Raw genomic sequence first — 72089 nt, 5'->3', positions numbered from 1 at the left:
TGGAAGATGGCCCAAGTCCTTGGGCCCCTGCACCCACGTGGGAGACCTGGGAGAAGCTCCTGGTTCCTGGCTTCGGATCAGTGCAGCTCCAGCTATTGCAGCCATCTGGGCAGTGAACCAGTGGATGGAAGACCTCTCTCTCTGTCTTTACCTCTCTCTGTAACTCTCTTTCAAATAAATAAAATCTTTAAAAAAATAAAGTTCATGAAATATAACTTGTAAAGCCTACCACAACTGATTGTGTGTGTGTTTAAACAAAATGTAGCAAGCTTATAAGACAACTGCATAGTAGTATTTATTTCAGAATCACACATATAAACATGAGACTAATTTAATTATGGATTCCAGTTCTTTTGTAATTGCAGAATTACATTTCTCTGCTGTCGTACTAGAATAATTTTTAAATGTCATCTTGAAATAGAAACATGTATTTTACCTGACAATACAAAGATAGATTAACACTTTTAAATATGTGCACTATGATTTTACTTATTTTCCTTGTAAGACTCATAAATGTTAAATCACCTATAGTGGAAGTGATAGTTTATGAGCGAGTTGATTGCTCAGACATCATATGCAAACTTTGATACACTCAGAATACATTATTGTAGTTGTGAAATTGTCAAACCTGAACTTACCTTACATGGTGATAGCATGGTCTACCTGTTGTTCTTAAAGTAAGTGAACACAATGAGGACAAAGAAAAAAGAACCCTCAGTCCAATGCTAGTACAAATGTGTCAGACCCAGTTCCCTCCAGATGTGAGGAGGGTGGGGAAGGCATCCTGGTGGGAACAGTCAGGGTTATATAGACCATGTGGCCTCCTCGGGAAACACTCCAATGTACCCTCCCCCTGACCCAGCAGTATGCACATCTGTTGGACCCACTCCAAGGTCTTCGCAGTAGCCATCTTTTGGGGTCCCAGGCAACCCATGGCAGCTTCAGGGCCCATCTTTGTTGGGCTATAGATGATCCACCACTCCTCCTCAATCCTCTTCACACACAGCCCTCCCCTGACCTCAGGCCCAGCCACAAAAGAACACCCAGAAGGTCAACTCCCCCCTGTCCCAGCCCTTGAAACCTCCTTGGAATTTCAGGGACATCAGAGAGATAAAGTGAGCTTGAAGGACAGCGCCCCCTGGTGGGTCCGGGGGTCAGTGAAGAAATGCAGGGCAGAGGCACCCTCAGGGCCTCCCGTGAAGACAGAGGGGTCCCCAAGCAACTTCCTGGGTCTCATTCCAATCAGTGGGCCCCTTTTCCTCCCAGAAATGCCACCTCCCTCCGCTGATTCCTCCAAATGGTCCTTTTAGTTGTATAGGTCAGAGGATGCAAAGAGGCATAGGCAGAGACTGGGTCAGACCATTTCCAAGAAGGACGAGTCCTGATGCTGAGCAGTCCCGGTGTCAGTGTCGCAGCAGCAGTGGAAGGAGTGCGCGGCTCCAGGCACTCGGGTCTCCGTCTTGTCCTGGAGGGATGTGGAAGACTCTACATTTCATCAGATCCTTCAGGAGCACACAGATCTTCGTGTTGCAGCTCTCTTCTTCACCGTCAGGTCATGGCGTCCCCTCTCTGCTGGGTTCACTGAGCTTGCCATCTTCTGGGTTATAGCTTCTCTTCTCTGCTGGATTATTTTTGTCTCAACACCATGAAGAATAAGGCACATGGCAGCGGGGGCCAGAGCCCAAGATGGCACCTGGGACATAGATGGCACCACAGATAAGACTGCACCATCTTATTAACAGCTATGGCTATCTGGAGGTGGACTTTCATTGACCAACACTGATAGGGGTTGCTTAGCCTAGTCAAGTGATAGACTAGCCCTATAGACTAGAGGTGGCACCATGGGGTTAGGTCAGGAAAACGGGAGAGAAAGAGAGCAAGGCAAACAGTAGAGCAGAATATGAAGCTGCTCGGACAGCATGCTCTATTACTGTATGTCGGCCCTGACCTGCTCCTGTGATATCAGCAACAAGAAGCTTTGAGGGGCTGGCATTGTAGTGTAACTGGTAAAGCTGCCACCTGCAGTGCCAGCATCCCATATGGGCACCGGTTCGAGTCCTGGCTGCTCCACTTCTGATCCAGCTCTCTGCTATGGCCTGGGAAAGCAATATAAGATGGCCCAAGTTCTTGGGCCCCTGCGCCCATGTGGGAGATCCAGAAGAATCTCCTCGCTCCTGGCTTTGGATTGGCACAGCTCCAGCCATTGTGGCCAATTGGGGAGTGAAGCAGTGGGTGGAAGGCTTCTGGCTCTCTGCCTCTCCTTATCTCTTTGTGTAACTCTGACTTTCACATAAATAAACAAATCTTTAAAAAAAAGTTTTGCCACCAGGGGATGGCTCCTATTGCATTGTCTTTCTTAGTCCCCTGCATGCGCTGTTACCTGGCCCCAGTGCCTGCTACCCCTGCAGAGTGAGGTGCACATGCCACAAGGGAAGCAAAGTAGCCCGGTACTCAGCATCTCAACATCCCCTGCTTCTCTGTGCACAGCCACAGTATCTTACCTCACCCTTCTAATGGCATCCATCCTCATCCAGCACGGCATTCAACCTCCACAAACTTTCTATGACACACTTATTCCCCCACTTCCTCTTTCTATGCAAACATCTCCTTCCACTAAAATACTTTCTTAACTTTCCACTACCAAGAGTAAATTCTTGCTTATAGTATTTACAATGTTTAGGGTACTGTCCACAACCTTCTTTCTTACCTATTTGTTCCTTCAGACCTACTTTACTGAGGGCTTAGCAGCACTGGGCCTTGGACTTTGCGACTTTGTTAGCCTGTATCCTGTAGGAAGTTGAGAGAAGTCTATCTCCTCAGTGGGAGCTCAAAAGAGAATATCATCCATAGCAAAGGTTTTATGTCTCCTATAAAACACTGTCCTGTCCACTCCACTTATCTTAGAACTATCAGAGGAGCTACAGTGATGCTGGATAGCAGCCACCGTGGGCTTGGACAATTTGTGACAACCATACACACAGTCCACAAGCTGAATGTGAGCCCAGTGCTCTGGGGGACTCCCTTTCTTAAGATTTGCAGCAAAAATTGATAGGAATGGTATTATTTCTAAAGGAGTGGTGTCACCAAGAGCCACACCATTACTAGCAAAATGGCAGAACTCATATAGCATCAAAGTCATCCAAGAGCTATAATGCTCAATGTCTAAGAAAAATATGAAATGCCCCTAGCTGCATGAAGGGCAGAGTTACGGCCAGCAACCAAAAAGGAAAGCCATGGGCTTGTTCCCTCCCGCAACTGATTTTGACTTTGAACACTGGGCTGAAGACATTTTAAATAGGGCTGTCACTTGATCACCCCTGAAATCAGCCAGGAATCTGATGGCTGGAACAAAAAGAAGCCTTGATTCACACATCTTTGCATTCACAGGGAGTGTGAAAGAACTCAGTGCACATGGATGATCCCCAGGGACTCCTATCATGCTGCCATGCCCCCTCCCCTCCACTCAGGAAAACCAGTGCTAACCTGTGGCTGCACACTGAAATCAGAGGGAGTCATTGTATCCCAAAAGACTTTTTCCTTTTAAATTTAGCATTTGCGCAAAAATCTACCCCTTGAAACAGCACTATCAAATCTGAGAAGCAATCAATGCCTCCATCCATCCCCGTAAGGGGCAAACCCCAGCTCCAAGTAGGCAGCATCTGCTCAGCCAAGTCCAACACAGCACTTAATAAGCGGATCCCTCACTGTCAGATCAGTGCCCAACTTTAACACAACAATGTGTGTGCTAATATTCAAAAAACTCTCAGAAAACTAGTACCCAAAAGCTATTGTTAGAGTTCGTAAATCTGATTGTGTCTTTAGGGAGGATTACAAAATGATGGAACGCAAAAGATGTCAAATAGACATGGTTGCAACAGGATCATTAATCTATTATAATTTTCCTTTCAGATATTGATTAAATTTTAGCCTCATTTTGTGTCTTGACAGTACTTTTTTTTTAACTTTTATTTAATGAATATAAATTTCCAGTGTACAGCTTATGGATTACAATGGCTTCCCCCTCCCATAACTTCCCTCCCACCCGCAACCCTCCCCTCTCCCGCTCCCTCTCCCCTTCCATTTGCATCAAGATTCATTTTCAATTCTCTTTATATACAGAAGATCAATTTAGTATGAAGATTTCAACAGTTTGCACCCACATAGAAACACAAAGTGAAACATACTGTTTGAGTACTAGTTATAGCATTAAATCACAATGTACAGCACATTAAGGACAGAGATCCCACATGAGGAGCAAGTGCACAGTGGCTCCTGTTGTTGACCCAACAAATTGACACTCTAGTTTATGGCGCCAGTAACCACCCTAGGCTGTCGTCATGAGTTGCCAAGGCTATGGGAGCCTTCCAAGTTTACCGACTCTGATCATATTTAGACAAGGTCATAAAAGACAGAGTGAGGATAGTAACCAGTGATCCTAAGAGTGGCATTTACCAGGATTGAACAATTATACAGCATTAAGTGGGGAAGAGGACCATCAGTACACACAGGTTGGGAGTAGAGCCATTGGTGGTAGAGTAGAGGTTATGATTACAAAGGAATGAGGCCCAAGTGCACTAGACAGGGCCTAGAACAAAGGACAGAGTCATTATTAGAGGCACTAAGAAAGGTGCTGCCTAAGCTACAAGTAATTTTTCTGATTGAGAGGCAAATAGAATCTGATAGAAGGGGCTTGATAATAATCTGGTGGGCTTTAGGCCTTGTAAACTCAGAGGCCCAGACCTATCTATCTCTTCACATGGGGTATATCCTAAGGGAGGTGTGAACCTCCTAGGGGAAGGCACTCTGTTGACTTTCATTACTTGGCTGGCCTGGGAGGAGAGCTGGCCAGGTAAAGGCAGGGGGCATCTCTAACAAGAAATGTACAGTTCTGCCTGCAATGTTGCTGACCCTACTTGACCATCCCCTCAGCTGCAGTGGTCACTTTGGAAGTTGGGCTGAGTGAAGGGCTTTTCAGCTTAGAGCCAATAAGATCTGTGGCTCTGACCTGGGCATCCTTCGACTCCAGGGCAGGTCCATTTCCAGGGATCCAACTCTTGGCAGAGCTGCCAGGGCTCTTCACAAGCTGACTTCTGCTGAAGCCCAGGCTTACCACATTGAAGGCCACTGCAGTGGACTGGCCTGTTGGGTCTCCTTGAGGGCAGATCACTGTACAGATCAGCCATTAATAGGCCTGCCACCCATTGCTTCTGATGCCTAGCTTTCTTTTCCTCCTGGTTTGTGTTAAAGCAGACCAGAGGATGCAAGTCAAGGGAGTGCCCGTGTCCCATCTCTAATCTTCGGTGGCCTGAACTACAAGTCTATAGTCACAGGCATGTTCTGTAGTAGTTTTTCTAAGGTAGACAATGCCCATGAGGAAAATTATATTCTCACTTAAAAACTTTCTTTCCCTTTGGTCTGAAAGGGAGGTTTTTTCTACTTACTGTATACTTTGCTGATGGCAAAGTGTATCTAGCTATGAGATTATTATTTAAGTTCTTATTTTGGCTATGCTATTACAGAAAAATGTTAGCCATCTCTTTTATAAGGTCTAAAGATTAAATTGTGCGTCCTACAGATTCCTTCATAATAGAATTAGTTTCCTACCTTGAAGAGAATAGAGAAATGAAAGAAGAAGTTGGGCTTAGAATAGAGAAATGAGGGAGCAAGTCCTAGATTGCTTGCTGACAATAGCAATATCACATGAATACTTAGCAAACCGTTTCAACCATTAGATAACAACTTAAGAAAAGATTTACCAGAAGGTCCAATGCCTTCTATAAATTTTAAGAATCATGTATTTGAAAACACCTCTTCAATATCTAACATGGTGTAGTTTGTTTAGCCAGTAAACTTAAGCACAACCATCTAAAATGTTTTTAGTTTCTTTCTACCAACACGTTTAAAACATATGGTACACAGATTCAGGTCACACAAATTAAAATGTATCTTTGATTGATTTTAGCAGCTTCAATTTATGGACAATCTTATCTATAAGCCATTTAAAATAAAACTCTTAATAAAATTTCCCCATGTGGACATACAATATGTACACACATATAACATAGCATAATAGACCAATATAGCAATTTTAATAATAGCTTTTAAAATCTTTAACTCTTTTTGTAGATTGCCAATTGATTTGAATTGCTTTTTGTTTTTAGTAACCTCAGTTAACCATACTTTCTCTCAGTTGGTACTGTTAATACATTATTGGCTTCATCTGTTTACAGAGCCATCCCAAAGTACTGAATACAACAAAAGTGGCTGGAAAAAGTCCATAGGAACCTATAGGAGGACAGCTAAATACAGAGCCAACAATGCTTTAGTTTTATGAGCAGCAAATCATATAGAACTGTGGATGACAAAAGACTTTAAGTCGCCATGTTTAAAATTATCAACTCATCGACCAACAAGAGGCACTTGCTTACTTCACAGTATTTTTGAAAGCACCTGTAGGATTTTACAATTATTTAACTCTTTAGGCCTCTGGGCATTCTCATTAAGATAACTATCATGTCTAGTAACACAAGATCATTAGACTTTTTAATTCTCAAACATTTGTATTAATAGCATTTTCCATTATAGAAACTTAAAGTCTGGTACCACATCACATCTTGACAGTCCTTCTAATATAATCCAAATAGACTGATTAGTTGTTGTCTCTATAAGATGAGAGACATAGGTCCTTCGATTTTTTCAGTTGGGCCCAAACTGGAAAAACCAAAGTCCAGGATTTACTGGAAATTTTAGAGACCAGATTGTTTGAAACTTTGATTTTTTGAATGCCTGTCAAGAATGCCAAGAAGGCTCAAAATCCAAAATATCTGGTTGAAATAAGATTCCTTAAAATCATGACATAACATAGACCAAATTTGATCATTGTTACAAGGTGATTATTCAAATCTTTGAAAATAAGCACATATTTAAATAACCCATAGCTCTTAATAAAAATTCAGCTGTTTTTGAACAATTAGAATTGAACAGACATCAAGAGAACATAATAGATTACTTTAACACATTGCTTTAACAGAGCATCAGAGTTTAATTCTATGTCAAAGAGAAATTGAGTTTCCTGTGATCTTTTGCTGTGAGGTTTCCTTCCTTTACCTTCTTTCATATTGGTGACCATGTTTCTGTGTTTCTGTGTGTAACACATCTTTAAGCATCTTTTGCAGGGCAGGATGAGTGGCAACAAATTCTTTCAGTTTCTGTTTGCTATGAAAAGTCTTAATTTCACCTTCATTCACAAATGAGAGCTTTGCAGAATGTAGTATTCTGGGCTGGCAGTTTTTCTCTCTTAGTACCTGGGCCATGTCTCGCCATTCCCTTCTAGATTGTAGGGTTTCTGCTGAGAAATCTGCTGTGAGTCTAATTGGAGATCCTCTAAGAGTAATCTGACGTTTCTCTCTTGCACATTTTAGGATCTTTTCTTTATGTTTCACTGTGGTGAGTTTGATTACAACATGTCTTGGTGAGGATCTCTTTTGGTCATGTTTATTAGGGGTTCTATAAGCTTCCTGTACTAAGATGCCTCTGTCCTTCTCCAAACCTGGGAAATTTTCTGCTAGTATGTCACTGAAAATGCCTTCTAATCCTTTCTCCCTCTCCATGCCTTCAGGAACTCCTAGTACCCGAATGTTGGGTTTTTTAATAGTATCCTGTAGATTCCCGACAATATTTTTTAGATTTCTAATTTCTTCTTCTTTTCTTTGGTTTGCCTGTTTCCTTTCCTTTCCTTATCTGAGAGGTAGAGTTACAGACAGTGAGAGAGACAGAGAGAAAGGTCTTCCATCCACTGGTTCACTCCCCAAATGGCCGCAATGGCTGGAGCTGTGCCAATCTGAAGCCAGGAGCCAGGTGCTTCTTCCCAGTACCCAACACAGATGCAGGGGCCCAAGGACTTGGGCCATCTTCCACTGCTTTTCAGGCAACAGCAGAGAACTGGATTGGAAGAGGAGCAGCCAGGTCTTGAACCGGCACCCATATGGGATGCCAGTACTGCAGATGGAGGATTAACCCACTGCACCACGGCACCGGCCCCAATGACTCTGATTTTCAAAAAACGTGTCAAAGATGCCAATAAGTCTTAAAATATCTGGTCCAAATGGGATCCTTTATCACTATGAAACAGTATTCCTCCACTGTCACGCAGTCATAGTACAGAGTTACTCATTGCTACAACACCTTTAAAACACTATCTCTGGCCAGCGCTGCGGCTCACTAGGCTAATCCTCCGCTGCAGCACCGGTAACCGGTTTCTAGTCCCATTTGGGGTGCCGGGTTCTGTCCCGGTTGCTTCTCTTCCAGTCAAGCTCTCTGCTGTGGCCCGGGAAGGCAGTGGAGGATGGCCCAAGTGCTTGGGCCCTGCACCTGCATGGGAGACCAGGAGGAAGCACCTGGCTCCTGGCTTTGGATTGATGCAGTGCGGCAGCCATAGCCGCCATTTGGGGGGTGAACCAACAGAAGGAAGATCTTTCTCTCTGTCTCTCTCTCTCACTGTCCACTCTGCCTGTCAAAAAAAAAAAAACACTATCTCTAGCAATCAGAAGTTAAGATCACGTGAAATAATCTAAGTTATGGGGGTGATTTTAAAGTCATAAGCAGGAAAGAGAAACAGACTGCCTTGAAAAGTGATGGAGAATTATCTGTTGGAAGGGAACTATGCAAAGAGGAAGCAGTAGCTTCAGATGTTTCCCATTGGCCACTTGTGTCTGCACTTGGAACAAGTCTTTTAATGTCCCCACATCAAGAACGACCTCATATAGCCAAGCACTTGCCCATGCACCCCACCCCAGGCACTCAGGGTAAAGGTGCATGAAACAAAAGTCCTGTCACACAGCAATCTCAGACACTCAAGGTTGTTTTAAACAGAGTAGTTGGTGGAGAGAGAAAAGGAAAGGCCTTCAATTCCTGTAGCAGGCAAAGGAATGGAATGAGTTGGACAGAGAAAAACGCAAAGTGAGTCTCTTACCCACCCTAAGCAACACCTAGCACCCTTTGCCTGAAACACACAAGAACCACCCATGCTACAGTACAGTTTTTAGAGCCACCATGAAGGAGAAGCCCAGAAGACAATGTCTAAACTTCCCTTTTGATAATCCATAGGCCAGGTATCCTTCGAGGCACAGCCAGATAACTTTATCTCCAGAGGATTTTCTCTGCAGCTGCTCTGGACGGTAGGGCAGTTGGCAAAAAAGCAGGCACATGAGAAACTCCGAAGTCTTTGTATTTTAGCTTTGCCCCCTTCCCTGCCTGTCTGAATCTTAAGTTACTCATATGTGAGACTTTATCATAACAAGCAAGGTACATTCACAAGGATAGTGGAAGCAAAGACCTCTGTAAGAACATCAGCCTAGAGTCTACAAAAGACTTAGCTTAGAGCCGCTTTTCATTTTTACAAAGCAGGAGTGGGATGCAGGAATGTGCCTCTGTGGGAGTTTGGGCTTGAGTTTAAAGTACAATCTAGACAGAATTCAGTCTGCAGCCACACTTTTTGAGAGGGGAATGGTTTCAAATGCTTGCATAAGCACAGTATGAACTCTTCCCAAGAAGTTATTATTTTTCCCAGTCAAGAATATTTTGAGAATTCCAAGAACCCTGCAGGAAGTCCCAAGGTCAAAGGCTCAGTTTAGATTTGTCAGAGGCTTAAACCAGCTGACGAACACAGAGCATTAACCTATTTAACCTGTGTCCTTTTGATGTACTCAGAATTAGAGTAGTCATTTCAACACTTACGAGGTGGCTCCCTTAAGGCTCACTTTTCCTGGTTTCTCTCTGTGAATTGCTCTAGAGAGAGAGAGTTCTGTTCTCGCAAGAAAGTGGAGGGCTCAGAGAAGGGGAAATCTCCCCCCCACCCCCATAAATGGGCTGTCCTCATCAGGCTGGCACTTTGGAGCAATTCAGGGATAGTGATCTGAGGGTCAAAATAAGTGCTGAAATGGGTCCCAAATAATTTGTTAGTCCAACTTGCCTTAAGGTTTCCATAACCACAGGGAGTAATTCCTGGTGCTTCCTCTACCTCTCATGGGTTGCCTTGTGAAATGAGAGGATGCAGAGGCAAGCATGCACCCAATAAGTCTCCACTCTGCTTGCCTGGTCATGTTTCAAACCCTCTGGCTAAGCAATCACTAGTTCACAAATGGTACACTGAGCTTGTTCACACTACAAGATTTCTTTGTCTCATCCCCAAATCCCCCCAGCAACACACACATACACCTAAAATGAGAGATGCTGAGACAAGGGTGTCCTTGAGCTCAGCCCACCCAGGGGACAGAGCTGAATGTACCTGCTAGTGTTCCTCTACCTTTCCCTACTTCCCAAGAACTTGATCTCATGAGCTCTTGGAAAATTCCCTTGAGCTGTGTATCTGCCAGGGTCTGTCCTGTAACATAGCCTCCCCAGTCAAAACTGGGATTAATAAGGACAAGACAGACATGAATATCACTTGCCAGTGGACATCAATGTCTGTGGCCCTATAGGGAGAATGCAGGAGTCTACACAAGAGTACTCACAAAAGATGTTCTGACCAGACAATTTTAGAGCTGCCTCTTCAAAAGTAGCAGGGTTACCATCCTCTGAGTCCTAGAGGGAATAAAGTCTGGAGAGCAATTCCCAGGCCAGACAGAGGAGAAAATGACCAAGGTCTTATCAGGAGCCCAAGTAGTAATAGCAGTCAATCTGAAGAAACAACAATTTAGGGTCCTTGTCTATGTCCTGGATGGCATCTCTTGTTGGAAAAATTGGAGCAATTAAAAGGGAAGGAGTCCTTTAAGGAATGGTCTGAGATGACAATATTGACACAGAAAATGGAGACGGAGACTGGATGAAATACCTAGTTAATGCTAGGCTTTGCTGAGATGCCCCTCATGACCATGCTGAGAGGGAAGAGCTGGATCGAGAAGATAGAAATGCAGCTCTGGTGTCCAAGAGGAAATCAACTTGTTGGTCTCCCCTGGTTAAGAACCCCTGAGGCTCCTGAGTGCTGAAGGTCTATGTGGTGGAAGCCAATGAGAAGAGCTCTGGGCCCCTTCAGTCCCATTGGGTCCCCCAGGGAGGGGAGTCTGGGAGCAGTTGGCTTTCCTGTGGTCTCCCTGTAGATGGGACAGAGCCATGGAGGTTGGATGTTCTTTCCTGAGGGGTCCCATGGGACCACATCTGGGACCTCCACATCTGGAGGTTCATGGGGTCCCTTAGGTGGATCAGGAGGGCCCTCTGAGGTGTGGGGACATCAGTTTTCTCAACTCTCCTCCTCTGTTGAGTCTCCTCCTGATCCTGTTTGGGAAAGATTGAGGTGGCAAGTTTTAGATTCTCTCTGATTGGTCAAGGTGTATGCTAATGAGGTATTTTACATGAACCAATCAGGGGACTGACATTGGAGCAGCCTGTTTTGCACAAAAGTTTACAGAGTGCTTGTTCCTTCAGCAGATGCAACAACATCTGAAGATCATTTTATATGTTTCTCCTATCTCCCCCTGCCTCAGAGTTCCTGCAGAGTTCCTTCATATATGTTTTTTCTTTCCTACATTTCCTCCTCTCCTTTCCTGGAGTCCTTATCAGTGATTAACATACAGGCTTGTAGTACAGTCTTCAAGAAAGATGTCCACAAAGCTTGGACAGGGGTTGGCACAGGAGAGAAGAGCTTCCAGATATCAGCAGTTATGGGTGCTCCCCTGTGACTCATCATCACGCACAGATCCCCAGACTGGCTGGAGAGAGGGGTGGGGCTCAGAGCCCAGGGCAGCCCAGCCGAGCTGTAGCCCTGGAGTAGTCACATGCTGCCCAAGTGTGCTTGCATCTGTCATTCCTGCAGCATGGCAGAGCAGTGGTGGAATGTCCTGGCCCTGCTCTTTATGTGACTACGCAAGCAGCTAGTTTAGGATCTGCTGAGCCACTACACTCCACTGAAAGCCACTATACTCCACTGCATGTGTGATTCTATCCTACTTGTCAATCAAAATGTCACTTTCCCAGGATGCATCTGCTGCATCATCTGGGACCCGGGTGTATGTGGTAGAGATGCCATGGAAGCATGGATACTAAGCTCCACGTGGGATTTATGGAGGTACCATAAAATTGCCAGGTGGCTTCACACATGTAGAGGTGCTTGGAGTCTCTCTCTGTCTCTGTCTCTCTCTCTCTCTCTCTCCTCTGCCAGAGACCACCACTGGAGAAGGTGCTGGGGTACTCTCCCTATTCCCATCCCTTACCCCTTCTCCTTTGGACCCAATGCCCACTTATGATGGATATCTTTCTGTGTGGAGCAACCCATGCTTGTGTGTGTGTGTGTGCTCACTTTCTCAGCCTCTGAATAAAATGTACCTTATTTAGAACTTAGAATACTTCTTTTTGTACATTACAAAAACCTAAAATAAAAACAATCCACTACCCCACTTCACCCTGAATCCAGGGAAGCGGTTTCACGGAGGGTCAGCAGGTGCCAGGGTAGACCAGAAAACAAGGATGTGGTTGTCCGTTGGAGGACAGAGGAACGTGCAAGCAAATCCCCAGATAACCTTCCAGATCTGTACAGTCCAGATGCCACATGTGAATGTGCTTGTCTCCCTCACTGTCATGGGTTGCAGTGTAGGACCTTACTCTCGACAAAACCAGTGGTCCCTGTTTCACTGTTTGCAGGAATTCAAGACCTGAAACTCCACACTCAGGACTGGATAGAAGACTTTGTGCATCTCACATTGACCTAACTCCTGGATAGGGAAGTCTCGGGTTTACTTATTCAATAATAAGTAAACTGTTGGAACTCACCTTTGGAGCTCACCCTGGCTTGATCCTTTCTTGGTTATTGAGTGAAGCTCAGACTTTTAACAGAGTAAGGAGCACAGTCACCTGAGGAGTTGATGGGTGTCCCCAAATGGAGCAACAATTGATCAGTTCCTCATGGCACTGGTGTCAATGTTACTTAGCAAGCATATTCTTGATTTTAAGGTATCTTGGAGGTCTTTCAGTCAGCTATATTGTTGTGGCTGAATCTTACACATTAGCCTGAGGGAAACTGTTGCCTGCAAGGCATCCTTGTTCACCAAGAGAAACAATGGCAAGGTGGAAGTAGAAATGTGAAGTAGCCCTGAAGACGTTGCCCTTGTTCTATTCCTAACCCAAACAAGTAGCTAGAAGAAAGGGATTTGTTTACAGCAGATATCCGTGTAAAAATGTTCATGGATATTTTTGTCTGTGTAGCCATGAACTCAGGGTTCATCAACATTGCAAATGCCCTCTTTCCTGCTTGCAGTTTTTAAATGTTAAATTTTGTTTAAAATATTATTTTTAAAAGTGTTGATTTAATAATTGTAGATGATGACTTCTATAGTTTGGATTTTTCCACAGTGTACATTGAATGCGATCCTGTGTTCATGTTTTTCCGTCACAGAGGATAATCAGCTCCTTGATTTCCTTATTCTATCTGAAGTGTATATATTACCTCCGTCACCCTGCCACACATATGTGTCTGTTTTGTAGGGAATAAGAATGGTTAGGATCTATCATGCCATTGGGACACAATGCGTTAATTCCAAGAAACCTGGTAAAATTGGGCACAAATGGGTAACTCTAGACCTTGGTAGAATTCTACCACCCAGTATTCACCAGCCTGACACAAAGTTTTAGGAGAACTTCTGACCACAGTTTTAGGAGAATCAAACTGACAAAACTATATTTTGTAAATCAATGGCTTTGGTAAACTGCCAATGGGGATTTATGCACATCCAGGCTCAACTTGTTATGGGCAATGCACCATTCTGTATGTCTGCATAACTCCCTCCCCCATGCCCCGATGTGGGCAAGAGGCTTTTTTTTTTACTCTAGAGTCTTTTTTTTAAAGATTTATTTTATTTATTTGAGAGACAGAGTTACAGAGAGAGGTAGAGACAGAGAGAAAGGTCATCCATCCACTCCCCAGATGGCCACAATGGCTGGTGTTGAGCCAATTTGAAGCCAGGAGCCAGGTGCCAGGAGGCTCTTCTGGGTCTCCCACGTAGGTGCAGGGGCCTAAGGACTTGGGCCATCTTCTACTGCTTTCCCAGGCCATATGGGATGCCGGCTCTTCAGGCCAGGGCTCTAACCTGTTGCACCACAGCGCCGGCCCCTACTCTAGAGTCTTGTCATGCACAAAGTCAAACATGATAAGTCTTTATAAGGAGCACAAACTGGTAACATTTGCTTGAAAGGTGAAAAAGTGAGAACATACAAAATCTCATGAGCCTGGGTTACTCATCCTGAGTGGACAGTGGACCAGAAGATTGCCCTAAAGGAGAAGGGGTGGGGTAGACAGAGAGAGAGAGAGAGTGGGCACTTGGTAGCCCCTCCAGCCATGGTCTACAACTGGCCCCTGCACCCATGTAAGAGACCCAGAAGCAGCTCCTGGCTCCTGGCTTTGGATCAGCGCAGTTTCAGCTGCTGCAGCCATTTGAGACGTGAACTAATGGTTGGATGACCTATCTATATTTCCCCCTCTCTGTCTATAACTCTACCTCTCAAATAAGTAAATAATATCTTTTTTTTTAAAAGAAAGAAGTTCAGCTTCATAACCTGATTATGAATGTTAGTTTATGAAAAAGATGATGCCAACTCCATGCTGTGTTTGGGTCTCATCGTTTGAGAATTCCAGAGATACAACCAGAAGTCCCAAGGTCAGAGATCAGTTCAGAGTTAAGGTAGTCTCTTTAATATTCTAGAGTTAATTTCCCTAAGACTCAATCATCCTAGTGTCTCCTGGAGCTCATCTTTAGATCAAGGTCTGAAGGCCAAAGGAATCCCAATGCCATAGTGGCCAGTTATGGGCACCTTTTCCTTACTGGAAATGTCCAAGCCCTGGGCTGTTAGGAGCATCACGTCACTGAGCCCACAGCAAGGGAGAGACCAGCAGGTAGGAGCAGACATGCTTACCTATGCTCAGCCACCTCCTGCCTGTGTCCCTGGGATGTCTTGACTCCTGCTGAGGAGACTGTCACCTGGCTTAACTTTTTGCACACAGGAAGAGTACTCATAAAAGATGCAAGGGAGAGGGGAAGGGAGGGTTAGCTGTCGCTGCTACTGAGGGGAGGGGGGTAGAAGATACAGAAAAGGGAGGCAGGTTGAGTAGAAGGTCATGTTCCTGAGGCAGCAGGGGAGGAAGGCGGAGAGAAGGGACAGAGGATTCAAGGGGAGGCTACCTCTGATCATCTGTCATTTCTCTGTGTAAAGTTACTAAGATCATGGAGAATCTGGAGGTCAAAAGTGCCAAATTTTAACCCTTTAGAACAACTGTCCAATTCATACTGAAGCCAAACTTTAGTGTATAAGAAAATTAATCCTTTTGGCCTTATGTCCCCTCTAAGGCCCAATGCACACAGGTTTCTTTCTTCCTTCCTTCCTTCCTTCCTTCCTTCCTTCCTTCCTTCCTTCCTTCCTTTCTTTCTTTCTTTCTTTTTTTGACAGGCAGAATGGACAATGAAAGAGAGGGACAGAGAGAAAGGTCTTCCTTTTCCATTGGTTCACTCCCCAATGGCTGCTGTGGCCCATGCATGGCGCTGATCCGAAGCAGGAGCCAGGTGCTTCTCCTGGTCTCCCAAGCGAGTGCAAGACCCAAGGACTTGGGCCATCCTCAACTGCGCTCCTGGGCCACAGCAGAGAGCTGGACAGGAAGAGGAGCGACCGGGACAGAACCAGCACCCCAACCGGGACTAGAACCTGGGGTGCCAGCACCGCAGGTGGAGGATTAGCCTAGTGAGCCGCGGCGCCAGCCTGCAAACAGGTTTCTTTTCTTTCTTTTTTTTTTTTTAGAGGCACAGTGGATAGTGAGAGAGAGAGACAGAGAGAAAGGTCTTCCTTTTTGCCGTTGGTTCACCCTCCAATGGCTGCCGCGGCTGGCACGTTGCGGCTGGCGCACCACGCTGATCTGATGGCAGGAGCCAGGGGCTTCTCCTGGTCTCCCATGGGGTGCAGGGCCCAAGCACTTGGGCCATCCTCCACTGCACTCCCTGGCCACAGCAGAGAGCTGGCCTGGAAGAGGGGTAACCGGGATAGAATCTGGTGCCCCGACCAGGACTAGAACCCGGTGTGCCGGCGCCGCAAGGCGGAGGATTAGCCTAGTGAACCACGACGTTGGCCGCAAACAGGTTTCTTAACAGACAGGCTTGGGGGGAGTCAAGTGGAATGAAAGAAATTTGGGATCCCATGGATTAGGTAGAAAGAGGCTGCGAACTGGGAACTGAATTTCCAAGGAAGCGTGCTTTGAGCTGGGAAAGCAGTGGAAGATGGCCCAAGTCCTCGGGCCCCTGCACACACGTGGGAGACCTGAGAGAAGCTACTGGCTCCTGGCTTCAGATCAGCCAGGCTCCAGCCATTGCAGCCATTTGGGGAGAGAACCAGCTGATGGAAGACCTCTCTCTCTTTCTCTCTCTCTCTCTTTTTCTTTCTCTCTCTGTGTGTGTCTGCCTCTCTGTAACTCTGCCTTTCAAATAATTAATTAAAAAAATAGAAAGTGTCCTTTGAGAAGCCTCCCACAGCTGAGCCACTCACAGTTGAACTATGAGATTTATCTACACTTAGATATGCATCCTTGAACCAAGTCATATAAGAATGCTCCCAGTGGAATTGACTGCATACTGTAAAATCCTCCAAGGTAAAGGGTAACAGTCAATAAAACACCTGTTCTTTTTTTTTTGACGATTTATTTATTTATTTATTTGAAAATCTGAGTTACACAGAGAGAAGGAGAGGCAGAGAGAAAGAGAGAGAGAGAGAGAGAAAGTCTTCCATCCACTGGTTCACTCCTCAGTTGGCCGCAACAGCTGAAGCTGCGCCAATCTGAAGCCAGGAGCCAGGAGCTTCTTCTGGGTCTCCCATGCAGGTGCAGGAGCCCAAGGACTTGGGTCATCTTCCACTGCTTTCCCAGGCCACAGCAGAGAGCTGGATCGGAAGTGGAGCAGCCGGGACTCGAACCAGCACCATTTGGGATGCCAGCACTGCATGCGTCAGCTTTACCCTCTAAGCCACAGCACTGGCCCCAAGACATCTGTTCTTATGCCAGGGGAGGTGAGGTGAGGGATGACTTCTTACTAATCTGAAGGGCTGTGAACAGAGGAGCTAGTGTTGCATGCAGAGGAGAAGTCTAACAAAAGGTTTCTGGCTCAGTTTGCAGAAGACTCGATAATTGTAAGTGAGGAGTAAGGAAATAAAGGACTAAGGCGGTTCTCAATTCATATGGGGAGTTCTGGAGAGGCAAAGACTGCTCAAGTCACTCTGAGGAGGATAATCGGGGGTCACCTGAGAGTTTCACCCTCTCTCCACCTAGCAGACCCTCTTGGTCAGAAATAGCAGCCATGGAGGGATGTCAGTGCTTGGATACTGTAACAGGCAGTCAGCATCTGATTTTCACCTGGGGAATTACAAGTCACAGCAACGAGTAGCCTCGGCCTGAGACCATCCAATTTCCACCAGGTTATCCCTCATTCATGTGCATCCACAGCATCATTCCAGAAAGGATACGTGAGATGATAAGAAATAGCAAGTAGCAATTGGGTGGGAATTCAGCCATGCAAGGGATAGCATGGCCAGGGAGGTTGCCCTGGAGGTTAAGGAAGCCATGTGGGCTGGACCCTCAATGGTCACTTCATGGTCCTCACCCCCAGTTTGCAACAGAAAACAGGAAAATTTGGAGAGAAATGGAGGGGGAAGCACAATTCTCACCCAGAGGGCATCAGAGGTCTATGAGCTTCCAAGGGAACAGTGGGTGAGGGGGTGATCTGTCGTATGCCTCCTCACACAGGGCACCACATATAAGGAAAGGAGAGCAGGACAAAGAGGAGAGAAGATACAAACTCACAGCCAAAGCAAGTTTGTTGAAGGGAATAAGCTCAGAGAGGTGGCTCAGTAAAGGCATGCACACAGGTGGACATGCAGTACAGAGCCCACATTCTTCAGGCTGGGTTTACATAGCATAGGGCAGCTAAGGACCATGGAGGGGGCAAGGGGTGTTAGGCAGGGCTGATCTGGCTTCCATGGACTTTTAGAACTTGGCATCTTCTCCCAGTCATGTAGGCAGGTTGTTGTAACTGAGTTGGCTGGCGAAGATAACAAGGGAGATGTCTCTAGAATGTAGGTATTGGGGTTGAGCTGGTTGAAGAAGATGACCAGGCAGTGTCCCAACAGATTGGGGGTTGGGATCTGCTTCCAGTCATGTAGGCAGGATTCTAAAATACATCTCAAACTTTTGTCCTTGCTCTATCAGTATTTGTCCAGCCTCACAGATGATTTTTAAGGATGTGCCAGACACACATAAAGAGAGAATGATAGTCATCATTAAGAAAGAATGTGAAGGCAGAAAATCTAGTAGAAGTACAAAGGAAATCCAAAGCAAATAATAAGAATGTTTATGAGAAATGCTAGAAGCAAGTCATTATCTGTCAATAACAACCTTGAATGTCAATGGCCTCAATTCTCCAGTTACAACATACAGACTGGTTGTATGGATTAAAAAACAAGACCCATATCTTTGCTACTTATAAGAAACACACTTGACCCACAATGATACAGACCAACTAAAAATGAAAGAATAGAAACAGTTATTCCATGTTAACAGAAATAAAAAATGAGTGGGCATAGCCATCCTAAAATCAAACAAAATAGACTTTAACACAAAAGCTGTTAAAATAAACAAAGGAGGACACTATGTAATGATTAAGGGATCAATGCAAAGGGAAGATGTGACTATTGTGAATGTATATATACCAGGATACCTGGATATTTAAAACAATTTTTTTGAAATGTATTTTTCTGTTTAAAAGACAGAGCTCTAGAGAGGCAGAGACAGAGTGTGTTTTGTATGTGTGTGTGTGTGTGTGAGAGAGAGAGAGAGAGAGAGAGAGAGAGAATCTTCTATCCACTGGTTTATTCCTCAGATGGCCTCAATGGTCAGAGCTGCACTGATCCAAAACCAGGGGCCAGGAGCTTCTTCTGGGTCTCCCACATGGGTTCAGGGGCCCAAGGACTTGGGTCATCTTTTACTACTTTCCCAGGCCATATCAGAGAGCTGAATCAGCAGCCAGGACTTGAACTGACACCCATATGGGATGCTGGCACTGCAGGAGGCAGCTTTAGCTGTTAAATCACAGTGCTGGCCCCTAAAACAAGTAATAATGGATCTAAAGAGAGACATGGACTCTGATACAATAGTAATGGGGAGCTTCAACAACCCTATTTCATCAATGGACAGATCAACTAAATAGAAAATCAACAAAAAACGACAGAGCTAATCTACACAACAGACCAAATGGACCTAATTGACATTTAGAGAACATTTCATCTGACAGTTGCAGAATACACATTATTTTCACCAGTGCATGGAATTTCTCTAGGACACATCATATGCTAGCTCATACAGGAAGTCTTAACAAATTAAAAAACACTGAAACCACACCATGCATTTTTTCTGACCACAGTGGAATGAAGCTAGGAATTAACAATTAAGAAACTCTGGAAAATGTGCAGTGACATGGAGACTGAACAACATGTTCCTGAATGAACAGTGGGTCATAGAGGAAACAAAAAGGAAAATCCAAAAATTTCTGGATATGATTGCAGAGGACAACACAACATATCAAAAACTATGGGATACTGTAAAAGAAGTGTTAAGAAGGAAATTTATAGCAATTGGTGCCTACATCAAGAAATTAGAAAGGCATGAAATAAATGCTCTACTAGTGCATCTCGTGGTCTTAAAAAAAAAAACCAAGTCCCAAATTCGTAGGAGGAAAGAAATAATTAAAATTAGACAAGAAATAAAATTGAAATGAAAAAGATACAAAAAATCAGTGAAATAAAGAGCTGGTTTCTTGAAAAAAATAATGAAACTTCAACACCGTTGGCCCACCTAACAAAATAAAAGAGGGACAAGATCCAAATCAATAAAATCAGAGATGAGGACTGGCACTGTGAAAAATGAGGTGTAGGCCGGCGCCGTGGCTTAACAGGCTAATCCTCCGCCTTGTGGCGCCAGCACACTGGGCGGGTTCTAGTCCTGGTCGGGGAACCAGATTCTGTCCTGGTTGCCCCTCTTCCAGGCCAGCTCTCTGCTATGGCCCGGGAAGGCAGTGGAGGATGGCCCAAGTCCTTGGGCCCTGCACCCACATGGGAGACCAGGATAAGCACCTGGCTCCTGGCTTCGGATCAGCAAGATGCACCGGCCACAGCGGCCATTGGAGGGTGAACCACCGGCAAAAAGGAAGACCTTTCTCTCTGTCTCTCTCTCTCACTGTCCACTCTGCCTGTCAAAAAAAAAAAAAAAAGAAAAAAAGAAAAGAAAAGAAAAATGAGATGTAACAATGGATACCACAGAAATAAAAGGAATTATCAAGAATTGCTACAAACAGCTATATGTCAACAAATTGGAAAATCTAGAAGAAATAGACTTCTGGAAATATACAAGTTACCAAAACTAAGTTATGAAAACATAGAGAATCCAAATAGTCCAATAACCAAGAAGGAGATCAAATTAGCAATAAAAACTCTCCTGAATAAGAAAAGTACAAAACCATATGACTTCAATGCTGAATTCTACAGAGTTTTTTTTTGTTTGTTTGTTTGTTTGTTTGTTTTGACCGGCAGAGTGGACAGTGAGAGAGAGACAGAGAGAAAGGTCTTTCTTTTGCCGTTGGTCCACGCTCTAACGGCTGCCGCAGTAGGCCCGCTGCGGCTGGTGCACCGCGCTGATCCAATGGCAGGAGCCAGGTGCTTCTCCTGGTCTCCCATGGGGTGCAGGGCCCAAGCACTTGGGCCATCCTCCATTGCACTCCCTGGCCACAGCAGAGAGCTGGCCTGGAAGAGGGGCAACCGGGACAGAATCCGGTGCCCCGACCGGGACTAGAACCCAGTGTGCCGGCGCCGCAAGGCGGAGGATTAGCCTAGTGAGCCGCGGTGCTGGCCACTACAGAGTTTTTAAAGGAGAACATTTTCCAATTCTTCTTAAACTATTCAAAATAATTTTTAACTTTTATTTAGTAAATATAAATTTCCAAAGTACACTTTATGGATTACAATGGCTTCCCCCTCCCATAATTTCCCTCCCACTCGCACCCCTGCCATCTCCCGCTCCCTCTCCCTCTCCCCTTCCATTCACATCAAGATTCATTTTCAATTATCTTTATATACAGAAGATCAATTTAGTATATATTAAGTAAAGATTTCATCAGTTTGCACCCACACAGAAACAGAAAGTGCAAAATACTGTTTCAGTACTAGTTATAGCATTACTTCACATTGGACAACACATTAAGGACAGATCCCACATGAAGAGTAAGTACACAGTGACTCCTGTTGTTGACTTAACAATTTGACACCCTTGTTTTTGGCGTCAGTAATCTCCCTAGGCTCTAGTCATGAGTTGCCAAGGCTATGGAAGCCTTTTGAGTTCCCCAACTTCGATCTTATTCCGACAGGGTCATAGTCAAAGTGGAAGTTCTCTCCCTTCATAGAAAGGTACCTCCTTCTTTGATGGCCTCATTCTTTCCACTGGGATCTCACTCACAGAGATCTTTCATTTAGGTTTTTTTTTTTCCAGAGTGTCTTGGCTTTCCATGCCTAAAATACTCTCATGGGTTCTTCAGCCAGATCCGACTGCCTTAAGGGCTGATTTTGAGGCCAGAGTGCTGTTTAGGACATCTGCCATTGTATGAGTCTGCTGTGTATCCCGCTTCCCATGTTGGATCGTTCTCTCCCTTTTTTACTCTATCAGTAAAGTTCCATGATATAAATTAATATACAAAAATCAATACCCTTTGTATGCACAATGGCTTGAATGAGAAAGAACTTGTAAGATCAGTCCCATTTGCAATAGCTACAAGAAGCTTAAATACTTTGGGATAAATTTCACCAAATTTATAGAAGATTGCTCCAATGAAAATTATGACTTTAAAGAAAAATAGAAAAAGACACAATAAACGGAAAAAATCTTCCATATTTGTGGTTGGAAGAATTAATTCATATCATTTAAAGGAATTTACAGATTCAATGTGATCCCAATTATAATGTCAATTACATTCTCAGATTTTGAAGAAACAATGCTAAAATTCTTATGGAAACACAAGAGACCCCAAAAAGCTAAAGTAATCTTAAAAAACAAAAACAAACTGGAGGCATCATAATACCAGACTTCAAGAAGTGCTGCAGAGCAGTTAAAATCAAAACAGATTATACAGAACAATGGCACAAAACAGATGTATAGAACAATGGAACAGAATGAAAACCAACGAAGTTAATTAGTACAACCAACTAATCTTTAACAAAGGAGCTGAAATCAAACCATGGAGAAAGGACAGTCTGTTCCACAAATGAATGATGCTGAGCAAATTGGATGTACACATGCAGAAATGTGAAATAGACTCCTACCTTATACCTTGTGCAAAAATCAATCAAAAACTTGGATCAAGGACCTAAATCTATGACCTGATACCATCAATTTACTAGAGGAAAACTCTACAAGACATTGGTATGGGCAAAGACTTTCTGGAAAAGACCCCAGAAGCACAGACAATAAACACAATAATAGAAAAATGGAATTACATCAAGTTAGAAGCTTCTGCACTGCAAAGGAAACACAGCAAAGTTCAGATGCAACTGACAGAATGGAAGAAAATATTTGCCAACTATGCAACTGATAAAGGATTAATATCCCAGACCCATCTAGACCTCAAGAAACTCAACAACAAAACAAACAATGTAATGAATAGATGGACAAAGGAAATCAAGAGATAATTCCTTTTTTAAAAGATTTCGTTTATTTATTTGAAAGACAGAGTTACAGAGAGAGGTAGAGACTGAGAGAGAGGTCTTCCATCTGCTGGTTCACTCCCCAGATGGCCATAATGGCCAGATCTGTGCTGATCTGAAGCCAGGAGCTTCTTCCATATCTCCAATGTGAGTGCAGGAGCCCAAGAACTTGGGCCATCTTCTACTGCTTTCCCAGGCCACAGCAAAGAGCTGGATTGGAAGAGGAGCGGCTGGAACTAGAACAGGAGCCCATATGGGATGTAAACGCTTCAGGCCAGGGCTTTAACCTGCTACACCACAGCACTGCCCCAACAGATAATTCTCAAAGGATGAAATACAAATGGCCAGCAGACACATGAAAAAATGCTGAGGATCACTAGCTGTCAGAGAAATGCAAATAAAAACCACAATGATGTGTCACTTCACACCAGTTAGAATGACTATCATCTGGATATATCAGCTCATACTATTTCTGCATTCCCAGATGGTTCTCCAAATGGCCTCAATGGCTGAGGCTGAGCCAGGTTGAAGTCAGAAGCCTGGAACTCCATTTGGGGCTCCCATTTGAGTGTCATGGACTCAAGTACTTGGACTGTCTTCTTCTGCTTTCTCAGGCACATAGGCAGGAAGCTGGATTGAAAGCGGAATAGCCGGGACTTGAACTGGCACCCAAATTGGGTGCCAACATTGCAGGTAGCAGCTTAATCCACTGCACCACAATGCTGGTCCTGAGGTTCTTATTACTAATGTGACTAATCAGTTACTGAATCTTCCAGTTATAATTGGTGTAAATATAAAGATTATTACAATTTCATGGGGAGGATAAAAGAGATTTTTTTTTCATCTCCTCACAAGACTCATTGGGCTTTATCAGGTGCTGAGTACCAAAGCAGCAAGCCCAGCTCTGAGCACACAGTCCAAGTCTGAAGCTCCCTTTCTTGCCCTACTTTGCACCAGCTAGAATTGTACTTCACTTTCTGCATGCAGTTAGGGGAGGGTTCATGGGGACCACCTGGTTATGAAGGCTCCAATGCTCAGTATGCAGGTAGGGGCCTGGAAGCAGGAGCCATGTGACTCTGTGTGATCGAGTTTAATCACGGGAGGCCTGGAACTGGGATTCCGTTCCCTTTCCTCCACCCAATCAGGAAGCAATTGTTTCCATGCTGTGCTACTTGGAGCTAGGACAGGGATGATGTGGACAACCCCACCCTTCTTCCTTTCTTCAATGCTATTTCTTATTCTACTAAAATGAGGCACTGTGGCCTCTCACCTGACTGCTGTGGCTCCTGTGAAGTTAACCTTGTACGGGAATGAGCAACTGTTCACACTTTTGTCTCCCTGGAGAAATGGTCCCCAGAGCATGGTACTCAGCTGCCTTGTTTCTAATCCTACAATTACAGTTTAATAAAAAATTACCAGAGTATCCTCACACAGGAAAAAGAATCATAAAATCTTAACACATTTGCTTTGTACATATATAGAGTAATTAAGACAGAAAAAACGGTATGTACTTAATGCAGTTATGAAGAAAACTAGTGATAGCTATATAAAATGCCCATGTGAACACTGGGTACACACTTGTCAGCATTAAAATCTTTACTTGGTAAACCCTATTGGGTTGCTAATAATGCTACTTACAGGAAATAATGTGTACCTAAATGGTGTCTAAGTTGTATTTTAATAAAATTCATAATCTTTCTCAGGGATATGCAAGCAGAAATGGAAGAGGTTTTTAAAAGATTTTAGTACCTTAGAATATTCATTTGTCAGCCGGCGCCACGGCTCACTAGGCTAATCCTCCGCCTTGCGGCGCCGGCACACTGGGTTCTAGTCCTGGTCGGGGCACCGGATTCTGTCCCGGTTGCCCCTCTTCCAGGCCAGCTCTCTGCTGTGGCCAGGGAGTGCAGTGGAGGATGGCCCAAGTGCTTGGGCCCTGCACCCCATGGGAGACCAGGAGAAGCACCTGGCTCCTGCTATTGGATCAGCGCGGTGCGCCGGCCGCAGCACGCCTACTGTGGCGGCCATTGGAGGGTGAACCAACGGCAAAGGAAGACCTTTCTCTCTGTCTCTCTCTCTCACTGTCCACTCTGCCTGTCAAAAAAAAAAAAAGAATATTCATTTGTCACACAATGAAGCAAATGATACACTGCTGTCTTTGAAATATATTTTTAAGTCTTTCATTGATAATTAGTTGTGAAACTTTATCTTATAATATTATTGCTAACTTTTAGTAATTTTTTAAAGATGTATTTCATTTATTTGAAAGACAGAGTTACAGAGAGAGATAGATATTTTCCATCCACTGGTTCACTGCCCAGATGGCTATAATGCCAAGGACTAGGCCAGGCCAAAGCTGGGATCCAGGGACTTCATCTGGGTCTCCCCTGTGGGTGCAGGAATGCATGCACTTGGGTCCTGCTCTGCTGCTTTCCAGGTGCTGTAGCAGGGAGCTATACTGAAGTGGGGCAGCCGTAATAGATGGATGCCAGTGCTGCAGGCAGCTGCTTAACCTGCTATGCCACAACTCCAGCCCGTTAAATAACATTGTAATGAAATAAATGGCTTCTGTATCCATCTTATACTTTTTCTTATGGAAAATTAAAAAAAACCAAAATATTATCTAATTCATAAAACACTGAAAGATAACTTTTAATAGATATAAAATATCAAAATTATTACTGACTTCATTGATGACTGTTACTTTTTTTTTTTGACAGGCAGAGTTAGACAGTGAGATAGATAGAGACAGAGAAAAAAGTCTTTCTTTACCATTGGTTCACCCCCAAAGTGGCCACTACCGCTGGTGCACTGCAGCTGGTGCGCTGTGCCAATCCCTCCTGGTCTCCCATGCGGGTGCAGGGGCCAAGGACCTGGGCCATCCTCCACTGCCCTCCCGGGTCACAGCAGAGAGCTGGCCTGGAAGCGGGGCAACCGTGACAGAACCAGTGCCCCAACCAGGACTAGAACCTGGTGTGCCGGTGCCGCAGGCAGAGGTTTAGCCTAGTGAGCCGCAGGGCTGGCTGATAACTGTTACTTATTAAACCTCTGCTTTTTAAAGCTTGTAACTTTCTTGCCCATAAATGCGATGTGCCATCAAAAAAGTTACATTGCTTCTTTGCAAAAACACAAGAAGATCATTAAAAATGTTGGTGAAGCCACACAAATGTAAATCTGTGTTTCAGTGCAGATCTGTAAAACGTTGAAGCCAAATGGATTGTTTCCTCTAGAAGAACTAAGAATTTGCTTGTAGCTCAAACACACCCCACCTTTCCACTCAATAACTATTGAAGCTCTGTAGCTGTGATCAGCCTTCACAGCATCGTAATGCTATGATATTATAATATACAAGTCAATGCAATAGGTTTTATATGATTCAAAACTTCTGCTAGGCCACTAAGCACATCATTTAGTTCTGCTGGCACTTTTATCATGGGTGGATTTTTTGGTATAGCACGCATGCCTTCATTGATATTTTTTTTTAATTTTTATTTGGAAAGCAGAGTAAGTTTATTTGAAAGGCCAAATGAAAGAGAGAGGAAAAAGATAGAGAGAGAGAAGGAGAGGGAAAGAGAGAGAGAGGGAGACAGAGCTGTCTTCCATCTTCTGGTTCACCTCCTAAATGACCACAACAGCCAGAGCTGGGCCAGGCCAAAGCTAGGAGTCAGGAGCTCCATTTGCGTCTCCTTTGTAAGTGGCTTCTTTATACTTTCTGCTGCCATCCTAGGAGCATTGGGAAAAACCTGAATTGGAATCAGAACAGCCAGGACTTGACCCAGCACTCCATGTGGGATGCAGGTGCCCCAAGCTGCATCAAATTGCTCACCCCTGACATTCCTTCAAGGTCCTTAATCTGGGTGCTTTATTTTCACTTTGGCTGCACCATCAGAACATAATTCTCCCTGAAACTTAGAATCCAAGCCACTTTTGTGAACAGTGTAATCTGCAGTTTTATACAATTCATAGCTAGTTCTACTTCCTAGCAATAAAATTCAGAAAATAATTCTTTCTTTATATCACCACCAGTTACAGAATGCAAGTGGGTTAAAATATGACACATACTGACTTCATCAATTTGCAAAGAAAAATATTTTACTCACTTTACTTGTTTTTTTAATTTTTAAAAGATTTTATTTATTTATTTGAGAGGTAGAGTCACAGACAGTGAGAGAAAGAGACAGACAGAAAGGTCCTCCCTGCACTGGTTCACTCCCCAGATGACTACAACAGCCAGAGTTGTGCCAGTCCGGAGCCAGGAGAAGGAGCCTGGAGCCTCCTCCCAGTTTCACACACAGGTACAGGGTCCTAAGCACTTGGGCCATCCTCCGTTGCTTTCCCAGGCCACAGCAGAGAGCTGGACTGGAAGAGGAGCAACCAGGACTAGAACTGGAGCCCACATGGAATGTCAGGGCCACAGGCGGAGGATTAACCCACTGTGCCACGGCACCGGCCCCTCACTTTACTTGTTCTTTGAGTGAGTCTCGCATCACATTTCTGAACATATCAAGTCTGAGTCAAACTTTCACTAGCGTTCCTGACTAGTGTCTGTTATGTATGACTTTTTATTCTCAGAAACTAAAATGCTATTTTTAAAAAACTCTCAAAACACTAATGTCTGTGCATGCCATATTGAACATTTGTCTATGTTGAATTTTATTTTGTGATTATAATTCCAATTATTTTCTTTTGTTTTGAATAATTTGTTTTTAAAAGAAAATATCACCTAGGTTTAGGAGTTTGAGGGCTTCTTCTTCTTTTTTTTTTTTTTTTTAGTTTCTACAACTAACACACATGGCTTAGCCTTTAACTATTGCTTATGGCTACAAAACCAAACAAATCTGGTATATGAAGGATTGTATTCCTATCAGAGCAGTACAAACCTCTTTTTTTATTTTTATTTTTGACAGGCAGAGTGGACAGTGAGAGAGAGAGACAGAGAGAAAGGTCTTCCTTTTTGCTGTTGGTTTACCCTCCAATGGCCGCAGCGGCCGGCTCGCTGCGGCCGGCACACTGCGCTGATCTGAAGGCAGGAGCCAGGTGCTTCTCCTGATCTCCCATGCAGGTGCAGGGCCCATCCTCCACTGCAATCCCGGGCCACAGCAGAGAGCTGGACTGGAAGAGGGGCAACCGGGACAAATTCCAGCACCCCGACTGGGACTAGAACCCAGTGTGCCGGCGCTGCAGGCGGAGTATTAGCCTATTGAGCCGCGGCGCTGGCCAGTACAAACCTCTTAATCTTTATATCTTTGGAATCATTCCCATTGTTATTTGGTCAGCTACTCTTGTCACATTCAGGAAAAGTATGCCCCTTTTGGGGGGTAAAAATGTCCAGTGGAGTTTATTTTATTTTGAAGATTTTTATAAACTGCTTTACTAACATCTGCATTAGCGGTGCAATACTTGGAAAGGGAGTGGTAGGAACCCATGGTGTGTCCTATTTTAAAGGAACCTCACGATCTTCCAGACAAGCAGGCCTGATGACCAAACCTCTTGTCCATTCCCACCCTGGTTCAGTCTCAGTTCAGGAACCACAGGCTCAGCCGTGATGTCCTGATGCAGCTGCTGTCATTCGTGGTCTGGCCTCAGGCTTTCTGAGGGAAAGGGTGTGGTGGGTGTGTACTTAGCTCCTCCTAGACCAGGGAGAGGCAAATCTGCCCTCTTAGATTTCTGACCAGAGAATGAGCATCTGTTCTATGTCCCTGTTGTTTTGCTCTGTAGAGAGATACCTTCCCCTAGATGAACGGCAAAACCTTGGCATCCTAGGAGGGAGGGGGACTCTCCCTGGGCCACAATGCCTTGAGACAGCCCTGGGTGGGGAACAAAGTCCTCACTGGGAGGATCTTTAGGGGCCAGCAGGAGACTGTAGGGCAATGGCAGATAGGAGCAGGTGAGGAAAAACCTGGAAGGTGCCACATGGTGTCACAAAAGTCTTTATGCATGCCTCACACACTCTACCTGGAGACACCTATAAATGACTACATGAGATTAGGGAGCCACTGAGCAGTTTAGCAACAGCTGGCTACTGTGAGCACCAGAAAACAAGGGACGGGAAGTGATGCACGCAGATGCTGAAGCAGAAGGTGAGCATTTCCTCCCTCTCCTGGGCAGGGGGAAGAGAGGCTCAGAGCTCAAAGCTTCCAGACAGCTGGGTCAGAAGTGGAGCAGCTGGGACTTGAACCAGCACCCATATGGAAATGCTGGCACTGTAGGTGGCGGCTTTAGCCACTCCGCCACAGCACCAACCCCACCATCAATTTCTAATAGCTTAAAAGATAAGAAAAAAAACTCTCTGTAGTGTCAGAAGGAGACACAGCCCACCCACCCTTCCCAGGGAGCAGGAAGCACAGGGAGGAGTGTTAAATAATTTCACCACTGCCAAGTGACATCCTGTGCATTATGCTGGCTTCAACTCTACTCCCATACTTTTTATGAGAGTCAGCGTGCCAAAGTGCAAAGGCTGGCAGAGGAGGTACCAAGGGCTTTGGCCAACACCCACTGCTGTTCATGTGGCAGATATCAGAGGGTTGAAGCGCAGGGTTAGGATGAGTCAAGCAAAACGCAATTAGCAGAGACTTGGAATCAGATTTGCAGTGCTAATCCTGATTCTCCTATTTTCGTTTGGCCAGGGTTTCTCATACATTAGTGTGCACAGGAGTCCCCTGGGGCTCTTATTGAAACAGAACCCAATTCAGTAGGCCTGACGTTGACTGGGACTCACGTTTTCTTTTCTTTTCTTCTCCTTTCCTTTCCTTTCCTTTTCTTTCTTTCTTTCTTTCTTTCTTTCTTTCTTTCTTTCTTTCTTTCTTTCTTTCTTTGACAGACAGAGTTATAGACAATGAGAGAGAGAGACAGAGAGAAAGGTCTTCCTTCCATTGATTCACTCCCCAAATGGCTACTACGGCCAGCGCTGCGCTGATCCAAAGCCAGGAGCCAGGTGCTTCTTCCTGGTCTCCCATGAGGGTGCAGGGGCCCAAACACTTGGGCCATCCTCCACTGCCCTCCCAGGACACATCAGAGAGCTGGACTGGAAGAGGAGCAACTGGGACTAGAACCCAGTGCCCATACGTGATGCCAGCACCACAGGTGGAGGATTAACCAAGTGAGCCACGGCGCCAGCCGTGGGACTCACATTTCTAACAAATTCCCTTGTGAAGCCAGTGTGGTAGCACTCCAAAACCACACTTTTTTTTTTTGACAGGCAAAGTGGACAATGAGGGAGAGACAGAGAGAGAAAGGTCTTTCTTTTCCATGGGTTCACCCCGCAATGGTCACTGCGGCCAGCACGCTGCAGCCAGCGCACTGCACTGATCCGAAGCCAGGAGCCAGGTGCTTCTGGTCGCCCAAGCGCGTGCAGGGGCCAAGCACTCGGGCCATCCTCCACTGTACTCCCGGGCCACAGCAGAGAGCTGGACTGGAAGAGGAGCAACCGGGACAGAATCCAGCACCCTGACCTGGACTAGAACCCAGTGTGCCAGTACCGCAGGCGGAGGATTAGCCTATTGAGCCACGGCACCGGCCTCCATAACCACACTTGTGGGGTGCAAGGCCTTCCAGAAATTACTGATCTCCATGCCCCATGGAGAAATCTGCCCTAGTCCGCTTTACACCTCCAGATCAGATTAGATTTTGGACACCCAAAAGATGCTAGACATAGAGGGAGAAACTGGAGAAAAGTATTAGAGGCCATAGAGGAATCCTCTGAAATGCCTCTACCCAGGGCTTCTCCATTAAGCTGTTGACTTCTCACTGTGTGCCAGGCATTGCTGTGGATCCCAAGCTAGAAGCCAAAAAGGTAGTGGTGCTGACCTCAGGAAGCCTGTGGTCTAATGGGAGCCAGAACAGCACAGCGATGAACAGAACTCATTGGCACAGAGCAGAAGCACCTTCCAATCTGGGCAAGCCAGGGCAGTCGGTCCCAGTAAGCCTCATTTCACACCAGTATAAGCATTTTCCAGTGATCTGCAGCACGGCTCCCCTGAACAAGTTTTGCTCAATAGTTGAACAGCTCACTGTGCTTTCTTTCTTTTAAATGTCTTTATGTATTTGAAAGGGAGGGAGGGAGGAAAGGAAAGAAGGATAGAGACGGAGAGAGGAGGGATGTATTTTATCACAGCACAGTGACCAACCCCATCCTGTGTGCCTTGGAAGAGTTCTCGTAGTGAAGCTGTGGGCTATTCTTGCCATGCAGGGAGGGCCCCTGTGTTTGTGGAGTTTAGAACATTTCCTACATGTCCTTCTCACTGGCTATGGAAATTATGTTCTTTGTACAGTTACAATATCAGCCTCAGGACATTTCTTTTTTTTTTCAATTAATTTATTTAAAAGGCAGATTTACAGAGAGGAGATACAGAGACCTTTTCCATCCACTGGGTCATTCCGCAAATGGCCGCAATGGCCTATACTGGAGCCAGGAGCCAGGAGCTTCCTCTGGGTCTCCCCCATGGGTGCAGGGGTCCCAGCACGTGGGCCATCTTCCACTGCTTTCCCAGGTGCACCAGCAGGGAGCTAGACTGGAAGTGGAGCAGCCGGGACCTGAACCGGCGCCCCTGTGTGCTGGCACCGCAGGCTGTGAGCCTGAACTACTGCGCCACAGCGCCGCCCTGTCGGCCGCCTCTAGTCACTGCAGCAGTGAATCCAGGGGGAATGGGTGCAGAGCAGGTGTCCTCGTGACAGATGGAACCCACCCCCACCCCCGGCCACCAGAGACCTGTTTCCTAGGAAGGGCTTTGCTCTCCCACCGCGGTGGCTTGGGCTCAGTGGGGGGAGGGGGGGCCAGGACGCCGTGGGGATGGGCTGGGGGCCTGCAGCTGTCCGAGCCTCAGACCCTGTTTCTTTCTCCATGTGTGTGACACCGTCAGTCCCTCAAGAGGGAGCACGAAGAAAGTCAAAAAGCTGGAAGAACGGAAGACCGACCCTCTGAGCCTGGAGGGCTACATGGGCTCCTCACTGCCCAAAGCCCCCGAGAAGGGCCAAGGTGGGTGTCTGGAGCAGAGCCCCCCACCCCGCCCCGGCGTGCAGGGGCCCTCGGCAGAGCTCCGGTGTCCCCTCAAGGCCAGAGGGGTAATGGCACAGCCACAGTGCGTGCGTCCTCAGCCCATGCTGGCCACTCACGCGCACACCCAGGGGCAGCCCGGCTCCATCTGGGTGCCCAGAGCCATCTTTTAGGGGTGCCGTGGCCTTGAACACCTGTAGGCCAGCCTCTTGGACCCAGAGGCTGCATAGAACCGGCCACTTCCTCTCTATCCACCGAGGCCGAGGGCCTTCTTCTGCCAGCTGTGCAGGGTGTTGGCAGCGGGCAGGGCTGCTGACCAGCACCCTGGGCAGGAAGTGGGCTGAGGAAGGCCGGCGCCAGGCCCAGAGCGCTCAGGCCCCAGGCCCTGGGCCTGTTGTCTTTTTGTAAAACTGAGACTGGCCTTGGACTTGAAACAGACGAACCATCAGCTCTGGTAATGCACACCTGGAGGCGGCCCCCAGCCCCGCCCCGGACCCCTGGGCCATTGCCACCTGCTCACAAAAGCCCTCGCCCTGCCCCAGCATCTGTCACTGGGCCGCCTGTCTCAGCACTGTCTCCTCTCTCTCTCCCCCTCCCCATTTATCTCCCTCACCCCCCCACCCCTTTCTCCCTCTCTCCCCCTGGCTCTCTCCCTCCTCCCCCCTCCCTGTTTCCCTCTCCCCCACCCCCTTCTCCTCTTCCCCTCTCTCCCCCTCCCCCATCCCCCCCCCCCCCCCCCCCCGGTCTGTGCCTCTTCCTCCTGCAGCTTCTCCCACCAGTCCTGACAAAAAAGCTAAGCGACATGATGTAAAGAGCGACCCAACTCCTTTTGGTCTGCGAGGTAGAGTGAGCCTGGCACGGGGGGGACCCCGCGCACCCCAGCCATGCGTCACCGGGGTGAAGCCGGCAGTCGGGAGACAGTGCAGGCTGTGGGCCTGCAGCAGTGGCCCAGGCGGAGCTGCGCTGCTGGGCCAGGCGTGGGCTGGTTTGCGGCTTCCCCTGTGTCCCAATTGGCGGCACGGGTGCCACCTGAACAGGGTCCCCACCGCGGCCCCAGGCATTTTGGGCAAGCACCCTGCCAACCCCGCCGTGTCCCGGCCACTCACGGGAGCTCCATGGCCGCAGGCTTCCCTGTCCTCTGCACGGCGGCCACGCGGGCTCTCCCTGGCCCTCGGTGCCTCTCGCTGTCCGGCCGCGCAGAGGCTTCCACGCCAACCCTCCTGACTGGCCCCGCTGTCCTCAGTTTGGCTTCCGCGTGGCCAGAGGCCCTGAGCGGTGCTCAGTGAGGAGGGGGCTGGAGGCCCCGGCGCCGGCGTGCGCAGGCTGTAAGCAGCAGCTGGGCCTTGCCCACTGCGCCGGCTCACCCTGCCGTGCACACACTCTCGGGGGAGGACACGGGCCTGTGGTTTGCAGCTGGAAACTCGCCACTGCCCAGTTCCTGCAGACGCCGGCCACAGCTGGCTGCTGGGCCGTCCACCTGCCCCTCAGTCACCCCAGAGGGCTCAGGTGTAGCCAGGACCTGGCAGGGTTGGGCTCAGCCCGTACAGGGGCCGTGACCTTGGCCAGCCTAGAGCCCCGGGGGGTTATGGGAATGCCCGGGCACTGCCTCGGCACAGCTTCCCCTGCCTTCCCTGGGCGTTGCCAGCAGGGGGCGCTGTAACTCGGTGCGGCTGGGGTGCCGTGTGCCGATCTTCCCGCGTCGTCTGAGCACACAGCTGTGTTGAGCCCCACGGGCGTGAGCTCCCACGGTCATTGTCCTCGGCACTGACGGGGGTTTGCTCAGCGTCGGAGACCCCGGCCGCTCCCTCGGGGCCGTAATGCGGTCGGCGTATGGGTTTCGGTCCTCGTGTGCCGACCCGGCTGGGTGGGCTGCAGCCAGGAAACCTGGCCAGAGGCGCGACTTTGCAGCCAGGCAGCGCCCGGGCCAGGGCCTCAGCGGCCTTCCAGGCCCGGTTTGCTGGTGTTCAATGTTTTGGCTCTTATTGAAACCTCTTCACCCTCAAGGTTTTGGCTCTGGGGCTCAGAGCAGGCGGGCGACAGCTCACCAACCTGGGCCGGCCCAGCTGCTGCAGAGCCCCCGCCCCCGCGGGACCTGCGGAACTCGTCAGGTCAGGGGTGGGTGGCATCTAGGCAGACCCTCGCAGGTGCAGCCTGGCTCCGCGCGAGGGGCCGGTCCTCACTGGGGTCTGCTCCTCTCGCAGGCTGGAGCAAAACCCCGCACTCGCTGGAGGCCCCCGAGGACGACGGCGGCTGGTCAAGTGCCGAGGAACTGGTGAACTCGTCTGACGCGGAGGACGAGGGGGCCTGGGTCCCCGGAAGCTGGTAACTCGCGCCGCCCAGAGACGGGGTCCCAATGGGTGCCGCTCAGCCCGGGCCGGTTGAGGTAGATTTTCCAGTGCCCACGGCTGCCCTGGCCTCCGTGCCGGAGCCCGCGTGGTGTACAGGGGACGGTCCACACCTCGCTGAGCTTTCTTCCAGCCGCACACCTGCAGCTCAGGCAGAATCCGAGCCGTCTCGGGGTGGGCGCACTCTGCTGTGTTGACAAACACCAGGGCTGCAGAGGCCCCGGGCGGCAAAGGGCTGGGCAGGGCCGCTCCAGAGGTTGCCCCAGCACGGCCCGCGGGCCAGGGGAGGGCAGCGGGGACAGCACGCGCGGCGGAATCCTGTTCTCAGCGTGGGTGTACCTGGGGGGTCCTACCCAGGCTGCTCCGGGTGTGGCGCGCGTGGGAGTGGGGCCTGATCAGAGGGCAGCTCCAGGGGGACACAGCAGCTGGGCACGCCCGGTCAGCTGCCGCCGGAGCTGGGGACCCCGGCGCCCCCCGAGGACAGCACCTGCTCCTCCACGCCGTCACGCATCCAGCAGGCACTGACCAGAGGCAGCTGCCCTTGCACAGGGTGGCAGGCAGCTGTGGGCGGGGAGCGGGGGGCGCACGGCCCACGGCGCTCCGCGGCAGACCTGGCTTGCCCATGTGCTGACGCGCGGCTCCCGCAGGTCCCGGGCAAGTACACAGTGACGGCCGACAGCGAGAAGGGGGGCCCGGGCACGCTGGCAGTGAAGGGCGGGGACGTAGTGGAGGTGGTCGAGGAGGGCGCCGAGGGCCTCTGGTAAGACCCCCGCGCCCGCCGCCGCCGCCGCCGCGCCGCGCTCGGCCTCCGCCGGCGCCCGGTGGAGCCGCTGCCGCGCCTCTTGCAGGTTCGTGCGGGACCTGATGAGCGGCGCCGAGGGCTGGGTGCCGGCCGGCAGCCTGAGCGGCCTCCTGCGCAAGTCGGGCAGTGTCTGAGCAGCTCAGGTAGGCGCCGGGCGCACCGCGGGCGCAGGGGCGGGACGCGGCGTGCGGGCGCGGGCGCGGGCGGCGGCAGCCCGCAGCGCCCCGTCTCCGCCTGCTTTCCCCGCAGAGTCGAGCCCGGGCTCGGCCGCCCTGAGCAACTCGTCGAGCTGCAGCGAGGGCTGCCACGCCGCCTTCTCCGACCTGCAGGGCTAGCGGCGGACGCCTGAGGCCGCGGCGCCCCGGACCCGCGCCCGGACCCCCGCGGCGCGGCGACCACGACCCCGGCCACGGCCACTCGGCCGGCTCCAGGGCGGCACGTCCACCCAGGCGTCCCGGCCGAGAAGTGCATGGCGCGGGACCCAGAGGAGCCCGCCTCAGGACATTTCTGAATTGTTTTTAATTTATTTATATTTAAATAAGTGAAGTTGAGATGATTTGCATTTGACAATATTATGAAATGCCACTTGAGCTCTTTCTGTAAGCTCCTCAGGTGATCTGGGAAAATAATTCACTATTCGCTTGACCCCCCAAAAAACTCACAGATTCATGCAAATCAAGAGATTCAAATCTTCATGCTGACTTTAAGAATCCCCAAGCAAAAAAACCACTGAGTATCTGAAAGCTGGCACGTTATAGAAGTACTGTGTGCCATTCAGTCACCGCGTTGGTGGAGTTGGTGGGTGTGCCCAGGCCAGTGGAGTGAACACGGGGCTGATGACCTAAAAATAGTGCTGAATTTTTCTTGCAGATGCTCAAGAATGCTGAGAGGAGTGCTGAACTGAGCGTTTGTATGTAGATTATCTTGCCATTAAATACATCCAAATGAACAAAGCACCCAGGGTTGGATTAACCACTATGTGAGCTCCCCCATCACAGAGAAATGATCCTCACTGAATAGGAGCAAACTGTTCCTAAGCCAGAAGAGGTGGCAAAGAAGAAAAATATATGGCAGAAGAAACTGATAAAAGAAAAACTCATGGTTCAGAAATAAACTCAGCATAAAATAAATGCAAATTAAAAGAAAAAATGCCACTTGAAACAAATGTGTTGAGAAATAATAATCCAAAGTGGCTGGGCAGTTTCATTGTCCTCTGTTTCAGAGCCAGATAACTTTGGGGATGGGAAGGCATATTTCAAATGAATAGAGAATATACACACAAAAATATTTACATTATATTTATACAATGTTTAAATGTTCTTATACCAGTAAATCCCATTAAAAAAATATCATCAAATAGGTCAGTGTTGCACATGAGACAATATAAACAAGTTTATTGCCATTGTCACCACCAAAATAAACCAAAGAGCAACAGTCACCTGGAGAGAGATGTAATTGATCATGCCAGGCTCCGCGCTACATGTGTCACATGCATCATAACACATATTCCCAGCACTTGTGCATTCTTTTGCATGTAGGCTATTTGAAATAAATAGTCTAAGACCTTGTAGGCCACTATGATAGAGTAGCACAAATGAAAATGCCCAGAGTTGCCACAGGTCCCAGTCAAGTGGCGGTGCTCTGAGTTGCTGTTGGGTCTGGCCCCAGAGCAGGGCAGCAGCAAGTGACACCAGGTGCTCCTTTGCAAGTGGAATCTCTGAGGTGTTCCTCCCTTCAATGCTGCTCTCAGGACATAAAGGCGAGGTGTATTGCTACAATTTCACTCTTGTAGATCCACCCTAGCATCTGCAGGATTCGAAGACTGATGCTGTGGTGGAATGTCAGTGGTGGCTGTGATAACTATGCCACACTGAGAAGCAGTGATGGAGCTGTGTTATAGCAGGGTCAGCAGTGTGCTCTCCTCAGCATCCACAGATAAAACTGTGGCAGCGGGGGTAGTGAAACAGGTGAGAGAGTTAAAGGGCTGAAGGGACGTATTTCCTTTAAGAATTCCTGCTATCCAGCCAGGAGAAGCCCCCAGCTTGTCTATACTGGGAGTAACAATGGTACAGTTAAGCTCTGGGATATCTGGAAGAAAGCAACCATCCAGACATCTCAGGACACATATCAGCTGTTAGCTGTGACCTTCAGTGCCAGGTGATCAGATTATTCCTGGTGGAACAGAAAACAATGTCAAAGTCTGGGGCCTGTGCCAGAACAAGCTAATCATGCAGATTCAGCATAACTCTGTGTGGGATACTGCATGCAAAAGAATACTGTATAAGCTGCCTGGCCATGCTGGCTCCATCAATGAAGTGGCTTTCTATCCTGATGAGTCCATCATTCTCTCAGTATCCAGTGACAAGAGACTACACGGGGAAGATGCAGAATGGAAAACACCAAGGCTGCTTGACCTTGAGACCCCTGACTACGTAAGTGGCACCAGCTGTGCCCAGGCTGGCATCCACCCTCAGGCGACCATTACCCACAAGAAGCAGAGTGGTCACACTCCAGCAACTGCTTGTGTCCCGTGTCACTCCTACTGGCCTCCAAAACCACCTGCAGGATTTCACGGGATGGTTTTCTTTTTTTTTTTTTTAACTTTTATTTAATGAATATAAATTTCCAGTGTACAGCTTATGGATTACAATGGCTTCCCCCTCCCATAACTTCCCTCCCACCCGCAACCCTCCCCTCTCCCGCTCCCTCTCCCCTTCCATTTGCATCAAGATTCATTTTCAATTCTCTTTATATACAGAAGATCAATTTAGTATAAAGATTTCAACAGTTTACACCCACATAGAAACACAAAGTGAAACATACTGTTTGAGTACTAGTTATAGCATTAAATCAAAATGTACAGCACATTAAGGACAGAGATCCCACATGAGGAGCAAGTGCACAGTGGCTCCTGTTGTTGACCCAACAAATTGACACTCTAGTTTATGGCGCCAGTAACCACCCTAGGCTGTCGTCATGAGTTGCCAAGGCTATGGAAGCCTTCCAAGTTTGCCGACTCTGATCATATTTAGACAAGGTCATAAAAGACAGGGTGAGGATAGTAACCAATGATCCTAAGGGTGGCATTTACCAGGTTTGAACAATTATACAGCATTAAGTGGGGAAGAGGACCATCAGTACACACAGGTTGGGAGTAGAGCCATTGGTGGTAGAGTAGAGGTTATGATTACAAAGGAATGAAGCCCAATTGCACTAGACAGGGTCTAGAACAAAGGACAGAGTCATTATTAGAGGAGCTAAGAAAGGTGCTATCTAAGCTACAATTAAGTTTTCTGATTGAGAGGCAAATAGAACCTGATAGAAGGGGCTTGATAATAATCTGTTGGGCTTTAGGCCTTGTAAGTTAAGAGGCCCAGACCTATCTATCTCTTCACATGGGGTATATCCTAAGGGAGGTGTGAACCTCCTAGGGGAAGGCACTCTGTTGACTTTCATTACTTGGCTGGCCTGGGAGGAGAGCTGGCCAGGTAAAGGCAGGGGGCATCTCTAACAAGAAATTTACAGTTCTGCCTGCAATGTTGCTGACCCTACTTGACCATACCCTCAGCTGCAGTGGTCACTTTGGAAGTTGGGCTGAGTGAAGGGCTTTTCAGCTTAGAGCCAATAAGATCTGTGGCTCTGACCTGGGCATCCTTCAACTCCAGGGCAGGTCCATTTCCAGTGATCCAACTCTTGGCAGAGCTGCCAGGGCTCTTCACAAGCTGACTTCTGCTGAAGCCCAGGCTTACCACATTGAAAGCCACTGCAGTGCACTGGCCTGTTGGGTCTCCTTGAGGGCCGATCACTGTACAGATCAGCCATTAATAGGCCTGCCACCCATTGCTTCTGATGCCGAGCTTTCTTTTCCTCCTGGTTTGTGTTAAAGCAGACCAGAAGATGCAAGTCAAGGGAGTGCCCATGTCCCATCTCTAATCTTCGGTGGCCTGAACTACAAGTCTATAGTCACAGGCATGTTCTGTAGTAGTTTTTCTAAGGTAGACAATGCCCATGAGGAAAATTATATTCTCACTTTAAAACTTTCTTTCCCTTTGGTCTGAAAGGGAGGTTTTTTCTACTTACTGTATACTTTGCTGATGGCAAAGTGAATCTAGCTATGAGATTATTATTTAAGTTCTTATTTTGGCTATGCTATTACAGAAAAATGTTAGCCATCTCTTTTATAAGGTCTAAAGATTAAATTGTGCGTCCTACAGATTCCTTCATAATAGAATTAGTTTCCTACCTTGAAGAGAATAGAGAAATGAAAGAACAAGTTGGGCTTAGAATAGAGAAATGAGGGAGCAAGTCCTAGATCGCTTGCTGACAATAGCAATATCACATGAATACTTAGCAAACAGTTTCAACCATTAGATAACAACTTAAGAAAACATTTACCAGAAGGTCCAATGCCTTCTATAAGTTTTAAGAATCATGTATTTGAAAACACCTTTTAAATATCTAACATGGTGTAGTTTGTTTAACCAGTAAACTTAAGCACAACCATATAAAATGTTTTTAGTTTCTTGCTACCAACAAGTTTAAAACATATGATACACAGATTCAGGTCACACAAATTAAAATGTATCTTTGATTGATTTTAGCAGCTTAAATTTATGAACAATCTTATCTATAAGCCATTTAAAATAAAACTCTTAATAAAATTTCCCCATGTGGACATACAATATGTACACACATATAACATAGCATAATAGACCAATATAGCAATTTTAATAATAGCTTTTAAAATCTAACTCTTTTTGTAAATTGCCAATTGATTTGAATTGCTTTTTGTTTTTAGTAACCTCAGTTAACCATACTTTCTCTCAGTTGGTACTGTTAATACATTATTGGCTTCATCTGTTTACAGAGCCATCCCAAAGTACTGAATACAACAAAAGTGGCTGGAAAAAGTCCATAGGAACCTATAGGAGGACAGCTAAACACAGAACCAACAACGCTTTAGTTTTATGAGCAGCACATCATATATAACTGTGGATGACAAAAGACTAAGTCGCCATGTTTAAAATTATAAACTCATCAACCAACAAGAGGCACTTGCTTACTTCACAGTATTTTTGAAAGCACCTGTAGGATTTTACAAGTATTTAACCTTTTAGGCCTCTGGGGCTTTCTCATTAAGATAACTATCATGTCTAGTAACACAAGATCATTAGACTTTTTCATTCTCAAACATTTGTATTGATAGCATTTTCCATTATAGAAACTAAAGTTTGGTACCACATCACATCTTGACAGTACTTCTAATATGATCCAAATAGCCTGATTAGTTGGTGTCTCTATAAGATGAGAGACATAGGTCCTTCGATTTTTTCAGTTGGGCCCAAACTGGAAAAACCAAAGTCCAGGATTTACTGGAAATTTTAGAGACCAGATTGTTTGAAACTTTGATTTTTTGAATGCCTGTCAAGAATGCCAAGAAGGCTCAAAATCCAAAATATCTGGTTGAAATAAGATTCCTTAAAATCATGACATAACATAGACCAAATTTGATCATTGTTACAAGGTGATTATTCAAATCTTTGAAAATAAGCACATATTTAAATAACCCATAGCTCTTAATAAAAATTCAGCTGGTTTTGAACAATTAGAATTTAACAGACATCAAGAGAACATAATAGATTACTTTAACACATTGCTTTAACAGAGCATCAGAGTTTAATTCTATGTCAAAGAGAAATTGAGCTTCCTGTGATCTTTTGCTGTGAGGTTTCCTTCCTTTACCTTCTTTCATATTGGTGACCATGTTTCTGTGTTTCTGTGTGTAACACATCTTTAAGCATCTTTTGCAGGGCAGGATGAGTGGCAACAAATTCTTTCAGTTTCTGTTTGCTATGAAAAGTCTTAATGTCACCTTCATTCACAAATGAGAGCTTTGCAGGATATAATATTCTGGGCTGGCAGTTTTTCTCTCTTAGTACCTGGGCTATATCTCGCCATTCCCTTCTAGATTGTAGGGTTTCTGATGAGAAGTCTGCTGTGAGTCTAATTGGAGATCCTCTAAGAGTAATCTGACGTTTCTCTCTTGCACTTTTTAGGATCTTTTCTTTGTGTTTCACTGTGGTGAGTTTGATTACAACATGTCGTGGTGAGGATCTCTTTTGGTCATGTTTATTAGGGGTTCTATAAGCTTCCTGTACTAAGTTGCCTCTGTCCTTCTCCAAACCTGGGAAATTTTCTGCTAGTATGTCACTGAAAATGCCTTCTAATCCCTTCTCCTTCTCCATGCCTTCAGGAACTCCTAGAACCCGAATGTTGGGTTTTTTAATAGTATCCTGTAGATTCCCGACAATATTTTTTAGATTTCTAATTTCTTCTTCTTTTCTTTGGTTTGCCTGTTTCCTTTCCTGTTCTCTGTCTTCTAAGTCCGATATTCTCTCTTCTGCTTCGCCCATTCTGTTTTTAAGGCTCTCTAATGTGTTTGTCATTTGATCTATTGAATTCTTCATTTCATTATGATTTCTCGTCACTATCTCAGTTTCTTGTTCCACTAGTTGTTTCACTTCATTTTGATTCCTCCTTAATATTTCATTTTCATGAGAGAGATTTTCTATCTTGTCCATTAAGGATTTCTGTAGTTCAAGAATTTGTTTTTGAGAACTTCTTAATGTTCTTATCAATTTTGAGATCTGCTTCTTGCATTTCTTCGATCTCATCATCTTCATAATCTTGCATTGGGGTGTCTTTTTCATTTGGGGGCGTCATAGTGTCTTCCCTGTTCTTGTTACCTCAGTTTTTGCATTTGTTGTTTGGCATGTTGGAGATATTTGGTTTCTTCACTGTGGTGTTTTTTCTTGTTACACTATGGCTCTATATTAAGTGGACTGTCTGCTTTCGGTGGAGCCTTAGAGGCTTGAGATGAGTGTGGACTGAGAGCTGTGTTTGGTTCCTCAGGGCTGAGGGTGTGTCAAAGATGACACTCCCAGGTTAGATGTGGTAAATCTCTCTTTCTTTTTTTGATTCAAAAGGGAAGTAATTCCGCACAGCTGAACGTAATTGGAGGTAGTTAGCAGGCAAATGATATACCCACAGGAGCCAGCGATTGGAAGCTCTTTGCCAAGGACCACACAGGGAATCTGTGCTGCCCTCAGTGTGGGCTCCAATTCTCCTGCGGTCTCCCACTGGGTTGCCAAGTTAGATGCTAATCTCCTGTTATTTCACCCCTCCCCCCAGAGTCAGGTTTTTCTGCTAGGCTCAGGGCCGGTGCAGACCTGAGGTCGCCCTGCTTATGACGTATGTCCAAAATGGCGCCTGCTCTTTGTCTTGCTCGCCTTTGAGAGGTGAGCGGAGAGAGAGAAACTCGTGTCCGTATCGGTCACTTTTTTTTTTCCTCTCTCTCTTCTAGTTAGCCTGGTGAAGTTTTCCCCACGAAGTTTCAAGCCTCGTTCCCTCTAGTCTCCTCTTTCTGCTTGCCCGCTGGTGTCTCGGGCTATTGAGGTTCGGCTCACCTCGCGTTCCAGCGCTGGTGCGTTGAGTCTGTCGCTGGTGTCCCGAACTTGGGCTCCCACGCTCTCCACGCAGGTCCACTGTGAATCACTAGTTCCGGAAGAGTTTCCTCTGCTGTTTCTTCCCCTACTCTTCCTTGTCCCTGCAGTATCTCCACTTTTATTAACGTGTGTCTTGACGAACTATCAATGTGCTCCCTTCCTATTCCGCCATCTTGCTGCTCTCACCTGGTTTTCTTTTTTTTTTTTCTATTTTTTTTTCTGACAGGCAGAGTGGACGGTGAGAGAGAGAGACAGAGAGAAAGGTCTTCCTTTGCCGTTGGTTCACCCTCCAGTGGCTGCCGTGGCCAGTGTGCTGCGGCCGGCGCACCACACTGATCCGAAGGCAGGAGCCAGGTGCTTCTCCTGGTCTCCCATGTGGGTGCAGGGCCCAAGCACTTTGGCCATCCTCCACTGCCTTCCTGGGCCATGGCAGAGAGCTGGCCTGGAAGAGAGGCAACCAGGACAGAATCCGGCGCCCCGACCAGGACTAGAACCCGGGGTGCCGGCGCTGCTAGGTGGAGGATTAGCCTGTTGAGCCGTGGCGCCGGCGGGCTGGTTTTCTTTGTTTGTTTTCCACTCTTTTTTTTTTCTCAAAATAAGTTTTCTTCAAAGGGATAAACATTGACTGGTTTGTAGCTTCCTGCTTTTTAATTCAGGCCAAAGACAGGGAATGTGGCTAGAATTTTTTAACTGGGTTTTTGTTTTATCTTAATTCAGTAAACGGAGTGTTTGATAGTTTCCCCAAGTCATTTTGTACTACAAGTCAAACAGGTGCTTATTTACAAAAGAAGAAGGGGAATGAGAAGAAGGAGAAGAAAAAAGAAGAGGAAGACAAGGAGCAAAAAGAAGGAGGAAGAGTCGGATAAGAACTCCTGGAGGAGGGAATGCAGAGTCGTGTCCACATACACGCCTCTGCTTCCTTTCCCACAGCATACTCCTTACCTATGCTCTCCACCCCCCATTGCCTAGAGGAATCCTCTAGTGACAGAGGCTGCCCTGACAGTCTCCCGTGATTCCCCCATCCTGTATCAACACCGGGAATTTAATACAGCTTTCACTTTTCCAACTCCAGCAATAGAAAATCTGTGCCTTCTAATAAAGCTTCTTCCCACCCCAACCAGAGAATTTTCATGCTAGAGGGGAGGAGTTCTGCTGGGCCAGAGAAGTCCACAGAGTCCAGGGACTGAAAGCCACTAAGCAAGAAACGAGCCACAAACTCTGATTCCCAGAAGGCATCATCACAATGGGGCTGCCCAAATTAGAATCAAACTCACAGGGCAAAGGGAAGGAGCAGTCAGTCAGCACATCCATTCTTCAGACAAACGTCAGAAAGTGCTCAAGACGCAGATGCACACAGTCCCTGCCGTGCACGATGACAGGGAAGCAGGCAGGAAACAAAGAACGTCGGTGTGAAGGCTCTTACAAAAGAGAACTAAGAGCTGCACTGAGAACCTATCCAGGGGGCACCATAACAGGGGACAGAACTAAGCCTGAGGAGGGCAGCCATGGAGACCTCCCTAAGAAAGCCAGGCACTGGCTGAGATGTGGAGGCCGGGTTAGTCAGGCCAAGGTGGGTGGAAGTACATCCCAGGCAGAGGGAAAAAATGTGCTAAGATCTGAATCAACCAAAATCATGGCGTGGTTGAGGCATTTTCAACCACATTATGTCCAGTGCATAAGGGAAGCAAGTGGTTGAGGTGGGGTGGAGAGGGAGGCTGGTTACAGATAATCAACAATCATAAGGCAAATTCAGAATATTGGCATTTATCCTAGGTCAGAACGAGAAAGCACTGATGGATTTTAGTAGTAAAATCACACAGGAAATTTACATTTCAATATTATCACTCCAACTGCAATGGGGAGAATGGACTGAAAATGGGCTGATAATCATGTCCTGAATTGTGACAGTGGTAATCCGAAGTCAGAGGAGAGGAGGGGAGAGGGGAGGAGGCAAGGGGAAGGGGAAGGGGAAGGAAGGGACAGGAGAGGAGGAGAGGAGAGAGGGGAGAGGCGATGACAACTCTCAGACAAGAGCAAATTCAGTGTGATTTGGTGAACACTGAGCAAGGTGCAGGATTTCTCAAGAACGCAAGGAGGCTTCCAGGAAGGAAAGGAGTCTTCACTGGATAGAAGAGTCAAATCATACAGAATTTGAGATTTGAGAGTATTCATTATTTTTTGAAAATATTTATTTATTTATTTATTTAATTGAAAGAGTTACATACAGGCCGGCGCCACGGCTCACTAGGCTAATCCTCCATCTGTGGCGCCGGCACACCAGGTTGTAGTCCCGGTCGGGACGCTGGATTCTGTCCCGATTGCTCCTCTTCCAGTCCAGCTCTCTGCTGTGGCCCGGGAAGGCAGTGGAGGATGGCCCAAGTCCTTGGGCCCTGCACTTGCATGGGAGACTGGGGGAGGCACCTGGCTTCTGGCTTCAGATCAGCGTTGTGTGTCGGCTGCAGCGTGCTGGCCGCACCGGCCATTGTGGGGGTGAATCAACAGAAAAGGAAGACCTTTCTCTATGTCTCTCTCCCTCTCTCTCTTACTGTCCACTCTGCCTGCCAAAAAATAAAATAAATAAGTAAATAAAAAGAGTTACATATAGAAGGAGAGGCAGAGAGAGAGAGAGAGAGAGAGAGAGAGAGAGAGAGAGAGAGAGAGAGAGAGGTTTTCCATCTGCTGGTTCACTCCCCAATTGTCCTCAAAGACTGGAACTGTGCCTATCTGAAGACAGGAGCCAGGAGCTTCTTCTGGGTCTCCCACGCAGGTACAGGGGCTCAAGGACTTGGGCCATCTTCCACTGCTTTCCCAGGCCATAGCAGAGAGCTGGTTCGGAGATGGAGCAGCCAGGACCTGAACCAGCACCCATATGGGATGCTGGCACGGCAGGCGGTGGCTTCACCTACTGAAATAGTTAATATAATCTCTGAGTGACTGGTAAGATGGCCAGTTAAAGATTCCTGACACTAGTCCTTTCCCTGCATAGAGAACCAGAAAAAAAAACCCAATAGCTTCATTTCAAGGTGACTGGCATTGGAACCAAGGAAAGAAGAGAGAGCAGCATAGAGAATGGAAAGAAGCAGTCTGGACATCTGTAATCATGTTTCGGGGCAAAGAGAGGGGGTGTATTTGCACTGGAACTCTGCACCATGGAAACCAGCAGCCATGGCCAAAGAGGAGCTCCACAGAAATCACAGACATGGAGTCAAGATAGGGGAGCTCCTTGGCATTCTAGTGAAACTTTGTTCCCAGAAAATTTCCTGCAATGCTTTACCCATTCCAAAGAACACAGGCTGCCATAGTTCCAAAATAATATTGGTGGCAGAGCCATGCTATCATCCCACCAGCAGCTGAGGGCATGTGTTCTACAATAAATTCTCCCTAGGAGGTGTTAATGCTCTAGGGCTTGCATTTTATGCTGCACAAAACACCCAGCCTCAATTCAGAGCTACAAGGGGCTGAGTGTTCCACCAAAGCCACCCTGGTCCTAATCTTGCTTTCTGTCCCATTGTCCCCATTCACAACCATATCACACCCATAGCTGATGTCTCCAGTTGGCAGGAGCAGGCACCACCAAACCCACTATCATTTTGCTGAGGAAAATCCATCACATGCTTCCCCTGACCTTTATTTCCACAGTGGCCATCAAGTGAGTGCCCAATCTGTCTGTGCACCACACACAACTGACTTACTAAAGGGTCCCCACACTGCATAGCTTTTACAAACAGAAGAACTCTCTGCCCTCCACTCACCCCCAGAAGCACTGCACCCAAAAACTTCAATTAAGCTGAAGAAGTTTAGGGAGCTACATTAAGGTGCCCAACAGGACCAAGTTCAATTAAGTCTACCAAACTAACACTTTCAAGTGTCATATGCAGGACAACCATTTATTTATTTTTTTTATTTTTTTTTTATTTTTTATTTTTGATAGGCAGAGTGGACAGTGAGAGAGAGACAGAGAGAAAGGTCTTCCTTTTGCCGTTGGTTCACCCTCCAATGGCCGCCGCGGTTGGCGCGCTGCGGCCGGCGCATCGCGCTGTTCCGATGGCAGGAGCCAGGTGCTTCTCCTGGTCTCCCATGGGGTGCAGGGCCCAAGGACTTGGGCCATCCTCCACTGCACTCCCTGGCCACAGCAGAGAGCTGGCCTGGAAGAGGGGCAACCGGGACAGGATCGGTGCCCCAACCGGGACTAGAACCCGGTGTGCCGGCGCCGCAAGACAACCATTTATTTAAAAAGCACCCCTTTATGAACAGAAGAAACAGTTTATTCACCTTGCACACAAATATCAATGTAGGGACAAAGACGTATGGAAAAGCAAACAAGACATCTTCGAAGGAATTCAGTCTCTCTCAACAGCAAACCCAAGGAATAGGTGATTAATAAAATGCCTGGTAAAAAATCAAAAGAATGATTAGTAGGAAAATCCATGAGATACAAGAGAATATGGGCAGTTTACTGTGATTAGAAAACAATACACATTCATATAAATGACAAATTCAGCAAAGAGGTAGAGAAGTCTTGCAAAAAAATATCTACAAATGATTCATTCAGTAAGTCAAATTAAAACTGCAATTGAAAGCCCCAAAAACAGACTAAAAGAGGAGAATAACTGAAGTTGAGCACAGGTGTTTGAAATATTCCATTCAGATAAAAAAAAAAAAACATAGTGGCCGGCGCCATGGCTTAACAGGCTAATCCTCCGCCTTGTGGCGCCGGCACACGGGGTTCTAGTCCTGGTTGGGGCGCTGGATTCTATCCCGGTTGCCCCTCTTCCAGGACAGCTCTCTGCTATGGCCTGGGAAGGCAGTGGAGGATGGCCCAAGTCCTTGGGCCCTGCACCCGCATGGGAGACCAGGAAAAGCACCTGGCTCCTGGCTTCGGATCAGCGAGATGCACTGGGCACAGCGGCCATTGGAGGGTGAACCAACGGCAAAAAGGAAGACCTTTCTCTCTGTCTCTCTCTCTCTCTCTCACTATCCACTCTGCCTGTAAAAAACAAAACAAAACAAAACAAAAAAACCACATAGAATATATAAAGCCTCAGAGACCCTTGGGTCTCCATTAAAGGACCAAATATTCAAAGTGTGGTGGACATCATGAAAGTGTTGAAAAGGGGAAATGCATGGCCGGCGCTGCGGCTCACTAGGGTAATCCTCCACCTGCGGTGCCGGCACCCCGGGGTTCTGGTCCCAGTTGGGACTCCAGATTCTGTCCTGGTTGCTCCTCTTCCAGTCTAGCTCTCTGCTGTGGCCCGGGAAGGCAGTGGAGGATGGCCCAGGTGCTTGGGCCCTGCACCCGCATGGGAGACCAGGAGGAAGTGCCTAGCTCCTGGTTTTGGATCAGCACAGCGCGCCGGCCGTAGTGACCACTTGGAGAGTGAACCAACAGAAGGAAGACCTTTCTCTCTCTCTCTCTCTCTCTCTCTCTCTCTCTCTCATTGCCTAAATCTGCCTGTCAAAAACAAAAACAAAAACAAAAACAAAAGAAAAGAGGAAATGCATAGAATACATATTCTATGAAGTCGTATCTGAAAGCTTCCCCAATCTTTAAAAGGATATGACTATTTTGGTTCAGGGGTGCACAAGATCCAAAATAGACATGACTGGAATATTTCTCACAGTAGTCAAATGGTCAAAGCACAACACGAGGATAATTTTTAAAACTTTAAGACAAAAGCCACAAAGTTATGTATAAGGGAATCCTCCATTAGACTAACAGCATATTACTCAGCAAAACAATTATAAGCCAAGAGGACTTGGAATGATACATTCCAATTGCTATAGTAAATAAAAAAAAAACCAACCATGAATACTATACCCTGTAAACCTTATTCATCAGAAATGAAAGAAAAATAATTTCCAAGACAACCAAAACTAATAAAATGCATCAGTGCCAGATCAGTCTCATTAAAGATGATTATGTGATTCCTACATACAGAAGCAAAAGGATAATTATCATCAGGGAAACATGTGAATCTATGATGCTCACTAGAAGACCAAGTGTACAAAAGGTAAGTAGAAGACTATCAAACCTTATCAGCTGGCAAGTCAGCAACCCAGAGAGATGAACAACAAGAAAGAAAGACAAGTGAAAATAATCTTCAAAACAAACATGAGGAAAAATTTACTTAAATGACAGACTAAATCTTTCTTTACCAATAATAATCTTGAATGCAAATACATTTGAAACTAAAAGGTACAAACTGGCTGAACAGATAAAAGTAAAACCCAACGACAAGATGTCTATGGAAAATTTACTTCACCAATAAAAACACACAGGCACAGAGAAAGTGTAAGAGTGCGGAAAGACATTCCATGCATACAGAAACCAAAAGCAAGCAATATGAGTTAAATTTATGTCATATAAAATAGACTTTATGACAACAAGTAAAAAATACACAAAGAAAGTCATTATATAATGATCAAGGAATCAGTTCAGTCAGAAACTGTGGCCATTTTAAATGTATGTGTGCCTGGGGTTGGCCCTGTGGCGTAAAAAGTTAAAGCAGTGCTGGCATCTCATGAGGATACCAGTTCAAGTTTTGACTTCTCCACTTCCCATTCAGCTCCCTGCTGATGCGCCAGGGAAAGCAGTGGAGAATGGCCCAAGTGTTTGGACCCCTATACCCATGTGAGAGACTGTCTCCCTATGGTAACCGGTATCTTGGTAACTAACAGGCCCACCTTCCTGGATAGCTTGTTCACAACTCTATTATGTAATGGCTTGGCTTATTGCTGCTTTTGTCTGTAAGTTCCTATAAAATTTGAGGGGCATAGTTTGGTAAAGATATCTCATTGCAATCCAGCCAGCCACCAACAACAAGTGGTTGTGTTTATGTACCTGTGTATATACCCATCACTGCAAATAAAGATATATGAATTTGCACAAGGATCCTAAGTTGTTCTTTGGCCTGTCTGAATCCAGACTGTGTCTTTCAAGAGTCAAAGTTTTGAATCACACTTGGTGTAGTAAAAGGCAGGATTGGTCACAGGCCAAAATGATGGAGCCTTCTTCCCCCTTGGGGGTGGAACATAGGGATGGCCAGCCACAAGTGTGTGGCACCAGGTGGCCTGGTCTTTGTCAACCTGGTCTTGTCAGCCCACAAGAGTGGGCTGGAGTGGATGGCTCACCCACTAGTGTGGAACAGGCATTACATGCCTTTGAATAAACTTTTGATAAGAAAGATGCTTGAACGTCTGCTGGAACTGTGGGCTGGATCTTTGTGACTGCCTCACAAGCAGAAAATGATAGGTTGCAGGTGAAGTCTTGGGAGCCACAGGAGATACACCTGCACCTCATCTCAGAGGAGGCAAGAGAGATGGTGTCTGCACCCTGGATCAGGAGCTGCTGCCCTCTGTGTGTCACATCTGATGTCAAAGATGATCTGCTGATTGCAGTGGGTTCATCATCCAGTGGTGACAAGGATGACCTTGAGCCTCCTGTGTCATTCAGGGCTGTCTGGCTGTTGCTCAAAAGATAAAGATGCAGCAATTGGGGCTCCTCCAGGACAGCCACAGGTTTCCTCTCAGGTTGTTGAGTATTCAGTGTTCTGCTGTTCACTCAGGCAGAGCCGGTGGATTTGGGAGTGAAATTCAGACAAAAGCCATTGGAATCTTTTGCTGCTTGGTTGCTCTGTCTATGGCATGTAGTGGTAGATGGAATTTTGCTGTTGGTGTCAGAGATGGACAAACTGGCACCTCTGACTGTACACCCTGCTCTGCATCAGAGGCTCCACACTGCCCATCAAACAGCAGGGAATCATTCTCTTTTGGAGTTTCTCATGGCTATAGCTTGCTTAGTCCGCCTAGTTCTGGAGATGTCCCTAGGGCTGTCAGTAAATGGCAGAAATATGCTGAGTTACAGCAAGTATTGCAGAAACTGGGCATACATGATGCTATCTGCAATGTTGAGACTCAGGGTCAGATGAGGAAGTTTTTACTGCAGGAATGCAGGACCTTGTGTTACAGACTGCTTCTGCTTTGTTTGATTCCTTGGTGACAGTACTACCCCATGTGTGGGACAGCTTATCACTGTGATTATGCATGCTGTTACTGATTTGAAAGAGGCCCAGACAATGTGCAGTCAAAAGGGGAATGAACTGCAACTCAAGAAAAGAGAGAAGGGAGAGGACCAATCAAGGTCACTTGAACTCAGATGTGGGTCTATCTTGACAGAAGAGGCAGCAAGGGAAAAGTTAAATGGACACACTAACAAGGTATTGTTGGGACTGTGGCAGCAACAGCTTGAGCAAAGGTTGCAGCCATATCAGAAGTATAATGTGAGCACAACACCCAATTGGACACCAGGGATCCGAGCAGCGCAGCTGCAAGATTTTCTGAAGAACTCTGAGCTGTCTGGAAGAGCCACTGGAGACAACTGGGCATTTCAGTTTGATTAGTGGGGGAGGCAAAGGGACCTGCATGGCTGGGATGGGAGGCCACATGTGAAATTCTTACTGACTGGTCCCCCTGTATTGTTAAGAGAGTAATTTTAATAGTTCAATGTGAGCACATAAAGATGTTTCTGAATTTACAAATTATGTTATTTAATGTTCATCAACATGTAGTTGTTGGGCATCTGAGGGATATAGTGCAATATTTCAAGCATATGCACAGTGTAAGTTGCTCAGGCCAGGCAAGTAGCCTTTCTATTTTGTTGTGTTGTGTTTGGGGCCTACCAGCTCCTCTTTTCCAGTTCTTTATATAGAATATAGTATGACATTGTGAAGTACAGTCATCCCACTGTGCTGTTGAACACTAGAATTTGCTACTTCTGTGTCATTGTGGTGCCAGATCCCTTACCCAGCTTCTCTCTCTCACTCAACCTCCACCATTCCCAGACTCTGGGAGTCATAATTCTATGTTCATATTAACTATTTAAAAATATGTATTTATTTGTTTGAAAGGCATAGTTACAGAGAGGCAGAAGCAGAGAGAGAGAGAGAAAGTTCTTCCATCTGCTGGTTCATTCCTCAAGTAGCCACAGTGGCTGGAGATGGGCTGATCTGAAGCCAGGAGCCAGGAGCTTTTTCTGGGTCTCCCATGTGGGTGCAGGGTCTCAAGCACTTGGGCCACCTTCTGCTGCTTTTCCAGGCCATAGCAGAGAGCTGGATCAGAAGTGGAGCAGCTGGACTTGAACCAGTGCCCATATGGGATGGCAGCACTGAAGCAGGCAGCTTTACCAGCTACACCACAGTGCCAACACCCAGATGAACTATTTTTAACCTCCACATATAAGAGAGAATATGTGGTATTCATCTTTCATGTCTGGCTTATTTAATTTAATTTAATGAATCTCCAATTCCATCCATTTTGCTGCTGGTAACATTTCATTTTTCCTATGACTAAAGAATATTCCATTATGAGTATATACCACATCTTCTTTATCCATTCACCTATTAATGGACAAATAGGTAGACTTCATAGCTTAGTTACTGTGACTTTTGCAGGAATGAACACGGGAGTGAAGGTATCTCTTTGATAAACTGATTTCATTTCCTTCAAAGGTAGACACAGAAGTGAGATAGCTGGTTAATATGGTAGGTGCACTTTTAATTTTTTGAGGACACTCCTTCTGCTCTCCTAAAATCTCTTCTACAATGGAATCTCATCAACAATAAACAGGAGGCTCCCTTTTCTCCACCTCTTCATCTGCATTTATTTTATTTTGTCCTTCTGATATTAGTCATTTTATAAACATCATAAACCACATCAACATAATGAAGAACTAAAATCATATGGTTATCCAAACAGGTAAAGAGAAAGCATTTGATAAGATTCAATATCCTTTCATTATAAAAGAAAAACCTCCACAAAATAGGTATAGAGGAAAATACCTCAGAATTATAAGACTATATCATACTGCAAGGGGGAAAGATGAAAGCCTTTTCCTTCAGATATGGAAGTTGACAAGGATGTCCTTTTTTCACCACTCATATTCCACAAAGTATTGGAAACAATAGCAAGAGTAATTAGGGAGGAGAAATAAATAAAGAACATCAAAATTGGAAAGGAGGAAGTAAAAATATCCAGGTCTGCAAGTGACGTGATGTTGTACATGGAAAAACCTAAATATTTCACCACTTAAAACTGATAAGCCCGCTCAGTAAAGTCGAAAGTTACAAAATAAACAAATAAAAATAGTAATTTTTATACAAAATGATGAACTTACCAAAAGAAATGTGTGACTTTGCGTGGAAAGCCTGTACTGGCTTTTCACTGGAACCCAGAGGTATTCCCTTCTCATAATGGTAATAAAAGCCTGCGTGTTTGTGTCTATCAAAGCTCCAGGTTACATTACTGGGCAACGACACTTCTGGGAGTGAATGCACTTCCTGTATTTAGCCAGCTGCTTCAAGTATAGATTCGCTGGCCATCTGTGCTTTTCCACAGAACTGCGCTCTTCCGCTGAAAGATCCCGAAATTCAAGCTTTTGGCTGAAGAAGAGGTAGACAGTGGCAGTGAAATGAAGGAGCCAGGTTGAAGGGCAATCAGAGTGGTGGAACTTGGCCCTCTTGAGCAGGTCCACTGTGTCGAGATTCATGGAGGCCAGCTCCCGGCTGGGCGTGCTCTGCAGATGTGCTGCAGTCTAGACACCTGGATCTCCGCACGGAGCAGCAGACACATGGCCTGGAAGATGCCCGCTGGGCAACATGAGTCTGTGTAAACGACAAGAAAGTCTCCTTGGAAACGCTGTAGAGGGGGAACAGGGCACTCTTGTCTTCTGTGGACTTCCCATTGAACACTGCCGCCATCACCTCACAGAGGGCTGGCACCAACGCACCTTGTATTTTGAAGACGACATCATTAAGCATGGGTTTGTTAAGGAAAAACGTGAGGGCAGTGTTGTAAAACAAGAGGCTTCCTGGCTTGACAGGTTTTGCAATTCTGGTGTTTCTTAAATGCATTTTAATTTTCTCGATCGCATTGGAAACATCCCCAGAGTCTTTCCACTTCCTCCTGAGACCATCCTCCAATTCTTCCTGCTGAGAAGCACCTGAGGATAGATGAAGCGCAGGCTGTGGGCGCGCAGCGGCCGGTGCCTGAGGGCTCGGCGGTCGCCAAGGCGGCCTCGGGTCCTGGGTGGGGCGCACGGTGCTGGCGCCCCGCATGCGGTGGGGCTCTTGACGTCGAACAGCAGTGTGAAGACGTGGCTCACGGCGCACAGCTCGATCTTTTGCTCCTGCAGGTCCGGGTGGAAGGACACCACGTCCACACCGCGGCAGGTGAAGTCGCGTTGTTAGTGCGACACTTCCGCCTTCAGCGCCGGCATTTTCTCGGGTTGTTCAAGCTGAGGTGGTCTAACTCCGTGAAAGGAGCTGCCCTTTTTTCTTTTCTTCGTTTTTTTCCACTTACCTTCTGATTCAAGGCTTGGATCAGGAAATACTCCAGCACGCCTCCCACGTGTTCCCGATGTAGACGTCCTCGAGGCTGGGCAGCTCCAGGTAGGTGGCTCCTAGCTCCTTGGCAAGATGGATGCCTTCCGTGGTGGGGACGCAGCTCTCTCGGTCTGAGGTGCACAGTGGGCACGTGCAAGGTAATTCTGCGTTTTTGTTTTCTGGTGCCAACAGCAGCAATGATTCCCAGAACTGAATTCAGTGCTCTCTTAGGCGCTGGCCTGGTACTCGGTGAACACAGACCGCAGGATCCTGCCGGCCCAAGTTCAGCAACAAGCTGCTTTCGACCCCCTAGACCAGCGGGCTCCTCCCCAGGTATGTGCGGTTGTCCTGGTGGTGCGCGTACCCCTCGTTTCCCAGCACCGCGATGTGGATAGACAGGATCTCCAGTCGCGGGGACGGGCGGCGCCTGGGGGCCCGGTGGCTGCTCACAGCGGGTTGGGCCTGGCAGCAGCGTGTTTACCTACAGTGCACTCATCCCCATGGCGGCCCCTCGCGCGCCTCCACCGCAGCGCTGCAGAGGCGCAGCGGGGCCGTGGGAGCCAGCAGTGGGCAGGAGGGCGAGCCTAAGCCGGACCTGGGGCCGGGGCATGGGAGCCAGGGGCAGTGTCCGCGCTGTCCCAAGTTAGGAAGTGTCCGGGGACGCCTGAGAGTCGCAGTGGGTGCGGGCCGGTCTGCAGGTCCCTGTCAGCCGCGCCTCCTGCCAAGCCGCGGCATTGCCTCCTCCTCCTCCTGCCCCGCAGCTGCATTGCCTCCTCTTCTTCCTCTCGCTGCTGCTGCTCCTCCTCCTCCGATATTGGCTGTTGACTTGTCATTAATAGCCTTTATTGTGTTGAAGCATATTCTTTCTATAACATTTTGTTCAAGGAACATGGATAGATGAATGGATTTGCCAACAACAGCGAAGGCTGGGCCAGACCAAAGACAGGAGGCCAGAACTCAGCCCAGGTCATTCTACATGAGTGGCAGAGATCCAATTATCTGAGCCATCAACCCTGGTGCACAGTATAAGGAAACTGGGATTGAAAGCAGAGCTTGACTCAATCCCAGCCGTTCTGATACGGAATGCAGGTGTCACACGTGGGCATCTTAACTGCATCAAACACCTGCCCTGGCTTTGGCAGTATTTTGCTGAGAATTTTTGCCTGTATGTCATGCAGGGATATGGAGTATAAATTTCTTTTTTATTGTTGTTGTATTCTTGTTGATTTGTGGAATGTAGATAATGCTGGCTGCATATAATGAGTTCGTAAGTGTTCTTTCGTTAACAACATTTTGGAACAGTTTGAGAAGAAGGATCAGTGGTATTCCATAAAATTTGGTTGAATTTCATCATGAAGCCATTTGTACCTGGATGTTCTTTGTCAGGAGACTTTTTATTACTATTTCAACATGATTATTTGTTATTTGTTTCTTCAAGTTTTCTGCTTTTTCATGGTTCAGTTTTGGTAAGTTATGTGAGTGAAGAAATTTATCAATTTCTTCTAAGTTTCCTAAGTTTTTTGATGTCTAGTTGTTAATGTTCCTAATAATCAAATTTCTGGTATATCAATTATTTTTTATTTTCTAGAAGATTTATTTATTTTGAAACTCAGATTAGAGAGAGGGAGAAATAGAGAAAGAGATTGACCTTCCATCCACTGGTTCACTCCCCAGATGGCTTTAACTGCCAGTGCTGGGACAGGCTGAAGCCAGGAGCCAAGAACTTCATCTGGGCCCCCACATGGGTGGCAGGGGCCCAGGTACTTGGGACATCTTCTGCTGTTTTACTAGGCCATTAGCAGGGAGCCGGATTGGAAGTGGAGCAGCCAGCACACGAACTGGTGCACAGACGGGATTCTGGCATTGTAGGTGGGGACTTTACCCATCATACCACAATGCTAGCCTCCTGGAGTTTTAATATCTTATTCTCTCATTTTATTTATTTGAGCCTCCCTTTTTCTTACCCTAGTTAACATTTTACTGAGTCTTTTAAATGGTTTTTCAAAAATCAACTTTTCATGTCATTGATCTTTTTATTATGTTTATGTTTCTATTTAATTTAATTCTGTTCTGATCTTAATTTCTTCCCCAACTGTCTTTGTGCTTGGTTTGTTTTTCTATGGCCTTGATATACATAGTTAGGTTGCTTACTTTGTATCTTTCTATTTTTGAGGCATTTAACCACCTGAAGTGACAGTTTTAATTTTATGTATTTTTCTGATGATTCATAGTGTGGACCTTCTTGGTGGCTGCTGGAAAAGTAGGCAGAAAATAGGGTATATTACTTTGTCAGGGTTGCCATCAAAAATACCAAAGGTGGTATAAGTTGAAGTGCAGACATTTGCTTCTCATACTTTTAGAGGTTGAAAGTCCAGGATTAGCAGGTTTGGTTTCTTTAAAGCCCTCTCTCTCTGACTTCTAGTCAGCTACCCTCCTGGTGTGTTCTCACGTGATATTTCCTCTGGCCATGTGCATGTTTGGTGTCTGCTTACAGAGACACACCCGTTACGAGGCCAAACTCTTAAGGTACCATTTAACCTTAATTATTTCCTTAAGGACCTTGTGTCCAAGTACAGTCACACCGGGGGTTAGGTCTTTAAGATGTGAATTTTGTGGAAACAGAAGTCAGCCCATCACTGTGGGAAGAGCCCCAGTGCTCTGCCTCACAGGCATCCAGTTCTGAAAACAGCTGAGACCTGAAATGAGGGTCAGGGTGCATCAAAGTATTATTTTCAGTGTTATCTCTGTCTAATATAGGCACATGTGCACATATACACGCACACACACATGCAGGCAACCATGTGCTTGTACACAAAGTGGAGTGGGCATGTCTGATGGTAGTGAACATGTAATGTAAACACAAAAGCTGTAACATGGGCTGTTAGGAAGCATTAAAATGAGTGCAATCAGAAAAAATTATAACATCTTTAGTTACATAAAGCTATTTATAATATACAATGTTTATAGCTCCTAATAGGAAAACACAAAAGTACAAGAAACAACAAAAGAAAACAAAAATTTAGATAATTGGAGCAATCTTGCTTAATATTGCCCAAAACTAACACTTGGAACCATATGATACCTAGGAACCATACATTCCCAGAAAGCATAAATAAGGTACCATTGAAGAAAAAACTATTAGTTAATGCTTCAGATTTTCTCAGATTATCTACTAAATTAATAGCATGGTGAATCATGAAGGATTTTTAGGTCACACCTGGGCTGATTTTATTATTTCAATGAATATGATCATTTAAATCCTGACTATTGCAGGATTTAAAATAAAAATTTTAATTTATAATCATATAGGTCATCTTAGCACCCACAAAATCTCCAATGCGTATAAAATAGTAATGTGAGGCCGGCGCCGCGGCTCACTAGGCTAATCCTCCGCCTTGCGGCGCCGGCACACCGGGTTCTAGTCCCGGTCGGGGCACCGATCCTGTCCCGGTTGCCCCTCTTCCAGGCCAGCTCTCTGCTGTGGCCAGGGAGTGCAGTGGAGGATGGCCCAAGTGCTTGGGCCCTGCACCCCATGAGAGACCAGGAGAAGCACCTGGCTCCTGCCATCAGATCAGCGCCGTGCGCCGGCCGCAGCGCGCCAACCGCGGCGGCCATTGGAGGGTGAACCACCGGCAAAAAGGAAGACCTTTCTCTCTGTCTCTCTCTCTCACTGTCCACTCTGCCTGTCAAAAAAAAAATAGTAATGTGAGTCATTCACATGATACATGAAAAATTTGATTGAATCTGAATATTAATATATTAGCTAATGCACATTACTCTGTTATAATTAGAAATATAATTCATAAGCCAGTGAGCATGTGAGCATTGACACTGTGTGATTCCTAGAGAGACTTCTGTCATGACAGTGTAAGTAACTGTGTGGACCCTCATTCCACTGAAATGGATTTTAAATATTTAAAAACAAATCAAAAAGCCAACAATTACAAATTTGATAAATAGTCCCAAAGATATACAGCAAATGAAGAAACATTCACTGAAGAAAATCTAATAAGCCCCACTAAGAAAATGAAGATCCAGTGACAGTTGAATGAAGATCCGCATCCTCCTCCCTCTTCCCAACTCAGTGAAATGGAAACTCCACTCCAGACCTGTGCAGCCGGGAGCACAGGGCTCCCTATCCTGCCGGCTGCCAGTTGGGGGTCTAATTTTTCTGGTTGGACAAGACATCTTATTTTTTCTCCTACCCCCTGGCAACTCCTGCTGGGACTATATGTTCTGAATGAGTGCTGCTGGGAGGTAGGGCACAGATTCCACTTGAGTGATAGAGGTGCCTGACTGTATATAAGAACAGCCAGATCCAACCAACTATTGCATGCAATGTTCACAGTAGGCAAATATACAGAAATTAGTACATTTTTATGGCCTAAAGTTGCAGGGATTGGTGATATAAAGAATATAGCTTAAAGCATGTTTCTTTTAGAGGTGATAAAATTACTCTAAAACTGACAATGGTGATGGTTGCACATATCTGTGAAAACCATTGAATTGAGTGTACACTGCTAGTGAAGCATCATATGGTGAATGAGTTGTATTTCTAGCTCAGTAGAGCTGTTTAAGAATGCTACATAATTCCTGATAACTTTTTAAAAGTTGTACTGAATAATTTAAAAAAATTAATATGTAATATTTTTACTATAGTATTCTAAATTCAAATCCACCTAAATTGTGATGTAATTTGGGTGTGACACAGTATGTATTTATGGGTAGATATGGACATAAATGCCTGAATACATATGTGCAGCATATAAACCATCCATATATTTCCTGGGTAGCCCCTGGAGAACAGACCTAACACATCATAACTCTCCTCTACTCAAGGGAAAACCATATGAAATTCTGCATTTTTTTTTGACAGGCAGAGTGGATAGTGAGAGAGAGACAGAGAGAAAGGTCTTCCTTTTTGCCGTTGGTTCACCCTCCAATGACCACTGCGGCCGGCGCATTGAGCTGATCCGAAGCCAGGAGCCAGGTGCTTCTCCTGGTCTCCCATGCGGGTGCAGGGCCCAAGCACTTGGGCCATCCTCCACTGCCTTCCCGGGCCATAGCAGAGAGCTGGCCTGGAAGAGGGGCAACCGGGATAGAATCCGGTGCCCCAACCGGGACTAGAACCCGGTGTGCTGGCGTCACAGGCGGAGGATTAGCCTGTTGAGCCACGGCACCGGCCAATTTCTGCATTTTTTTAATTCCTGGTTTTCCTTCTGAAAAAGTAGCTCTTATGCTATATTAATGTTGATCCCTAATGCTCATAGCAAATGATACAACTTCCAGGAAAGTGGAGACCTGAGCTTTGCATGGCCCACACACTTATTTATCAGATTGCCCAGAGTGGTCAAGATTTGAATGATGCTACTTTACCTTACCTATAAACTTATCAGAGGGTAATTCTGGAAGTTTTGCGTCAACTTTTTTGCAAGGGAAAACAGACTAGATTATGAAGGGTGGTAAGGGCTGATGATATGTTATTTATTAGAAGGGTCTTAAAATATGGCCTGTGGGGAGAGTATAACCTATCAAATATGTGTACAAGCTCACTAACACATAAAATTTCATTCTGCACTCATTACTTACAGAGTTGGAGCTCTTTCAAAGCTAGTTTTGTCAGTATGTTTCATATCTAGAGCTCTGCTAATGCTCCCTATATCTGGATAGTTCCTTTTGGTAGCATGGGAAGAATTTGCCAGTGTCGTTCTGCCTGATATGAAAGATAAAGCAGGGCTGGCATTGTGGCATAGCAGGCTAAGCCTCTACCTGTGACAGCAGCATTCTGTATCAGTGCAGGTTCCAGACCAGGCTGCCTCACTTCTGATCCAGCTCCCTGCAATGTGCTGGGAAAGCAGTGGAAGATGGCCCAAGTGCTTGGGCCCATGCCCCAGTGTGGGAGACCTGGAAGAAGCTCCTGGCTTCAGCCTGGCCAGGCCCAATCATAACATTGGTGACTAAGCTAGCAAGTGGAAAATTTCTTTTTTTCTCTCCTTCTCTCTCCCTCCTCTCTGTAACTCTGCCTTCCAAATAAACAAAATAAACCTTTTTAAAAGAGAGAGAGAGAGAAGCAGCAAGTTATATTGAAACACAGGAGATAAGTGCCACGTAAGTGTGGCCCATGCCAATGATTTGTAGATGTCAGGCAAGTGAATTTTTGACTAGTGTTCTCTGTTTTTGCACAACTAATTCAAAGTTCATGTTTGTTTTTGAGACCAGTTTTAGGAACTGTGATCAATTAAGACAAATATTGCTTTAGAAAATGTTGACTTAAATATACTCACACCCACCAATATATTCTGTGAATTGTAAGAGTTCCAAAGTTGATAATTCAAATTGTTCTCACTAAAGGCCAGTAATCATACTGAGAAGTGTACTGAAAATCATACATACTGCATGCAGTATACCAAAAGCTACAGAAAAATTGGTATTAGTCTATTTTCCATTTTTTAAAATAGGAAAATTATACTGCATCTTATTTTACTACAAGTCAGTTTCTTAAAACATAAACAAAATGCAATACAGAGCACAAATATAAGTAAAAGCTTAAAATATAGTTTAATGAGTCCATAAAATTTCTTTATGCAGGTCACATGACCTCTCTTAGTGACACCAACCTTGCTAAAATCCATTTGGTTGGCATATACGTTGCTTATGAAAATTTCTACATGTGATTGTGAAGTTCTATGGTTTGTATTTGGCATGCAATTTAATTCTCTCTCACCTACTCATTAATATGAAGCATTTGATGCATAAGAAATTAACAAAACATCTCACCATGTGAAAACAATAATCATTTTGTTTTTAATTCTGAGTCAGCATTTTGGGGTAGGCTCAGCTGGGCAGTTTCTATGCTTTGTTCCCTGGGATCATAGATGAGAGTTTAGTCAGCTGGTGCCTTGATGTAGACTGGTTTCTTGAAAATGGATTCATTCACATGTCTGATGGTTTGTGCTGGTCTTGACTAGGTCTTGCATCTGCAGCAAGCAAGCCCCAGGCTTCGTCACAAAATAACAGTATTCCAAGAAAGCAAACACAAGTAGGAAAACATATTTCAAAATTATCCTTGCATTGATGGTCACTATGGCCTAGTAGGTTAAGTATTTGCCTGCGGCCCCAGCATCCCATACAGGTACAGGTTCAAGTCCCAGCTACTCCATTTCCAATTCAGCTCCCTGATAATGGCTTAGAAAACAGTGGAAGATGGCCCAAGTGCTTGGGCCCCTGCACATGCATGGAAGACCCGGAATAAGCTCCTGGCTGCTGGTTTCAGTTGGCCCAACTCTGGCTGTTTCAAGAGTGAACCAGCAGATAGAAGACCCCTCTCTCTTCTTCCTTTGTAACTCTGCCTCTTAAATAAATAGATAATTTTAAAAAAATTAAATAAATTTATGTTAGAGTCACTAGAACTTTAAAATAAAAATATTTTTTAAAATTATGATTGCAGCATAATTTATTGATGTCCGATTGGCTAAAGCAACTGAAATTCCAAAGCTGGCCGGCACCGTGGCTCAATAGGCTAATCCTCCGCCTGCGGCGCTGGCACCCCAGGTTCTAGTCCCTGTCGGGGTGCCAGATTCTGTCTCGGTTGCTCCTCTTCCAGGCCAGCTCTCTGCTGTGGCCTGGGAGTGCAGTGGAGGATGGCCCAAGTCCTTGGGCCCTGCACCCGCATGGGAGACCAGGAGAAGCACCTGGCTCCTGGCTTCGGATCAGTGTGGTGCGCCGGCTGCAGCAGCCATTGGGGGGTGAACCAGTGGAAAAGGAAGACCTTTCTCTCTGTCTCTCTCTCACTGTCCACTCTGCCTGTCAAAAAAAAAAAAAAGAAAAGAAAAAAAAAAAAGAAAAGAAATTCCAAAGCCAAGAGTTGTTGTGAAGAGGAATGATAAGAAGGTATGGATCCAGGGAGATGTGTCTTTTAAAATCATTCTGAAAACGTGTATTATAATAGCAAAATATTATGTCCATTTTGCCTTTATATGCGTGGGGGGGATGTTGGGTTGCAAGATGTATATTTATGTGAAATATAAGACATAAACACAAGAATTATTCTATTAAAAACATTAATGTGGTGTTCTTCGTGGCTTGCCTATATTAATAGGAAAAAAGTTAATGTACCCACTGCAGTATAAATGGTAGTGACAGCACAGTTCACTAATCTACATGGAGTGGATACTAGCAATTACCTGACTCAAAGCACTGAAAAAATCTGGATTTTTCTTGGATTTCTCTCTCTAAGGTCTGATCTCATCTACTGCCAAATCTTACTATTTTTGTTTCTTTGTTTTTAAATTAGTATTCTGATTCAGTATGTATAAAGTAGCAGGAGCTTTGGGCACTCAAAAACAAACACAGACTTTATTTTTTACATCAGAAGTGCAACTCTTGGCACAGCCCGAGGGTGTGTTAGCTCAGCGCTGAGGTTCTGTCCTTCCTGACTGTGTTAGTAGCAACCTGTAAGTGTGGCTTAGATGACAGATTTAGATGGCAGTGTGAGAAAGCTTTCAGCAGTTAGCTGGACACATCTGAAAAAGAGTCAAGAGAAAGATACACAAAGAGTAACAGCAGGGAGCACAGATTTCACTAATTTGTATATTTTGTTTCTATAAATATATGTCTATAGTTTGTATGTTTATAGCTCAGAAATAACTTCTGTTTTCACATTCTTCAAAGAAGCTTATGTCGTGTTATTTTTGGTTAATCATTCAAACAGAACCAGGGAAAGAATTGGGGATTTTGCCTAGCACTTAAGATACAAGTTATGATGTCACATCCCCACATGGGTGCTAGAATTCAACTCATAATTACAACTTTCTGATAAAGAGGACCCTAGGAGGAAGTAATGATAACTGAAGAATTCAAGTTTCTGCCATCAGTGCAGGTGATCTAAATGGCGTTGCTGTCTCCTAAATATAACCAAACCCTCCTGCCACTGCTGTAGGCATTTAAGGGAGTAAAGCAAGCTGATAGGAACTTTCTCTCTCTGTCTCTTTCTCTTCCCACACCCTCTCTTCTCCTGGGTGTGTGTTTGTGTGTGTGTGTGCATGTGTGTGAATACATTAAATGTGAATACATTTAAAAGGTTTTCTAATGAATAGAGAATATAGACTTATGTATAGTCCTAATTATGATTAAAATGTGCACATAATAAAATTTGATGATTTAACTGTTTTTGCCTTACAGATCAGCGGCATTAAGTTTATTTACATTTCTCTGTAACTATTGCCATTATCTACAGAATTTTTTTCATCTTTCCCAGATGAAACTGTCTGTGCATCAAACACTAATTCCCCACTGCACTCTGCCAGGGACCCTGACAATCACTGGTCTAATTTCTATCTGTGAATTTGTCTCCTCTCAGTTCTTCATACAAGTGAAGTCATATAATATCTGTCATCCTGTTAGAGGCTTGTGTCTCTAAATTCCATCCATTTTGCATCATTCGTCAAGATATGTTGGCTTTCACAAGCTCAGACAGCAGGCTACTGTATGTTGCTACCGTATGAATACAATTTGTCTCCTACAAAATGCATATTGGGGGTTTAATTCCCATTTTAAGGTATTAAGACTATGGGAAATTAGTCTGATTAAGGTGGTCAGATGTGGAGCCTTTGGAAATGATTGAGATTAGAAAATATAAAGTGATTACGGTTAGACTAGAGAGGCACACATTTTCTCCCAGTACACACCTCCATGGGAGGCCCTGTGCCCCCATGACCCTGCTGGCTAGAAGTTTCTCATCAAATGTGGCCCCTACCCTTTGACCAAAATTATGAGCCAAGGTAAATCTCTTTTCTTTACAATTTACCTACCTTGTGGTATTGTGGTATTAACAAGAAAAAAAGTGTACATGCATATATTATGTATATGCTATGTTTTGTTTAATGTTTTCCCTCCATGGAAGGTTGGCTTATTCCACATTTTGTCTGCTGTGAATGTTGCTAGTTTCAAAACACACATTCAAAGATCAGTTCTAGTGCCTGCTGTCACTTATTCGGGGTGTATCCCCTGTAGAGGAATTACTACATCATATGGTTATTCTCTTTGATTCTGTCAGGAATCTCTATAATGTCATCCAGATCAGCTTCAATACTTCCCATTCTAAACCAGTAATGTATTAGAATCTAATTTTCTCCCCTTCCTCACCAACACTTGTAATTTTTTATTTTGTTTTTATAATTATCATTTTAATTATTAATTATAATTTTAATTATCATTAATTTTATAATTATCATTTCAATTATCAGTTTAAATATCATTAATCATTATTAATTATAATTTTGATTATCATTTTAATGAATAAAGTGGTTTTCATTTATATTTTCCTAATAATCAGTGAAGTTGAATATCTTTTCATGTATATGTCACTTATTTGGCTATCAAAATTATTATATAATCATTGCCCATTTTTAAATCTTCTTTTGTTTTTGCATTCTAATATTTTTCTTATATGAAAAAATTCTTAGTTTAATATGTTTCTAATTTATGTACTATATTTTGTCGCTAGTGTTTTTATCAGTATTCTGGATATACCAAGTTTTCTTGGGTTAGCAAGTTGACTGACTTAGATTCCACTTCAAATGTGGAATAATGAAGAAAGTCTCACTTTTAATCTACCACAAATGTCATTGCTGCAATTGTTCATGAAGCACTCTAATTTTCCTTGTGATTTTTTTTTAAATTTTATTTATTTATTTTTGACAGGCAGAGTGGACAGTGAGAGAGACAGAGAGAAAGGTCTTCCTTTACCATTGGTTCACCCTCCAATGGCCGCTGCAACCGGTGCACCACGCTGATCTGAAGCCAGGAGCCAGGTGCTTCTCCTGGTCTCCCATGGGGTGCAGGGCCCAAGGACTTGGGCCATCCTCCACTGCACTCCCAGGCCACAGCAGAGAGCTGGCCTGGAAGAGGGGCAACAGGGACAGAATCCAGTGCCCCGACCGGTACTAGAACCCGGGGTGCTGGCACCGCAAGGCGGAGGATTAGCCTAGTGAGCTGCGGTGCCAGCCTGTGATTTCTCTTTCAGTCATTGATTATTTAATAATTAATTATTTAATTTCAAAATAGTTGAGGCTCTCCTGGATTTGTTTATCTCTTTTTGATTTCTAATTTAATTCCATGTGGTCAGAGAACACATTAAAAGATTTCCATTGGCTGACGCCATGGCTCACTAGGCTAATCCTCCACCTGCGGTGCTGGCACACCAGGTTCTAGTCCCAGTTGGAGCACCAGTTCTGTCCCGGTTGCTCCTCTTCCAGTCCAGCTCTCTGCTGTGGCCCAGGAGTGCAGTGGAGGATGGCCCAAGTCCTTGGGCCCTGCACCTGCATGGGAGACCAGGAGGAAGCACCTGGCTCCTGGCTTCGGATCTATATAGCGCGCCGGCCGAAGGGGCCATTTGGGGGGTGAACCAACGGAAGGAAGACCTTTCTCTCTGTTTCTCTCTCTCTCTCTCTCTCTCTCACTAACTCTGCCTGTCAAAAAAAATTGCATTTTTAGACTTGTTTTTTTAGTCAACATATGTTCTGTCTTGGTGAGAGTTCCACATATTGCTTTGTAAATGTCAATCAGGCCAATATATTGTCAGTCATGTCTGTATTCTGACTGATTCATTATCTGGTTATTCCATCAATTACTACAAAGCTATCTTAATTATACAACTTTAATCTTGCACTCTTTATTTTCCCATTTAGTTCTATAATTTTATGTCATGCCCTTTGAGGCTTTGTTTTTAGGCACATACATTGTTAAATCACCCAGACAGATGATCCAATTATTATTATGAAATGATATGCTTTTTCTGTGGTAATGTTTTTTGTGATGACTTTTTTATCTGCTTCTAAGATATTCCCTTGGCTGTTTTATGATTTCTGTTTGCTTAGAGTATCAGGTTCCCCATCCCCTTTTTTTAACTTCCCATCTGTTTGTGCACTGTATGTGAAGTACGACACTTACAAATAGCATATTGAAAAGTCATAGTTTTTAAATCAAGTGTAATAATCTCTGCCTTAAATATTTAGATCATTTCCTTTTAAGCTGATTAGTGATATAGTTGAAATTATGTCTCCTATTTGTTTACTAGGTTTCTGTTTGTCTCACCTGATTTATTCCTTTTTCTTCTTTGTTACCTTCTTTTTTCTAATTTTTAATATTCAATCTTGGTTTTTCTACAGACTCATAGCTCCATGACATAGACTGATTTATGTCCTCCACAAAATACATAAGTGGAAACTGTAAATTCCAAGCAGCTATTCTTGGAGACAAGATCATCAAATAGGTCATTAAGGTTTACTGATGCCATACATGTGGCCCCTAACCCACTTTGACTGATGTCTTTGTACAAGACATCTGTGATGGCAGTGCACTTCGTAATGGCCGTAATGTCAGCAAGACAGAGCATGTAATTGACCCTCAAACTAAGCAGGGAATCCTAAAACTGGTGAATTAAGCTCCAGGTAAGAATAAAAAAAGGCTGATTAGGGCAACTCCCACACAGGATTCCAGTGTTTATTCTGCACAGAACAAAAGAAGCAAAGTTCCTACTTTTACAATACATAAGGGAGCTGGTGATTGAAATCTGTGTTACTGCATTACTTTATTCTTTAGGAATAGCTCCTTAGGCCTTGTACTGGGCTGCCCCACCTTATCAGAGAGGTTCACAATAGCATTTAAACTTGCTGTGGGAATGGCATTGTGGTGCAGTGTGTGAAGCTGCTGCCTGTGAAGACAGCGTCGCATACAAGCACCAGTTTGAGTCCCAAATACTCCACTTCTGACCCAGCTCCCTGCCGGTGCCCCTGGTAAAACAGCATAAGATGGCCCAAGTGCTTGAGCCCCTGCACTCACAAGGGAGTCTTGGATGGGGATTCCAGGTTGCTGGTTTCAGTGTGGCCCAGCCTGACTCATTGTGGCCATTTGAGGAGTGGAACAGTAAATGGAAAATCTCTCTCCTGTCCTGTAACATTGCCTTTCAAATAAATAATTTTTTAAAAAAATTCTTATGTCTTTAGAGTGGTCCCAGTTAGGTCATCTGATGGGTGGTCAGTTTCCTGTTGAGACAGAGACTCAAATGTCATCACTACAGTTTGCTATCACAAGCCATGTGTGAGAAGCTAACTACCTTTAAACCAAAAAGGAAGATGTAGGAGAAACCACCACTCTAGAAGCTGGTGTTTGAACTTTTTCAGTAACTATAAGAAAATAAAATGTTTTTTCATTAAGCTAGACAACAATACTGTGTTATGGCAGCTCTCTAACAACCAAATCCAGTAATCCATTTCATTAGCTTCCTTGACACATATTTATATGCCTTAATTTTTATTAACTACTGTAAAGATTTATAATGTGAATTTTAAATTATCTCTATATACTTGGAGCATTACTGTACTGACTAACACAAAATAAAGTGACTTTTCAATAGAATAATTCCATCTCTGACCCCTATCCTTTGTACTACTGTTTTCATAGATACGTGTTTACATGTTTTTAAATATTTATTTTATTTATTTCAAAGAAGAGCTGCAGAGACAGAAGGAGAGATAGAGATAGAGATATTTTCTATCTGCTGGTTCACATCCTGAATGGCTGCAACAGCCAGGACTAGAGAAGGATGAAGCCAGGAGCCAACATCTCTGAGTCTACCATGTAGGTGGCAGGGGCCCAAGTACTTCTGCCATCTTCCACTGCTTTCCCAGGTCATTAGCAGGGAGCTGGATTGCAAGTGGAGCAGCCAAGACTCAACCAGCACTGCTTGCAGATGGCCAGTTAACCTACTGCACCCCAACACCAACCCAGTGTTTACATACTGAGTCTACATACATTTCAGCATCCCACACGATATGATAATTTTGCTATAATTAATCATCCATCCTCTAAGTAATTTAAAGACTAAAAAGTTATTTAGTCCTTTATTTTTACCTACATTCCTGTTTATTGTATTTGTTGATACTTGTTTATTTCCTGTACATCAAGGTTAGCATCTGGTGTCATTTTCTTTCATCCTGGAGAACAACCTGTAACGTTCCTGTAGTGTAAGTCTAGTGGTGATTAATTATATTGCTTTTTGTCTGAAATTGTATTTTTCCCCTATTTGTTAGTATAGTTTCACCGCATATGCAATTGTGTATTGGAGTATATTTTCTCTCAAAGTTTTAAATGTGTCATTCTATTGTTTCTGATGAGAAATCAGTCATCATTTATGTATGGTTATGTAAAATTACAACATGTATTGTCGTTTTTGTTACTGTTTTAAGATCTTTTTTACAAGATTTGATTATTTTGATATTTGATTATTTGAAAGTCAAACTGAGAGAGAGAGAGAGAGAGAGAGAGAGAGAGATCTTCCATTCACTGGCTCATTCCACAGATGGCAACAATGGCCAGGGCCATTGGTCAAAGCCAGGAGCCAGGAGCATATCTCCCACATATAGCTGGATCTCCCACATATAGGAGGATCTTCTATTTTCTCCCCAGGCCTTAGTAGGGAGCTGGATCAGAAGTGAAGGAACCAGAATGTGAACCAGAGCCAAAATGTGATGCCAATGTTGCAGGTGACCACATTACCCACTACACCACAATGCTGGCCCCAGGGGTCTTATCTTTTAATCACATTTGTCCACAAATTTCTTGAAGTTCCTTCTATGAAGGATATCTTTGTTAATTTCTATACAGGTTTCTGAATCTCTGATATTTATATTCTATCTTTCATAAATATAAGAAATATAAATACATATAAATATAAAAATAAGAATAAATGCATTTCATAAATATAAGAAAATATCTAGTTATTGATTTTCTTATTCTGTTGTGTGTTGCTATAGCAAAATATCAAAGACTGTGTAATTTATAAGGAAATTTTTTATAGTCTGGAGATTGAAAAGGAGAAGGTCAACAGGCACATCTGGTTAGGGCTGAAAGCCCTCGGCAGAAAGTATCACATGGTGAGGGAGGGGGAGACAGACCTCATAGCCTCAAGCCCTTTAAAATGACATTAATATACTTATAAGGATTGGAACTGCTACTTTGGGAATTAAATTGCCAATGTATATTTTTGGAGAAAATATTAAAAACACAGACATTTTCAAATTTCATCCTATTTTTTCTTTTAGCCTTTTTCAATTTGACGTTAAATCCATAAGTTCATTTTTACCTATTACCATATTTTAAAGCTTTACAAGGTGTTTCTTTCAAGTTTACTTTTTCACTGATAATCACCTTCTGTAACACACTGAATTTATTTTGTGCTCTGAGTACTTGAAAATATTTAGAGATAACTTAACCACCTTTGCTGTTACTTGTAACATCTCAGATAACTTGCTTTTTCTAGTGATTTTCTCCCTTAACCATGAATCAATTTTCATTTCTTTACATGTGTAGAGCTTCTGAATTCGATCGTGAATTTATAAATTCTGTGTTTCAGTAATTTTGGATATTGGTATAATCTTCAGTAGAGTGATTTTTTTTCCAATAGAAGATAATAAACTGATTGGATGGATCATCTTCACATTCTAATATTGAAGTGTTGTGTTCCTTTTGGGGAGTCATGTTGTTTCTTGTATTTCTATGTATTCTTTTAGGCATTAATATAAACACATGTTGGTTTTTTCTCTCATGGCTTTTATCTTTGAAATATGCCTCTGTGGCTCAGTGGATAATCTTATCCTTTAGTGGATACCCAGAGGCATATGCTGTGTTGGGTCAGGGAGCTCTGGCCAGTGATTGAGGGTGGAACAAGAGTCCAGGTGACACTCAAGTTATGTGTGGTAGATCTCCTCTATCATCAGCAGAGGGGAAGTTATGATCTCATAGGATGGTGTGAACAAAGCCCCTCTCTGCCAAGGTGAACCAACCACCCAGGGTGATCCCACAGTGCCTAGGCATCTGACCCATTCAGGTGCCCTCAGTGTGAGCACAGAACCCTGAGCCACTGAAACCAGAAACAGTGAATGCCCAAAGGCACAGCTACACTCTATTTCACGCCCTATTCCACAATCATAGAATTCTCACAGTCACAGGGGGATGTACTCTAAGCCACACTAGCCCTTGCCGCCTCCTATCCACAGAAAGAGTGGTAGTGTTCCCAGCGCCAGCTGCCTAACCAATAGAGGTTGGTTGGTGCTCTGACTTGGCAAGTCAAGTCTGCTCACCTTGATACAGTGAGGAGGAGGAGAGTGCTTCAAGGGCCTACATGTGAGCCCTGACTCCTGCCAGCCTTCCAGGCCAGACTGGGGAATGAGGATTTATCCCTCTAGTAAAATTCCCCAGTCATGTGCAGGCCACAGCAATCTCTATTCATCTTATTAAGATGGTGTTCACCCCTGCTGGTTGCAAAGCACCTTGCTCCAAGAAGATGGTGTCCCCTCAACCCACCTTATTCCGAGAAGATGGCTTTTCCCCCAGCAACCAGTGGATACTCTCATTTTCTTTCTATAATATTACTGCTCATTGTGGCAGGTTAAAACATGATATTCTAACTTCAGCTTTTATAGTTTCTGCTTAGAAGTAACACATGCTACTTCATTTACATTCTGTTAGTCAAAGCAAGGCAATTGGAATACTACAAATCTTCTTACCTAAGTTTCATTGTTGGGGAATTTTTAATTCTAATCCAATGAAATGAATGAATTGGATCCCCCAGATTTTATGTCTTAATCGCAAGGGTGATAATAGGTGCAGATAGCCGTTCTAGGCTCTGATTATGGTTAAATTAAGTCATAAGGGTAGGATCCTCTTTGTGAATGAGACCCCAGTGGAAAGAAGGGGCCATCAAGGAAGGACGTACTTTTATCTGAAGGGAGGAGCGAACTTCCACCTTCTTTATGGCCTTGTCCAAATACTGATGGAATCTGTGGTCACAAAAGTCTTCCATAGCCTTGGCAGCTCATGGCAAGAGCCTCAGGGGATCACTGACACCATACATAAGAGTGTTAATTTTTAAATAAAAACAGGAGTCACTATGCACTTATCCCCCATATCCTTAATTAGTTATACTATGAGAATTAATGGCAAAACTTGTTCTCAAAATGTACTTTATATGTTGTGTGTGTGTGGATGCAAACTGTTGAAATCTTTGCGTAGTATTGAGTTGGACCTCTGTATATAAACTAAAAATGAACCATGATGAAAAATGGGATGGGAGAAGGAGTAGGAGGTGGAATGGAGTCAGGGTGGGAGGACTGGTATAGGGAAAAGAACCACTATATTCTTCAAGTTGTACCTATGAAAAATGCATTCACTAAATAAAATCTTAAAAAATAGGTAGGATCCTAATCTGATAAGATTGGTGGCCTCTGAAGAGAAGGAATCCTTCTCTCTCTTCTCTCTTTCTCTTTCTCTCTTTACCATATAAGGGCACATCAGGAGGGCTTTCACTGGAGATTCTATATGGCAACCGAGAAAAGCTCAGTGTTTGCTCCTTCCACCACTAAGAAAAACCAACTTCTAGGGTGAATGCATAAGGAAGACCACCTAAATACAGTAAGAGAACAGGGCCACCTAGAGTAGGAATCACAGCATAGGGAGAGAAGAAAGAGGGACAAAGCCAAACCCAGAGTGTCAGAAGCTGTAGCCTCATGATTGGGAGTTTACCTGTTGCAGGGGAAAGGGTGAGCAGGAGAGCACCAGTGTAGCCAACTGTATAAATCCCTTACATGGGAATCACTCACTAGAGAGGAATCCAGCCACCAAAGACCAGCAGCTAGTAGGAAAAGTTTCCTGGAAGATTCATAGCTCCTTGTGAAGTAGGCAGGCATAGAGGTTAAAATTGTTAAATTTGTGAACTGGAAGACCACGCCTTCACCACACCCCTGTGTGACCTCATGCCCCTAACTGATGCCTTCGCCACACCCCTGTGTGGCCTCATTCCCCTACCTGGTCATACCTGGGTGCCCACCAGCCAATCAGGTTAATTAACCACTCCCCTCTGGAGTGGGTTAAAAGCCGGGACACAGTGTGGCCCGGCCTGGCTCTTTTTCCCTGGCCTCTTGCTAGGAAGGGGGCTTGTTGTAGCCCCGTGCCTCCAGGGCACATGGCCATGTGCTCTAGGCTTCCTGGCCTAGATGCTCATCCACATGGCTGGTTCCTGGTGCTCGGTATGAACCCCCATTCACCTCTCTTCCCCTAAATAAAGCTCTCACTCTCCTATGCATCTTTTTTTTTTTTCTCACTAAGTAAAAGCTTAAAACATACCATGCTGCCTCGTTTATCTGTGCCGGTATTTAGAATTCTTCTCTAAATATTAGGCAAGAACCCTCTTGGGCTTATTAATATCAAGGATTTAGTATTAAGCCCGTGGTGAAATCGTATGGTACCCCAAATTCT

The 72089-nt window shown here is 45.2% G+C and overlaps 2 pseudogenes; one reads left to right on the top strand and one right to left on the bottom strand.

Moving 5' to 3' along the window:
* The first annotated feature begins 36471 nt into the window (after nucleotides 1-36471).
* On the top strand, nucleotides 36472-50798 carry LOC133749352 (U5 small nuclear ribonucleoprotein 40 kDa protein-like; annotated as a pseudogene).
* A 1892-nt stretch (nucleotides 50799-52690) lies between these two features.
* LOC133749350 (rho-related BTB domain-containing protein 3-like) lies at nucleotides 52691-54279 on the bottom strand (annotated as a pseudogene).
* Between the last annotated feature and the right edge of the window lie 17810 nt (nucleotides 54280-72089).

Source organism: Lepus europaeus, chromosome 20 (assembly GCF_033115175.1).
Source record: "Lepus europaeus isolate LE1 chromosome 20, mLepTim1.pri, whole genome shotgun sequence".
NCBI classification, from domain to species: domain Eukaryota; kingdom Metazoa; phylum Chordata; class Mammalia; order Lagomorpha; family Leporidae; genus Lepus; species Lepus europaeus.
The sequence above is the reverse complement of the archived record's forward strand: the minus strand, read 5'-3'. Positions and strand labels throughout refer to the sequence as shown.